The sequence below is a fragment of the Bos indicus x Bos taurus genome, chromosome 10 (genome assembly GCF_003369695.1).
Source record: "Bos indicus x Bos taurus breed Angus x Brahman F1 hybrid chromosome 10, Bos_hybrid_MaternalHap_v2.0, whole genome shotgun sequence".
NCBI classification, from domain to species: domain Eukaryota; kingdom Metazoa; phylum Chordata; class Mammalia; order Artiodactyla; family Bovidae; genus Bos; species Bos indicus x Bos taurus.
Genome location: NC_040085.1, coordinates 66,257,875 through 66,329,963, shown reverse-complemented (window position 1 = coordinate 66,329,963; position 72,089 = coordinate 66,257,875). Strand labels below are relative to the sequence as shown.

At 38.2% G+C, this 72,089-nt stretch overlaps 1 protein-coding gene and 1 non-coding gene across 4 annotated transcripts; one reads left to right on the top strand and one right to left on the bottom strand.

Annotated features, from left to right (window-relative positions):
* Nucleotides 1-15,746: 15,746 nt before the first annotated feature.
* PPM1A (protein phosphatase, Mg2+/Mn2+ dependent 1A) lies at nt 15,747-56,198 on the bottom strand. 3 transcript variants are annotated; one of them, XM_027554248.1, is made up of 6 exons: nt 55,832-56,198; nt 26,102-26,955; nt 23,612-23,729; nt 19,357-19,465; nt 17,876-17,933; nt 15,752-16,654 (listed from the first exon to the last, which is right to left on the bottom strand). In XM_027554248.1, exons 2-6 carry the CDS (start codon nt 26,933-26,935, stop codon nt 16,625-16,627), a joined length of 1,149 nt encoding a protein of 382 aa, XP_027410049.1. In that variant the 5' UTR covers nt 26,936-26,955; nt 55,832-56,198; the 3' UTR covers nt 15,752-16,624. The 3 variants fall into 3 exon arrangements, with proteins under 3 accessions (XP_027410048.1, XP_027410049.1, XP_027410050.1); XM_027554249.1 differs by lacking the exon at nt 55,832-56,198 and adding an exon at nt 55,039-55,063; XM_027554247.1 differs by lacking the exon at nt 55,832-56,198 and having other exon boundaries at nt 15,747-16,654.
* TRNAE-UUC lies at nt 49,512-49,583 on the top strand. Its single transcript has one exon. It is a non-coding gene; the product is annotated as a tRNA-Glu (tRNA).
* Nucleotides 56,199-72,089: the final 15,891 nt, after the last annotated feature.

Genomic DNA, 72,089 nt, shown 5'->3' with positions numbered 1-72,089 from the left:
CATCCTGTTAGGTTTTGCTTTTGTTTTTCTTGCTTATTACTTACCTTCAGAGAATTTCTACTAAACACATCACATTTCCTAGTAAGGAAGAAAAATGTATCACTTATGTCCGAGCCACAAATGGTAGAGTAACAACTGCTTTAGAATGGAATCAAGCAGAGCACCACTGGGTGAAGGGAAGCTTTCTGAGAGAATAAAACAGTATTTACATACAAATTAGCACATTCATCATGAATTGACTTGGGTAATAGCTTTAAAAGCAGCTCAAAAATATGCACATAATTATACATCTGAAGATAGTCACTTCAGAGATGAGTTGCTGACAAACTGGAGATTGTTTTATAATGTTTTTTAAATTTTATATGTTGTCCATCTTAAAAACTTGGAGAATGATAAACTATCAGGTGGTTGACTGCTTTTAACTGACTCCACATTCTCAATGTTAATATTACTTTGTTTTGGCTTGGAGGGAGGTGGTGGCAAAGGGCAGCAGCAGCAAAGCAAGAGCAAACAGGAAACCTCAAACAGCATTTCATGTGGTCCCGCCTCCCTGCTCCCAGTAACTCGCCTCAGAGTGCACGGTTCAAACTAGACCACAGCTCCTGGCTCATGCTGGGCGGGTAGTAGCCCAGCTAGCTACGGTTGTGAAAAACGCCTTCTACATGAATCCGAAGGGCTGCCAGAGCTACTGCCAAGGCTCTCCGCAGCCCATCTCTCTTCCGGACACTCCAGAATATTCCATTTGGGTGAAAGACATAACAAGATAGATTTTTCTGATGTGACAATCAGCCAAAATTAAAGACTGAGGTTCAGGGCAACATTGCCCTGACTGGTGTATGAGGGAAGGACAATTCCATGTGTTACTGAAATGCCACTGAGTAAAGCTGATTTGAGATAAGCGATGTCGTACTCATAACATAAAGTTCATGGAAGCTCTTTTCAAGAAGCAAAGGACCCAAGAATTTGGCTTTCTTAGACATCTGTCTTTCTCTAAACTTCTCTTATCCCCCTTTGTCTTCTTTGGTCACCTCCTCCAGTTCAGTTCAGTTCACTCAGTCGTGTCCGACTCTTTGCAACCCCATGAACTGCAGCATGCCAGGCCTCCCTGTCTATCATCAACTCCCGGAGTTCACCTAAACCTATGTCCATTGAGTCGGTGATGCCATCCAACCGTCTCATCCTCTGTCGTCCCATTCTCCTCCTGCCCTCAATCTTTCCCAGCATCAGGGTCTTTTAAAATGAGTCAGCTGTTCGCATCAGTTGGCCAAAGTATTGGAGTTTCAGCTTCAACATCAGTCCTTCCAGTGAACACCCAGGACTGATCTCCTTTAGGATGGACTGGTTGGATCTCCTTGCAGTCCAGGGGACTCTCAAGAGTCTTCTCCAACACAGTTCAAAAGCATCAATTCTTCGGCGTTCAGCTTTCTTTATAGTCCAACTCTCACATCCATACATGACTATTGGAAAAACCATAGCCTTGACTAGACGGACCTTTGTTGACAAAGTAATGTCTCTGCTTTTTAATATGCTGTCTAGGTTGGTCATAACTTTCCTTCCAAGGAGTTCAGTTCAGTTCAGTCTCTCAGTTGTATCCGACTCTTTGCGACCCCATGAATTGCAGCACGCCAGGCCTCCCTGTCCATCACCAACTCCCGGAGTTCACCCAGACTCACGTCCATTGAGTCCGTGATGTCATCTAGCCATGTCATCCTCTATCGTCCTCTTCTCCTCCTGCCCCCAATCCCTCCCAGCATCAGTCTTTTCCCGTGAGTCAACTCTTCACATGAGGTGGACAAAGTACTGGAGTTTCAGCTTTAGCATCATTTCTTCCAAAGAACACCCAGGACTGATCTCCTTTAGAATGGACTGGTTGGATCTCCTTGCAGTCCAAGGGACTCTCAAGAGTCTTCTCCAACACCACAGTTCAAAAGCATCAATTCTTCGGCACTCAGCTTTCTTCACAGTCCAACTCTCACATCCATACATGACCACTGGAAAAATCATAGCCTTGACTAGATGGACCTTTGTTGGCAAAGTAATGTCTCTGCTTTTGAATATGCTATCTAGGTTGGTCATAACTTTCCTTCCAAGGAGTAAGCGTCTTTTAATTTCATGGCTGCAATCACCATCTGCAGTGATTTTGGAGGCCCCAAAAGAAGTCAGCCATTGTTTCCACTGTTTCCCTATCTATTTGCCATGAAGTGATGGGACCAGATGCCATGATCTTAGTTTTCTGAATGTTGAGTTTTAAGCCAACTTTTTCACTCTCCTCTTTCACTTTCATCAAGAGGCTCTTTAGTTCTTCACTTTCTGCCATAAGGGTGGTGTCATCTGCATATCTGAGGTTATTGATATTTCTCTCAGCAATCTTGATTCCAGCTTGTGCTTCTTCCAGCCCAGCGTTTCTCATGATGTACTCTGCAGTACATCATGCTTATTAGGTTAAATAAGCAGGGTGACAATATACAGCCTTGACGTACTCCTTTTCCTATTTGGAACCAGTCTGTTGTTCCATGTCCAGTTCTAACTGTTGCTTCCTGACCCGCATATAGGTTTCTCAAGAGGCAGGTCAGGTGGTCTGGTATTCCCATCTCTTTCAGAATTTTCCACAGTTTATTGTGATCCACATAGTCAAAGGCTTTGGTATAGTCAACAAAGCAGAAATAGATGTTTTTCTGGAACTCTCTTATTTTTTCAATGATTCAATGAATGTTGGCAATTTGATCTCTGGTTCCTCTTCCTTTTCTAAATCCAGCTTGAACATTTGGAATTTCATGGTTCATGTACTGTTGAAGCCTGGCTTGGAGAATTTTGAGCATTACTTTGCTAGCATGTGAGATGAGTGCAATTGTGTGGTCGTTTGAGCACTCTTTTTTTTTTTTTAACAGTAATGTCTTTGTTTATTTGAAAAAAAAATTTTTTTTTTAAACACTGATGAGGGCCCGAACTTCAACTTCTGGATGTTAGAAATTTTTTCCAACTTAATGACGAACTAACAATTGTGCTGTCACTGTTTTCAAAGTTGTCACTAAGATCTTAAGGCTTTTAGTGATTTTTGTGATGTACTTTTAGTCAGATGTTTACCATCATTACCTTTTATCCTTACATGGGCTTTGGAGAAAGACAGACCTGAGTTTGAATACTATGCTGCTGCTGCTAAGTCGCTTCAGTCGTGTCCGACTCTGTGCGACCCCATAGACGGCAGCCCACCAGGCTCCCCCGTCCCTGGGATTCTCCAGGCAAGAACACTGGAGTGGGTTGCCATTTCTTTCTCCAATGAATGAAAGGAAAAGTAAAAGTGAAGTCACTCAGTCGTGCCCGATTCCTAGCGACCCCGTGGACTGCAGCCTTCCAGGCTCCTCTGTCCATGGGATTTTCCAGGCGAGAGTACTGGAGTGGGTTGCCATTGCCTTCTCCCGTTTGAGCATTTTTTAGTATTGCCTTTCTTTGGGATTGGAATGAAAACTGACCTTTTCCAGTCCTATGGCTATTGCTGAGTTTTCCAAATTTGCTGACATTGAGTGCAGAACTTTCACAGCATCATCTTTGAGGTGTGATTGCATCTTTCAAATTTGCTGACATTGAGTGCAGGACTTTCACAGCATCATCTTTGAGGTGTGATTGCATCTTTCAAATAGCTCAACTGAAATTGAAATAGCTCAACTGGAATTCCATCACCTCTTCTAGCCCTTGGACTGCAAGGAGATCCAACCAGTCCATCCTAAAGGAGATCAGCCCTGGGATTTCTTTGGAAGGAATGATGCTAAAGCTGAACTCCAGTACTTTGTCCACCTCATGCGAAGAGTTGACTCATTGGAAAAGACTGATGCTGGGAGGGATTGGGGGCAGGAGGAGAAGGGGACGACAGAGGATGAGATGGCTGGATGGCATCATGGACTCAATGGACTTGAGTTTGAGTGAACTCCGAGAGTTGGTGATGGACAGGGAGGCCTGGCATGCTGCAATTCATGGGGTCGCAAAGAGTTGGACACGACTGAGCGACTGAACTGAACTACTAGCTTTGTTTGTAGTGATGCTTCCTAGGGCCCACGTGACTTCACCTTCCAGGATGTCTGGCTGTTTTGGGCTTCCCTGATAGCTCAGTTGGTAAAGAATCCGTCTGCAATGCAGGAGGCCCCGGTTCAATTCCTGGGTTGGGAAGATCCCTCCCCACTCCAGTATTTTTGGGCTCACCAGGTAAAGAATCTGCCTGCAATGTGGGTGATCTGGGTTCGATTCCTGGGTTGCGAAGATCCCCTGGAGAAGGGAAAGGCTACCCACTCCAGTATTCTGGCCTGGAGAATTCCATGGACTGTACAGTCTATGGAGTCACAGAGAGTCGGACACGACTGAGCAACTCTCACTTTCACTCGTATCCCCCTTAGGATATGCATGGAAAGTTCCCACTAAGACCAACATTCTCACTGGCTTCAGCTGCCTTTCCTGATACTTCTTTTCCTTTGTTGTTTCCTTTGCTTGGAAGATTCTTCCTACTTAGCTTTGTGTACAGGTATCTTGGGCTCCCCAGGTGGTGCTAGTGGTAAAGAACTTGCCTGCCAAAGGAGGAGACTTAAAAGACCTGAGTTCAATCCCTGGGTTGGGAAGATCCCCTGGAGAAGGAAATGGCAACCCACTCTTAATATTCTTGCCTGGAGAACCCTATGGACAGAGGAGTCTGGCGCACTTCTGTCCATGGGATTGCAAAGGGTCAGACCCGACTGAAGCGACTTAGCATGCACAGATATCTAATCCCATCCTTAACATTATGTATTCCAACTTCATCCCCAAAGGTGCAATCGCATTGACTCTTAATAATTTTGAACTCTTACAATATGACACCCTATGCTAATGTGGCCCCAGCCATTCTGCTACCAGTACTCCTCTCAAAGGGCACAGTTCAGAAGAGACCACATCTCCTAGAGTGTATGTCACACCAACCTCATCTTCTGCAGGCGTACACACACGCACAGGCTTATTCATCCATATTATATTGTGCCCCCATGTTAGTAAGTAGGGTTGTTCATAATATTCTGGTTCAGTCCTTTTAGGTCCGCTTGAAGTTAGATGTGACTCATTTTAGTCAATGAAACAAACCAGGTAGAGGGAACAGGTAAAAAAACCAAGTGTCTGTAAGACCCTAGTGTTTGGATGAGACAGACATGATCTGGACCAGCCAGGAGACCAGTATGGAAGTGGAGGGAGGGAGAGGTGTGTGAGAAGTCACAGGGACCAGGTTATTTAGGGGGCTTTGTAGGGAGATCATGTAAGGCCTTTGATTCTTACTGAGTGAAATGGGAGCCACTGACTAGGGATGGGGGGCGGGGGGTGGGTGGGTAATTTTAAGTGTGAACCTTTCAACCTGACCCGCACTGCTGAAGGACTTTTTTAAGCTTCCCAAGTAATTCTATCTTGCTGGCAGATTGCGATCCACTGCTTCAGAAAGGCCAGGAACAGATAATACTGTACAAGGGAAATCCTTATCATAAACCTCCTTTTGATTGCTTTCCCAATGGGACCTACAAGTGACAGTTAACACCTGAAGTTGGTTCATTTCCTTCTCCTAATACAGGGCCTTTGGAGGGACTTAATGGAGAGCAAAAAGAGACTTGACTAATTCATCAACTGTAATGCATCACTGACTACTATAAAACAAAGATGATTTATAGGGACTAAATTGATTAATTCTATTTGGAATTTCAAAACAAAATTTTAACTTAAAAAAGATACTTTACTTTAAATAACCTCCTATTGTTGCCTTTTGTATCTACTTTTCTGCCCCTCCTCCACATTCCCTTCCTCCTCCCCCAAGCCAAAAAGAAAAATGCCAACTCCATTAAATGACTGCAAGTTAATGTTTAAGAAAAATCAGATTCTAAGATTAAAAATTATAATTCTTTTTACATGAAGTATTCCAACTTTTATACCTGAACGAATGATTTCTGAACAAAAGTGTTAACTTTCAGTACAAGAAACTAAAGTGTCAAGACAGTTCCAACAGATTTAGAGCACCAAATATGTGATCCTCAAAAACCGCTACTTCTTTCTTCCTTATCTCCAATTATGGAGACTAGCCCTCTAGGAAGTTTCCTTGGAGCCCTGATCCTTCTGAGATGAAGCATTTATTTACACTGTGGTCCTGTCAGATGTCAAATCCATCTGGTGGTGAAGCAGGCAAACCTCTCTGAAGGTCAGCCTGAACCAGTAACAGTACTGATGGGTACGGTGTGGTGGGCCTTGAACCAGGATATTTATACATGCATATATAACACACTTATAATCTCACTATCATTAAATAGTCGTCGGTATGTTTTAAAAGTCAGAACACATGATAAACCTTCATGATATCCAAGAATACAGAATTCAAAGCTTTCAGATATTTCTAAAAAATATTTATATAAGTCCTAAAGTAGAATGCATGCTAGGAACTTAGGATATTTAAGACAAAACCAAAGGGAAAAAACAAGGCAATCATTCTGGTTTCAGATAGAAAAGGAAATATTGAGGAAGGACATCAAGCTTCCTTTCTGTGACCTAGGCACAGAAACAGTTTCTTTACCCTTAAAAAGACCTCTTTCCATTAAGGATCATTGCTGCAGAGTTTGGCAAAATACATCAAAAAAGGCAGACAGCTATAAAAACTGAATGTCCATTAGGGGTACTTTTATTTGTCTAATGCAAAGTTTAAAAAATTACTTCCCATGTGCTTCTACTTCAATCACTAGAAAATTTTTTAAAGTTTTTGTTAGGAATGTTCTGGAGACTTTTAGTCTTAAAAAACCATACAGTTTTGTTAGTAGTTAAAAGACCAATGGCTAAAATAATTGAGAATAACTCTGCTCTCATAATGAAAGGAAAAATGAAATGTATTAATTGCTCAATCGTGTCTGACTCTCTGTGATCCCATAGATTGTAGCCCACCAGGCTCCTCTGTCCATGGAATTCTCCAGGCAAGAATACTGGAGTGGGTAGCCCATTCCCTTCTCCTGGGGAATCTTCCCAACCCAGAGATCGAACCAGGGTCTTCTGCATTGCAGGCAGATTCTTTACACTTTGGGCCACCAAGGAAGACAATGCCATAGAGGTAAACATTGTTTTCTTCATTAAATAAACCAACTATACATTCAGAATGTTAACACTGAGGATTTAAAAGACAATCCCAGAATGGTTTCAGGATGCTAATATGAGGGAAACACATAATCCCTTTGACTTAGAACAAAAACTTTTCTAGCAAACCTTTTGATTTTTAAATACTAGGCAATTTTAGCCACTTTTTTAACAAAACAAACACAAATAGCAAAAAGATCCTTAGGAAGGGCACAGCTTGACTACAACCTAAGTCAGAGTCTGGTCATCACCTAGAACTAAATTAGAGCCTTCATCCACCTTTAACAAGGACTGAACTTAAAGAGTATGATTCTCGGAAACTTAATTGATTGTATGGATCCAACAGTCAAAGACTGAGTTGGAGCCATACATTTCAACAGCCTTAATAAAATGTTTGAAAGGAACTCTTCACTTATCTCAGTTATGTAATATAATTTCCCCACCTTATCTTTTATGCTTTATTACAATTCTGCCTGAACATTTAAATTCAATTTTATTCCCTTTCTGGGTCACTGCTAGAATAACATTTCTCATACCAATGTCTATGCAGCAAGTTGGATCTATCCTAGAACAACTATAGGGGCTTTATGAAAAGTGGGAGTGACAAAGAATAAGTTAGTAATATGAACCGTATCTTAAGAGCTGTCAGTTAATTTCAAGGTAGAAATTATAAATTTGGTATTGTCTATATTCAACAAACTTCATATTTGCAAATGTTTTCAATGCTATAGCTTTTCTTTAAACTTGTCATCCAGTCCTAAGGATCAATTCTAAGAAGATATGATTTAACTGACATATAAATGACAAGTGCAGGTGATCCTTGACCACCACCAGGCTTAACCGCACAGGTCACTTGCAGGCGGATTTTTCCCACTATGTGCTACAGTACTACCCAATCTGGTTGGTTGAGCCTGCTGACGCAGAAACGAGGGTTTGGAAGGCCAACTGTAAGGTTATACTTGGATTTTCAACTGTATAGAGGGTCACGATTACTAACTGCCACATTGTTCAAGGGTCAACTATACTGACGCACAATGTGATCATTTAGGAAGTAATTTCAGAAACTATTAAATTGAGCCAGATAAAAACGGCCATTTTGGTAGATCAAAAATGATCAAATATTGGCAATTTCACTGAATCAAGTGTCTAGAAAAACATCTGTGTAGCTATAAGGAAGGCCATAGAGAAAATGATGTATCTGAAAGACCCAACCTGGTACCCCAACTACAGCAGAGAATGACACACATTTAGTGTGTTTAGCTAATGCACCATTTAGGTAACAGTAACATGAAACACAATCTTATAAAAAGCTTTGTCGATAGTCTGAATAGCGTCATATTAGGTATGAGAATAAATATGAGTCTCATGTAGACAATAGGCAGCAGAACACAAATCTTTTACCAGTTTATGGTTAACTGTGTGGTTGTGAGGCAAGAAAACCAAATTCTACAGAGGGCATTCATGCCAAGGTTTTCAGGGTAGTTAATCTAATAATGAACTTCCCTGGTGGCTCAGACGGTAAAGCGTCTGTCTGCAATGCGGGAGGACCCTGGTTCGAGCCCTGGGTTGGGAAGATCTCCTGGACAAGGAAATGGCAATCCACTCCAGTACTACTGCCTGGAAAATCCCATGGACAGAGGAGCCTGGTAGGCTACAGTCTATGGAGTCACAAAGAGGCGGACACGACTGAGTGACTTCACTTTCACATCTAAGAATAGACTTTTTAACTAGAATTAAAATGTCTGTGATTTGATGGGAATTTCAAGTCTTAAGTGATAACAAAGAAAAAAAGAAGGTACCCCAGTATCAGTTTCTCAGTATGTGACTAATTGAGAGAGACAACTGAAATCAACATTTTTTACTAAAAAAAACACAAAAGACCCCACAAAAACCTAGGTTCAACATTCAAAAGATTAACTACAAAAAATCAAAAACAAAACTGCAGAACACACTTTGACAAGTGAACGGATACTAGTTACGCATAAAGTAAACTAATCCTTATTTACTTCAATTTTACTTAGCTATAAGACTTGCTGCCTTTGGTTATGATGTCTCATTATTGTGTTTTCATTACAAATTGCAAATGAACAAAATAAGCCCTTGCAGTTCATAGAACTTCACTTACATCATCAATTCAATGTACTCTAAAATCCCTCTAATTATACAAGCTTATAAAATAAGTCACACTTTCAGACATGAATGAACACAGGGCAGAGGTAGTACAACCAATTTTCAGAATGAGCAGAGGAAGCAAGCACCCTAAACACCCAAGTGTCTACTGAGAAGGGCACTATACCAGGGATACTAGCTAGGTGGAGAAGTCCTTTTCCAGGCCACTCCCCACGCAGTCTCAACTCTTTAAGGGAGTAAGAAATATACATTCACAACATGACAAATGAGATGTTCTTGCCAAGAGGAACAACTTATGGCTTTTTTTTATTTCTGGGATGTTTTCATGAAAATAACCATCAATCTGAACTTCCAGGCTTTCAGTTATCTTCCTAAAATCAGGGAGGGACAATTCTAGTTCAAATCATTAACTATCAGATCTATCTTCTTTTAAGCAAATTAACCAAGTTCAATTGAACAAAAATTTTCTTAAGGTCTCCTAATGAATAAATTCAAAATTTCCAGGTTTCTTGGCAAAACAAAATGCTGCTTGCAGTATCAAACAATCATAGATACACACACATTATGCAATTGCCTGTTTATTTGGTGGCACCAGTTTTGCAAGCTAGAATTATTTCTATTTTCCATTTCATACAATCTATAACCACTCACAAGTTGAATGTGATTTCTTCAATGGACTTGAAAACAAAAAGTACATTCTTAAAAGTCAGAACTGAATTTACATACTTTCTTTGGACAAGGAAATGTACAAAATACAACATATACATTAATGGAATTTCTTTAAGAGTCTGGATCACATAAACTACAAACAGTAGGTGAATTACTGTGGAGAATTTTGTTATACACTGTGTTTAGGAAATACTTCTGTATTAGTTTTACATGTATGGATTTAGAAAAATATATAATGCAACATGCTTTTAACATGGTCTCTCCACTCATAACATTTATACAAATTAATTGAAATAATTTCAAGAGTGAAACCAACCAGTATTCGGGCATATTACTATAAATAAGCTATTCTGCTGCAGATACGCTGTTGACTTAGGTAAGGGCTAATCAGGTAAGACAACAGTCTCTCTGTTTCAAAATTCCCACAAATGGGAATTACATATACTGTAACCAAACATCAATTTTGGCAACAAATGCAACAAGCTAATCCATTTTTTCATGGCAGTTATGTTTAAATCTCATAATCCTGTACATTGGTGGCTGTACGTTAGATCCTGTTTTAAAATTCTGTATCAGTAAATACCTAATTCCTCAGAATTTGAAGTGAATTAAATACTTAATAAACTCTGACACAAGGAAGCTTGAAATCTTAAAACCTGAGTGAGATCTGACAGTCAAATGTGCTGTTTGTGAATATATTAAATCTATACTACACAGGTCAGAAATGTTCCATAAACATTTGTTTTACCTCTTGTCTGTTGAGATTCAAAAGTGGCAAATTTAGAAATGATGTTATCCTCCAAAACTAGCCCGGATACTAATCATTCTCTTTCCAGCCCTCAAGATACAAATTTTTTAAAGAATATGTTAATACTGATATTAACATAATTAATATCAATTAATCCTAGCCTAGACTCCTGTCTACCTCTTCTACCTTTTAAATATGGAAACTATTCTTTAAAATAGACTCAAATTATTTTGACATCCTTGATGTATTTTTTATGGGCTTTGAAGGAGAAAGGCTGATGTGCCCTGTTGTATTGTAGTATAGGGTCTCAACCAGGAGCCCATGAACCACTACAATACTGGAAACTTTGAGGAGTTATTTGCATTCTATGCATTTTCCTGGGTGACAAATTCCTAGGATTATTCATTCTCAAAGGGCCTGTGACCCTAAAAGGTTTAGAAGCATTGCGATAATTTGTGCCATTCATTATACCTAATTAAAATAGTACTAACTTTGTTCTGCAGCTACCCAATTTCTTACACAAATCTAACTTCAGATAGTACCTTACAAATATGAATGTTATTAAAAGTTCTTCACTGGATGAGGAGGACTATGTTAAAAAAAAATTTTTTTTAAACAATTTTCCTAAACATTCAGTTCAGTGAGAAAGCTATTATAGAACACTGGCTTTTGGAACAATGAAAAGAACTGAAACACTTCTTTTTCTCAGTTGTTTCTGTGCTGGAGAAGCAGTATTTTTTTTATCATCTGACTTGCTAGAAAAATCAAACAATCTGCAAAAGCAAAGATTGGTTCTTGCTGGTTTATGTGATGCAACAGTTCTTATTAATATAAGCTAGGTCCAAGGAAGACTTTTCTATGGCTTTTTAAATAATTAAGAGTAATCTTCCTCTGTCCTCCTCACTGGCATCTTCCCACTCCTTTTCCCACATTTTCCCATTTTCAGCCCACGTTTACACAGTTATTAATTGGCTTGGTGAGGTAATGCACTAAGCTTTCTTGCTCAAGAAAATGGAATTGGCCTGTTTGGGTTTGAAAAAAAAAAAAAAGAAGCCACCAAGAGGGTAGTAGAGGAAATGAAGCAACATTTCCATAGGGGAGTGACATAAAAATGTCACTCTGTTGTTATATCAAGTTAACCTTTTCCCCCACTTTTATAAAAGTGTAAGCTGTCAACTACAATTTCAGTTTTAATAAGAATGTTTCTAACTGGCATACTCCTACCTGCTGGTAATATAATTAGGAAAATATGAGAGCAGAGGACACTAAATACATAAAACAGGGAAAAGGGAAGGAATCTGTGTCAAAGGGAACAAAAGTGGAGCCAAATGCCTTCCATCATCTTTGTGTAGCATTCTATTGGTAATAACACATAACTGAGACTTACTGTTCTGACCCAATGAAAAAATACAGTATTATTCTCATAATATTTAGAAAATGTATTCTTAAATCTTTCAAGCATATTCTGAAGTATTGTATATAAAAATTAAATACAACTCTAAACTCATACCACATTATAGAAAGAAGTAAAATTAAGCTTAAGTTTTAAACTATAAAGTCTTTCTAATGCCTAAAAGAAAAACTTAATTAGAAGACTAGATCACTTAATTTAAAAATGGTCATCTCACCAGCAGTATTTGAAAGCAAAAGCATATGCAACTCTGAAAGTTTGCTTTGAAGAAAAATCTAATGAGAAACATTTATATATGGAAATATTTACATAATATTTTCTAATTCCAAACCCTAACATAATACTGTACAAATGGCAATCAAAACATTAAAGGTTTAAACCTCTCATTCAAACTTTATGAATTAGAAGTATACAACACCATGAAATTCAAAATTAAAACAAAAAAACCCTGTAACCAGTTTCATCAGTTCCTTCAGAAACTACAAATAGAATTTCTATATGAATTTGTTCTGTAAAGATGGTCAGTAAAATTATTTTGAAAAAATTAAAACACAGTAATCACTTAGCTAAAATTAGATATTAACACTGGCAGTGTTTTTTCAAGAAAATACAGATTTTTGGTAAAATAAGGTTAGATAGATGTTTTTACTTTTTATTTTTTTAACTTTTTTGTCTGCACCATGTAGCATGTGGAATCTTAGTTCCCTGACCAGGGATTGAACCCACGCACCCTGCATTGGAAGCCTGGAATCTTAACTACTGGACCACCAGGGAAGTCCTAGATATATGTTTTCAAATGCCTTAAACTCCTATTCCCAGGGTTGGATACTTCTAAGAAATACATTAACCTTATTTCTATGATTTGCTGCTCTCAGCAGGAAGCCTAAGCCATTCATTAAAGGCAGTCAAGCACACTGAAGAGACATGAGCCTCATCAATCCAATTTTATTCCTATGCAAAGTAAAATTTTCTTTTGAATAAGATTTTTAACTCTGAGGAGAATAAAACAAAAGGGTTTTCAAGTGACTAAGGAACTGCAGATAAGCTCTTCGGGCAGACCCACCTTGTTCAGGAAAGTATCTGGCAGAGAGCAGGTGGGCAGTAGCTATTTCTTGGATGAGTGATCCAGTTATGATATTAACATACATTAGATTATAAATTCTATTCAAATGTAAACTCCTTGAGAGCAAGGACCTATTCATTTCTTGATAGTTCCAAGGTGCTTACCCTAGAAGAGCATGTTGCAATTAATACTTAATTTTGTAGAAAAGGTGAATGGATGGATGATCACTGAAAGTACTGCTATAATTCACATTATTTGAATTACATAGTCGATTTGTTCTTTAACCCAAATTTCTTAATTTTATGAAGTTAGTAAAAAAAAAAATTAAGTGAGCAGTACACTAATTGCACAGAACTCTAATAACAAATTAATGCATCATAATTAAAAATGAGTTTCAAACAGTTCTAAAGCTGAGTAAGAAAAATACCACTTAGATTTTTAAAATTAATGCTAATATTGAGAACTGCTTCTGTTATCTGTAAAAGTATACTCCCTAAGAAAGTGGAAATTAAGAGAGCCTACCTTGCTAAAATACAGCAAGAGATCAGTGAAATTATTAATGTTATTAGGGTAGCAAGAATCTGCTATACAAAATGAATGTCCTATTAAAAGCAGCAAAGTTAAAACATTTAAATGAAACTACATTTGAATAGTATGTTATCATCACACAAGAACTTTTTCCCTCCAAAGAAAATATCAAACATATAAAAAAATAGAGGCATTGCCCTGAGTCGCTAATTAGCACACAAAAGGGGATAGGAGGTCAAAAATTTAAGTGGTACAAAAGGGAAATGCACGACAGAGGTGCAAAAGTGCCTTTAAAAAGTGTGCTGGTTCCCCACACACCATGAGCCCCAGGAATCAAGAAAACACACACTCTGCCGTTATAATGCTTCCTTCCTTCCTGTACTTTTATAATGAAAAATTCTATCTAGTATGGCAATGTTGACTCACATGGAAAAGATTTAGTCTTCTTAGATCATGCTTAACACAGTTTTCTCTCACTTCCAGGCCTAATTTCAGTACTAATAATTCTGAGAGAGGAATTTTTAACCCCCTCTTTTTAAAAGACTCTCAAATTAAAAAGTCACTAAATATACTACAATGGTTTGAAATATAGCTTTCCATCACATATTTCAGTTATGATTTAAGATTTTGCATCTCAAAATCCTGTTCAAGTTTTTGAAATTTCCATAACTAAAAACTTGAGTCTACTTAAAAAATTAAGGAATTATAATAGGAATTTAATTTTCAGCACTCGTAATCTATACTAGAAGCACTGGTGTTCATTAAATGTACATTAGGATGCTTACAAAGTTGTAACTTAGAACATTATCATACTTTGTACCCTACCACAGATTTAGACATTAAGCATTTATGTGTAAGTAAAGTACAGAATTGTGTCTGTAATTTCAACTGTTACGGATTTCTAAATATAAATAATACTTGTTTTTCTTCATGCTGGCTTAAGACATAAATTAAATACAATTAAGTTATATTTAATCACCTCACAAATAAGATGGATAATGGAAAGATTTTGCTGGTATGTAACTACTTAAGTCTGAGACATATCACATTATTGTTTCCAACACTTCTCTAACCTTACATTAGTTTTGAAGGTTATATATACAAATATGTATATTTCCAAGTTAGGAAAAAAACCAAATATAACAAAATTATACTACTTTTTATATACAGTTTTGATTTTATATTTGGTGTTGTATTTAAATCTTACATTTTAAGAGGTTTGTAGTGGGGAATCTGGGAAAGATTGAGGGAAGGAGGAGAAGGGGACGGCAGAGGTTGAGATGGTTGGATGGCATCACTGACTCAATGGACACGGGTTTGGATAGACTCCGGCAGTTGGTGATGGATAGGGAGGCCTGGCGTGCTGCGGTTCATGGGGTCGCAAAGAGTCAGACACGACTGAGCGACTGAACTGAACTGAGTGGGGAGTCTGCTTACTGAATGATTAAATTAAATGGTGAGTAAATACAATATTCAACCCAAAGAGACAAAAATACAGAAGAGCACAGAGCAGTAGTCTTTTCAATGTGACAGATTTTAAAACGTACTTTCACATGCTTAATCAGAGGAACTGAAACCTAAATTAGGTTATTTTTATATCTACAACTCTTTAAGCTGTTGGAACTTATTTTTAAAGGCCAACTGCTAATTATCATCAACATGCAGTATTTCAAATCACTAAATACATCTTAACTACCTGGATTCTAAAGACATGGGCCACTTAAAGTCACAGGCACGCGTGCACACACACACACACACACACACACACACAAACGCACACGCCCCTACCACTGTTAGATTGTCAAGCTTTGACAATTATTTTAATTATACAGTAGGCAAATTCAAGCTGATACACATCTTAATGAAAAAATAAGTAGCCAGAAAGAAACCCACTTAAAAATAGATCAAGGAACAACATAGACTTAAATCTTTTATAGTCTTTCTAATAGAAGGGAACCAGTTCCATCTATGCCTTGAGTAACAGTATTTTCCAATTAAGAGACTAACATCTTTCCCCATAAGAAACTTCTCATTTACAATGGTATGGTGTTTTAAAATAAGGGCGGAGTAAAGGAGGAATTACACATACATGATTAAATTTCTTGTTTGTTAAATCAAGCTTTATTGATAAAATGGAATTCAGAATATCTTACTAGGAACAGCAGCAGGCCCAGCCAATCATGATAGCAAAAATGTGGCAGTCTCCTACTATTTGTAGGAAGCTGCTGCTTATCAATTAGTAATTAAATGTAAGGACTTGTAAAAGAGGTGCAAAGAATCAAGGCATTTTAGCCCCAAGATTGATATTCTTATGAATATATTCTATTACCTGCAATACTCATGGCAACAAGGAGAGAACCTAAAAGACAGTTAAATGAAGGGATCAACTTTATCAACAATTCCAATCCCACTGCCAAGAACATTAAAATAGTTTGCAATTAACTCCCTGGATATTCAGCTTTGTAATAATATTCTGGAATAATTCTCCATAATCAGGTGCACATGTGAGTGTCTAGCTGACATGGCTGCTGCTCTTCCTGTCCCAACCCCAAGTCCAAACACAACATGACTTGAAAGGACTATATATCTGTTGCATCACACAATAAGCCAAATATTTCTTATAACTTCGATAGTGATTTAAAGCAGTTCATAATTAAATATGAGCATTTTGTACAAGGACAATTACACTTTACAAAAAACAAAATCATACAACAAAAATTGCTGGAGTCTGATTTACAACATATGAATTATGGTTTGAAATCACGTTTACATAAGTCTCAAATTTACAACAACAAAAAAAATCAGTTCTGGGCTAGCTGTTGTACTGCTGAAGTTCTCTGGTGTAATCATTCTCACCCATGTCATATATGCCCTTCTTTAAAGTTGAGGATGGATGTTTAAAAGGTTCAATGAAGTTGAGCTGTACTCTCCTTTGGAGGTGAAGGTAAACTCCATGGCTAGATGAGCAGTTTTACCACATATCATCAGTTGATGTAGAGTCCTTTATTGAAGGAAACAAAGCAAAACAATGAACTAAATTAAAACTTAAAGATGCATTATTTTCTGGGTAATGCAGAAAGATAAGGTTTTGTAAGATTGATCTTTAGAATATAAATGTTTTCTATAGTATATATGTACATGTGTTTATGAAATATCAATATATAATCTGTTCCAAGAATTGTTACAAGGCAAAAGAATCGGACACAACTTAGAGACTAAACAACAAGAACCTTTTGGTTTGGTTTTGGAGTAAAATATTTAATATAAGATTTTACGATGAGGTTGACCAAATGTATTTCTAAACCAATAAATTACCAGAAAGAATTTTATTTTTCTCTTCAATAAACCCAATTTATTTTTAGAATATTATCTTTATAAATTTTTATTGCATGAAAACCTCAAGTAACAAGAGATTTGAGGATGCTTCATAATGCAGTATATAAAATATTTCAGAGCCAGGCTGAAATGATTTTAAGTTACCAGTTTTTTGTAATCACAACAGTACAATCGAATTGTAATAGAAAACTTAATTGAAGAATGTTGCTGTTGTTTAGTCACTCAGTCATGTCTGACTCTTTTGCAACCCCATGGACTACAGCCCATCAGGCTCCTCTGTCCATGGGATTTCCCAGGCAAGAATGCTGGAGTGGGTTGCCATTTCCTTCTCCAATAGATCTTCCCAACCCAGGGATCAAACCTGCATCTCCTGCATTGGCAGGCAGATTCTTTACTGCTGAGCCACCAGGGAAGCCCTAATTGGAGAATACAGCATTCTAAACATCTTTATATAAACAGAATTCTCTACTTTAGTATTTAAATGAAATGTGTAGGGTTCCTGGCAAAGAATGGGTATTAATGGAGATGGGCATTCTGAGGTTCTGTTGCAGCTGCTTACAAAACTCAGAATCAATTCAAGAAACTGAGCAGAGATACTCCCAACTTCAAAAAAATATTTAGTGGGAAAAAACTTCTGAAGTTGATTGCTTGAAGAGGCTTAAAAAAATAATTAAAAGGGACTTTCCTCCTGTTTGAGTTAAATGGCCACTCACCATGATTAATGTCCTCAAGCACTACAACTGTGATACAGGCAGAGTGTAGAGCAATCAATCAGGGGTGTGTGTAAGAGAATGGGTGCAATAAACAGCTCTGCAAAAATAGGTAGCAAGGATATGCATTTAGAGTGGAAGGGAAGGGAAAGCAGAGGAGCTAAAATGTTACTTACGGTGTCATCATTTTTGTATGGATTCAGTCTATTGTAAACGGCTTCAATTACATTCCGCCTAAATTTAGAAAAAAAAAAATACAGAAAGTTTATTCTTCAGAGCACAAGACTGCTTAATAACTCACAGCCAGGTGTTCATTAAAATGTCAAGGATAATCATTCACAAATTATTTTACTTATATTTCTTACTGCCAATAACTGAGCCTTATCTTAAGATATTTGGGCCCCATTGTTGAAATACAGGTGAATTTATTCTAAAATGTACCATTCTACTAATACAATTAATAGAAGAAAAAAGTCATGGCTTGGAAAAAAAAAATCAGTCTATATGGTCTATGTCTATTTGAACTGGCATTTCGTTTTTATAAGTCAAAAATGATGATACATTTCTTAAAAAATAATATATTCTGGTTAAGAGTTGAATGTTTTGAAGTAGATATAACTTCAACATCTGTTATAGTAAAATAATTTAGATATTTTACATATAGGTTTCTGCTTTTCATAATGCCCCTTTAAAAAAGCTCTATTAAAACTGAAATGTCAAATATGACATTTCCCTGGCAAGTCTAGTAATTACTTTTTGAATAATATTTTATTAGAAATAAGAATCGGTAGTGGTACTTCTGAATTATAGCCTCCCCACTTACAAAATTGACTTGAAGCAATTTTATATTCAATCATTTCACAGAATATCTTATTGGAAGAAACAATTTCCAAGATATAAATGCTTCAAACAGGAAGTTTTGAACAATTACATGATATTTTTAAAAACATGGCTACACTCACAGAACAAGTAGAGAAACAAGGAAATTTGTCAATATATCTTTGCAGATCAATTACATGGATATCTGAGGTAAAAATGTCTTAAGCCTTGAATTGTAAAACTGTGTAAAGTCTCCACTGCAGTTTACAAAGATGTAAGGTTAATATTTAACACAGATTAAGTCCAGTTCTATGAACTAAAGTACAGAGAGAAAAAAACAAGAAATGCATCTACCTATCTTCCTTCACACCAAAACCCAAGCAACCAGCATCGACATCCAAAAACATCAGGAAAATCAGATACAGAGAAATGGTCCAGGTGCAGGAAGAGACAGATGCTCATCCATGGGGTATTCAGTTATCCAGGGATTAACAAAATCAAATTATAGTAGGAATAATACTGACACCTGGAATTTTATAGCACTATGTAATTTAGTTTAAAATTTTATTTTACTGTATTATCTCATTTACACTATTATGAAATAATCAGTGTAATCTAAGCCTCCACTGAAGACAGTCTTCAGTATAATTAGTTACAATGATATTCTGATATCTATTCTAGATAAGCACCATATATCATTAACACTGAAAAGCAATGAACCACAAGTTAAACATTCTAAAGTCACTTTAGAAATTATGTAAATATGAATCTGACCTACGGACGCCAAACATTTTCATGTACTGAGACAAATGCTATGAGTATTCAAAATGTAACTTACTTGCTTGCCAGTTCACCCCCTGGTGGGAGGCTGGGTATGTTCTCACTCGCTAATGTGCGCATCACATGGACTAAGTCAGGGACGCCTTCCCCCTGCTTCTTTATGATTTCTGGGAATCAGAAGTACTTTTTTTGTAAGTGTTATTCAAACTTAATAATAATAATAAAATGAAACAAAGATAACTTAGGTTTTTAAAGATGGCATATACCACATCTGAGATTTTCTAAACTAGTACAAGGAAAGAAAAATCAAATTGAACTTCGAAAATTGATGACAAAAGGATGTATAAAATGATACAAGAGATACAATACTTTCCAGATTAACTTCAAAGACCAAATATAAACAAGATTAAAAATGTGAAAAAATTTCGTATTAAAATCAATAAAGTACATAATCGGGGATACGTGTGTACACATGAGGATATTCCTCTTAAGATGCCAGCTAGTTACTTCTGAGGAGATTAACTCCTCTAATTAGACTGGAAACATGTTTCCTGAATTTTGCTCTGAAAATACAATACACAGATTAAAAAAAAATAAACAATTTCAAGATCTTAAAAAGAAAAAAGAAACCCTATAAGTATGTGGGATTTACTGATGATACACTAACACAAATCATATTTACATGTTTATATTTACAAAATGATACTTAAGTAGCATGGGCAGAATAGGTCATACACTTGAACACTACTCGCAGCTTAACTTCTGTCTAAAGTATCTTTAAGCAATAAACAGATAAATACCATTTCCTGTTGATTATCTGAACAAAGCCTACAGAATGGAAAAAAGTCTAAACTTCATGGTAAGTTTTTTTAAAAACAAAAAATTTGATAAACCATACAACTGTATTTAAAATTGTTAATTTTAAAACATTATTATGAAATGGGAGAGTGATATGATCTACAGTATTGCCACGCAGATGCATATTGTCATTCATACCACAGAATACCAACCCATTGTGCACAACTTAAAGAGTGCTCAAATTATTCACTTTAAGTCCAAGAAGTCTTTACCTGGAGTTTTAGCATATTTATTCTAAACATAAGATCATGCCAAGAGTATTTGTGGTTATATGTTCGATTTTTTGTTTTCCATTATTTACACTAAGAAATTTTCTTTGTTATCATTGGATATCGTTCTAGTTCTCAATCTGTAAATACCGTTGAAAATAACAATGCATGTAAAGATCTTTCTTTCTTCTATCAAGTTTCAAAATATTAATTCATCATTAAAGGCACATATTAAAAGACAGACGCTGCTACCCATACTTCTTTAAATGGCTCAAATTGTCCTTTTTAGGATTAAGGCCAAATTTTACCATCTCTTTTTTTAAACCAGTCTTAAATCTGAACAAAAAGCAAGGATCTCAGATTTGGTTTGCCAAGTTCCTTTATTGTATAATTTTAACATCTAGTATATTTATTCTACAAGATTCTAATGCTGGAAATTTGCTGTACAAAAATAAAGGAATTTGATGTTTACCTAAACTGCACAATTTCACAATCTAAAGCTGTAATACACTTAACATACAGTCTCTGCTAAGCCAGTACAATTATTGGACAGATAACTAGATACAATATAAATGAACACTGATGATAAATTCAATTGATGTTTTCAAATCTAAAAACATTACCTTGAATCATCTATATTTGATGTATTATATACCTTCTTTGTTAAAATATAAAAGTTAGGATATTTTAACTGTGAAGAAAATTACAGGAAGACAAATTCTTTAAAAAAATAAGACTTTAAAAACAGTCATATCTCCTATTTCACATGGGACAATATATTTAAACTATCTGAGCATTTAACACTACACTAGCCTTACTTCTTTCTGCTTTAAAAAATAAAGAAAAGGAATTTTTAAGAAATAGTCCTTTAACTGTTCTTGGACCATACATTTCAATTAGAATTGTAAAAAGACAGAATGCTTTTATTAAAGAATATATGTGTACAGAAGATCTACGTTTCACATGCTCATATATGCTGCTCCTCCTCACTTCCCTCTGCCAAGTCTGAGAAATTTTATCAGTTATCTCCAAATTAGAAACTTTAAAGCTTGTGTAGTCAGTAGCAAATAAAAATATATAAACAACACAGATATCCTCTTAAATTGGCTTAGAAGGACCACAGCCTTAAGTGGTATGGTTTAAATTATGAGCTACATCTTTTCACAACCCTAGAGAATCAAATATATTTCGTAGATCATAGGAGAGCTTTTAAGCCTTTGTCCTTTTCTGTGGTGTGGACAGAGAAGCCAAAAGTATTCAATGCAAATAAAATAAGGTTTAGTAGGTCACAGCAATTTAGTGAAGGCATGTATTTAAAGAAAGAAAAATAGAAAAAGATATTCAGTGCCTGTTTTAAAAGCTGACTGCAGTATTTATCACTTTTTAAGACACAAAACAATTTTTACAATGCAAATAGCTACATTCTTTCTATGTTTTTAAATATAGTAGTGATTTTAATTAATATAATATTTAGATGCAGTCTCATCAAATCTACCTTGGTAAAGAATATTGTATTTCTGACATAATAATTTCCAATTGAACAGTACAAATATAACAAAACTTCAGCATACCCAAAATATTGAGTACTAATGTAAATTTTGTTCAGATGGCAATTCTTACTTGATAATAGGCAATATAAAACTTTACATTATAACATAAAATTACCTATCTAAAGCAATTATTTATAATTGCATCAAACTTAAGAGTGCACACTAAAGAGAAAAAGCAGCAATTCATTTCTAAAATTTGACTCGATTTCTTAGTAAATAAAACTAAAGTCGGTATTTCTTTAAATCAATAAGAAAACATGTACACTCAAGTTAAAGTGCCAATAAATTAAATATCAACATATCCCAATATATATTCCTCTTCAGATTTTGTATTTTTCTAAGAACAAGCAGTGTGAACCAATGTGCTGTAACTTGGTAGCATTCTAAATATTTTCTTACTGTATTATGTATAAATAACTCAAACTGATATGAATTATTTAAAACCAAGAATTTCCAAGACCCTTGGTAATAGTGAGGAGACAAACTCATTGAATAGTATGCTCAGTAAGTGAAATACTAAATACTACGTATATACTATTAATAGATATATCACTATCAAGTAGGGGAGAGAAGTAAAAAACAAAATAGCAACTCTAAGACAGTACTGGAAATCAAAACCAATCACCATTCTAACACCAGACTAATTATAACTGGTATCAAACAGTAAAAAGAGAGAAAACAAAATTAAAGTGCATATTAATTTTAATAATGCAGGCACAACAGGATTTAAGTATATAGTATATCAATGTTTACATGGTATTAAAGGTCTTTAATAGTGTATCAATGTTTACATGCTATTAAAGGTCTTTAACGTGCAAAGTAATAACATTAGGAGCCCCCCCCCAAAAATGCATTTTAACACTATCATAGGCATGTCAAGTTTTTCCTGCTTAAAGAAACTGTATAATCTACATACTTATTGCATATATGCAATAAACTGTAATTCTCTGGGGATACTTAATATTTATACCAAATAGCAGCTGCATCAATAATTATTTTAACACTTTTCAAATATTTGAAGGCAGCCTTTCTAATTGTCTCAAAGTAATCTGTAGAATTATGATAAATACACTTCTGTAATTTCCAACTTAATTTCTTGATTTTATTCAGTATTTACATTTCTGCCAGGTAGAGACCTAGTATGTCTTCTATTCAGGTTTATGTTGTCTAGGTGAGGCAGTTTATGGCTTAGGCAAGAAGCTTTGAAATAGTTTAAAATAAATTTTTAAAAGCTGTGGCACATGAAAGGTATTAATAACCAGGCTATGATCTTCAAGTTCTTATTTTAAAAGTCCCAAAGATGTTAAATTCATAAACACAGCTTTACACAAAAGATGGCATTCAAATTATCACCATCATAAATAATCTATTTATAATAAACCATAAATCAGACTTTCCTGGCATAAGATTATTCATGCCAGTGAATTAATCAAGAATTTGAAAGCATACAAACACTTTACCAAGTATCCTGAACAGAATGTACTGGGCCATACTTGTTATTTCTAATATAACTGTAATAGGACAGTAACAAATACCTCAACAGCTACTACAGAAACGCCCTTTCCCACTTCTGTACACTAAACACCAAATGTCGAAGTCACGTACGTAAAGACCTAAAAGTTAACATGTTATAAAAGTTTGATTATGCTGAGGTTTTTCTTTAATAAAGCTACTTATTTTTTGTTAAATGATCCACCTTCTACTCTGCTTTCCAGGTATTTGTCCAACTCTTCCTCCTTCTTCACTGCTTCTGGCGATACTTTGGGTGCATTTGGAAAACAGATCAATATCACACTCATGTTGTCTCGACTTCCCTGGGAAGAAAAAAGTTTGAGAAAACATTTTGTTTCCTTTTTGCTCTTCAAAGCCTTGAGAACCTTTACAGCCATGTCAATTATGCTTGTTCTAGTGAAAACATATATTGTTCATAAGGAGAGAAAAATATATATGCACATGTGGAAGGGCACCCCCCCAAATACATATATAGTACCTATGGTATATAGAATAACCAACACTCCAAAAGACAGGAAAGAAACACTACAGGTTAAACTCTACTGCAACAATAATTTTTTAAAGTTCTATAAAATAAATATTTCTGAACATTTACTGGTGGCCTACTTAACATGAAGTGATACCTAACACAAATACACATACACACATACATTGAATTCAACAAGGTAGAAAATACTAGTGATATTCTTTACAACATGATTTCATCTGTAGTTACACATATACCTGACAAATTTACATTTAAAATAAATTGTGAGACTAATTGATTTGCTTCATTATAAGTAGAAATATAGAATTAGAAATAAAACTACATATATAAAGTTTATAAACCAACTTTTAATTTTCATAATTTAAAAAAAAAAGGCTTAACTTTTAGGAAGTACATTCAGACACCTACATATTCAAAATACTATAATTACAATACTTGAATCAATTTTGGCCTCCCCACAAATCAGACTTTTCCTATTATTAATAATAACTGGGAGTTACCTTCTATAGAGCATAATGCAGAACAGATAAAGTGGAATCTGAGTCATAATTTACTAATATCTGAATCTGATAAGTCTCTTAAGAAAACAGCTTTTAATTTAGTTAACAAAGTATTGAATTCTCAAGTGCTAAAGGATAAACCTAACAAATGAATGCTACTTTGTCCCTTTTTTATAGTAAAAGGGACAAAGAACATAAGCGGCATTGTATTGTTCCTCCTAAATTCAGAAATTAACAGTGTGCACTATCAAGTTGTCGTTCTATTGATTTTTTTAAAACATATTTGTTAGATGTTACATAAACTTGATTTGTGTTGGATGTTACATAAACCTGATTTTTAATTAAGATTTTAAGTATAGCTGGCAGTTGTGCATATAAAACTACGAACAGTATTATGTTGACTTACTATTTCTGAGTTTTAAAAGAAAATCAAATATATAGCCTCCAAAGTTTTATAAAATCAGCATTTTTTAAACAAACAAAAGAAAACCCACAAAGAATTAGTACGCATTATTGACAAAATACAACAGTGTGGCAGAAAGAACACTGCAGCCAAGTCAAGGGCTTGCATTCTAGTGCTAGTGCTGCAGCTAAAGGAGTAAGCTGTGTAACATTTTAACCTTATTAAAAAGGGAGCAGCATGTTTACATGTATACATTAGCTCATTAATTTCATTCCCCAGTCTTATGAGTTAGATACTATTTTTCTCCATTCAAATAGCTGAGAGGGGCTGAACAATTTGTTCAAGACTGTACAGTACAAAAGTAACAGAGGTAAGATTTGATTCCAGGTCTGACTCAAGGGGCTTCCCTGGTGGCTCAGAGGGTAAAGCGTCTGCCTGCAATGCAGGAGACCTGGGTTCGATTCCTGGGTTGGGAAGATCCCCTGGAGAAGGAAATGGCAACCCACTGCAGTATTCTTGCCTGGAGAATCCCATGGACAGAGAAGCCTGGTGGGCTACAGTCCACGGGGTCACACACGAGTCGGACACGACTGAGCAACTTCACTTTCACTTTCTGACTCTTAAGTCTGCAGAACCTTCTGTTGCTCATCTACACAATCCCATTTGATTATCCAGACAACCCCATAGACAGGGTAATAATATCTCTCTCTTGAACAATTAAAGAAACTGATTTTCCAGATAGTTTAAAGAGCTTACCTGAAGTCATACACAGTCTCATACCAAGTTCTTCTGACTCCATGTCCAAGGCTATTTCTATTACATAACACCAAATCATCACTAAATCCTCTCTGTTGGTGCTACAGATTCATTAGAGCAGTCTCAAAGTATTTCCATAAATATACTGAGATATCACATGGTAAAATATTAAAATTCTAAAATGCCTTTCATTTATAGACAATGAGGCTTAACTCTCCCCATTCCTCTTTTGAAAACATTCACTTTGATACAGTCTTTTTACCTTTGATAATATTCCATATCAAAAAACTCAAGTAATTATGGTTACTAAAAAAGATTAAACATCCAGATAACTCTTGCATTTATGGTAACTGGATAATTTATTTCTAAGAAGTATTCCTATATTATTTTTATAATTGATGAAAAGTATCCTGCAACTGTACCAAAAACTTATTTCTGAGCTATAGGCTCTAAGATGATTTTATACTATAGTAGTAATTAAGATGCCATAAAACCATTTTGTCTTAAAAAAAAAAAAAGTCTAGCTACCTTATACAAACAGGTGTCGACTACTTCATTGCAAACTTTCTCAAGGTCATCAGTGACTTCAAGTCTGGATCTTACAAAATCACAGAGCTCTTCATTTCCCATGACATCCCAAATACCATCACATGCAAGAATAATGAATTGATCATCTTCTTCAGATCTTTCAATATCATGGACTTCAGGCTCTGGTGAAACAAGCTGCTCTGTAGGACCTTTTCCATGGACACATTTGTAATCAAAGTCCCCAAGGGCCCTCGACACAGCCAGAGAGCCATTCACACGCTGAATCATTACAGAACCACCTGCATTCTGAATTCGTTCTTTTTCCAGCGGATTACTTGGTTTGTGATCTTGTGTGAAGAAGTAAACTTTCCTGTTCCTACAAAGTAAACCTCTTGAGTCTCCACAGTTAATGAAATACGTGTGTTGAGGAGAAATTAAGACACCCACAGCTGTTGACCCACTCCTATCAGCACCATGTTTCTTCTCTGACATAACTCTCATATGTTCATCAATCTCCAGGAAGCCTGTTCTGATTCCATTCTTTACATTTTCCACAGAAGGTGCTCCTGCAGACCCTTTAAAATCCTGGTTATTGGTGATGTGATCTAACAAATGCTCACAGCAGTATTTGGCAACCTGAGAACCAGCATGCCCATCATACACAGCAAAGAATGACCATGTTTCAAGTCCACTTGGCAGACCGATCACAGCAGTATGTGCATCCTCCATTTCAACTCGCCAGCCTTGCATGCTGCTTAGCCCATATCGCAACCCATTACCCTGCCCCTGGGCATTATGTTTTTCCATCTTTGGTTTGTCTAAAAATGCTCCCATTATGTCTTGATTCTCTAGGTCTGCAAAGGAAGAGAAACAAAAAAGTTAATAACTGTCTTATAAACAAACTATCAATACATATCCAACAACCTTTAAGAATGAAGGAAATACAAAGAAAGTTTAAATATTAGTTGAGTATTCAGGATTTTCCAAAGTTTGGTTCCAAATATCTAGTTTTATTCCTATTACACAAACCTCTGAAAAAGTAAAAAAAAAAAAAAAATCTACTTACAAGGATCCAAATTTGCATGCTCCTTCCCTTAACCTTTCCTCCTGTCAGTGCCATTAACTGGGATTTCCTGCCTTTCCTCCTTCCTTATATAAGTAAGTATACCCGTCCTTTATATTCTAGCTCAAATTCTATGTTTTCCATAGGTTTTTCAGTCTTTGATAAGCCAATAAGTTATTAAATTACTGTAAGTGGTTCATCCTCAATTTTCAAGCTGCAAAGCCATTATACACACTTTATCTATTGTAACCTAACCTAGTGGTAATAACACGTATCATTATTATAGCACTTTATAATCACTCGGTATAAATAGTAAAGGAGATCAAAAGGTCTAGGACAGCACTGTGGACAAGTCTGAAAGTTTGGCTAACCTTTCCCAATAATCAAAAGCGAAAACCTCTGGCTTGCAATGGGCTTACAAGGCAGGAAGACAGTGTTCAGGATTCAGGTTGGTCTTTACTTGAGTAATAGCCTTGGAATGTAGAGACCTGGGGTCCAAGTTATCAAATGAGTCACAACTGAATGCAATCTGAAAGGAGGATAGGATGAGGTTTAATGAAGGTGAAGAGAGATGGGTAGGAGTGGGGAAAGTACCTAGGTAAATTAGGATGAACTTAGGAAACTGGGAATCTGTGATACTACGATGCTAAGGTCTGAAAAGAAGCTGGAAGAGAAAGAGGAAGAAGAAAAACAACTCAGGAACATTTCCTGGCAACCTCTCCCTCCTCCTTCATCCTACTAAAGCCAAACTAATACACAGCAGAGAAGTCTGGCTGATTGGTATGATACAATGATCTCCTGCCTACTTGTCCACTTTCATTACGGTTCCACTAATGGCAGTTAAATAACGAAAACTAGCCATTAGTCCTTTCTTAAGGTGGTTTTCATCAAATTGATACACAATACGGCAAGGGTGTTTTGATGGGACAAAAGACACAATAGTAATGACATCTTAATAGCAGACAATGTGTAAGATGAACTCTAAATCATTCTAAGTTTTGCAAGTGTTACTTCAATTTATTCTCAACAAAACTCTGAGGTAAGTTATAATATTATGTTCAGTTTATATTAGGTTGATGAAAAAGTAATTGTGGTTTCGAACCTTGAATTTTAAATCATTGTAACCAGGCTCAAACACATCTTTATTAATCAAAATAGAAACCATTACAATCAAACATTTTTGCCAACAAGAAATGTTTGTGTATTCTTGTAGTGCAAAAATCCATGCTTGGGGGGTTCCCTGGTGGCTCAGTGGTAAAGAATCTGCCTGCCAATGCAGGAGACATGAGTTCGATCCCTGATCCGGTAAGACCACACACACCTCAGAGCAACTAAGCCCATGTACCACAACTACTGAGCTTGTGCTCTAGAGCCCAGGAACTGCAGCCATTGAGCCCAAGTGACCCAACTACTGAAGTCTGCGCATCCTAGAACCTGTGCTCCAAAACGAGAAGCCACCACAATGAGAAGCCCCCGCATTGCAACTAGAAAGTAACCCCTGCTCTCCGCAACTAGAGAAAAGCCCACACATCAATGAAGACCCAGCATAGTCAAAAAAAAAAAATAATAATAATAATGAAAAATCCATGCTTGGGGATTCAATCAACTCTTGGAAAGCATTTTCTGCCTCCTGCTGACTGTGGAAACTATTTTCCCTGCAAAAAGTTGTCAAGATGCTTGAAGAAGTGGTGGTTGGTGAGAAGTCAACTGAATGTGGCAGATGAGGCCCAATTTATTCAACTTCTGAAGTAAGTTTTTCAGAAACTTTGGGCCCTTTCTGTTGACCACTGCCAGCCAGCTGCAGGCACTGCAGTTTTTGGTGCATCTCATAAATCTGCTGAGCATACTTTTCAGATGTACTGGTTTTACCGGGATTCAGAAAGCTGTAGTGGATCAGATGGGCAGCAGACCACCAAACAGTGACCATGACCTTTTTGGGGTGCAAGTTTGGCTTTGGGAAGTGCTTTGGAGCATCTTCTTGGTCCAACCACTGAGCTGGTCGTCAATGGTTGTCATAGAAAATCCACTTTTCGTTGTATGTCACAATCCAGTGAAGAGATGGTTCATTGTTGTTGCATAGAATAAGAGAAGACAACACTTCAAAATGATGATTTTTTTTTTTGGTTTTCAGTCAGCTCATGAGGTACCCACTTATTGAGCTCTTTCACTGTTCCAATTTGCTTCAAATGCTGAATGACTATAGAATGGTCAATGCTGGGTTCTTGAGCAACTTATCATGTGTTTTAAGAGGATCAGCTTTGACAATGGCTCTCAAATGGTCACTGTCAACTTCCCATGGCTGGCATCCTTGTCTTTAAGGTTCTCGTCTCCTTTGCAAAACTTCTTGAACCACCATTGTACATTTTGCCAGCAGCTCCTGAACCAAACGAGTTGTTATGGGCTGTCGCCACTGGTTTATGACCCATTTGAACTCAAATCAAAAAATTGCTAAAATTTGCTTTTTGTCTAACATCATTTCTATAGTCCAAAATAAACAGTAATAAGTCATTAGCAAAAAAACAAAGTAAGAAATGTGCATTATAATTACATTTATTTAAGAATGTATTCCAATATCCAATGGCAAAGTTCAACAATGCAAAATTGCAGTTACTTTTGCACCAACCTAATAGATGAATTTTATTGAGACTAAAAAACTTGGCCAATGTCACTCATCAGAAAAATTTAGGGGAATTAGGACTCAAATTCAAGTCTGCCTCACTCTAAAGCACCGTTTACTACTAAGGCAATGGTCTCAGACATGGTTGTACAAAAGAACTTATCTGTGGACCTTTAGAAAAAATCAAAATTAAAAAAAAAATAGAATTTCCAAAGTAGGATTGCAACCTAGGCAACTGTGTACCAGTGGTAAAGATTAGAGAGATGGAAAGCCTAGATTAGGAAGATAGAAGATGATAGAGCTGTGGTGAGGTTAAGTCATCTGCTGAAGGTCAACAGCAAGTTGCCTCATCTCTGTACCTCAATTCCTTTAGTGAGGCTAAAGGGGAGGTGGGAGGGGTTACAGCCAGCCCTCCATATCTTCGGGTTTCACATCCGTGAATATGGAGGGCTCACTATATTCACTGTACTACCCTTATGGAAGGGACTTGAGCATCCACACATTTGGTGTCCACAGGGGCTCCTGGAATCACTCCCTGTGAATAATGTTGGACAACGGTATACTTAAGACACTCGATATCACTAATCTAGCATTCTTTCTTCATCTGTACAGTGGGCATATTAACACTTACCTCTGAATGTTGCTGCAAAAGTTTAAATGAGGTAATGGGTGCAAAGTAGTTACATTGAGTATAGCAAAAATGAGGAACTCTGCAAATGGAAACTATTTAATTATTACTACATTCTCACATACACAGCCAATCTAGATTCTGTTATTACCTAATAGGGACCTTACACTTTTATAGAAAAGGCCAGTAGTTATTTTCTAAATATACACATGAAACTACCAAGCAAATGATTCATTGAAACTTTTGAAAAAATATATATTAGGAATGTAAAAATATAACAAACCAAGTCAATCGTATGATAAAATTTTAGGTCCAGCTCTGCTGCAAATGCAAAAATACAAATTAATAATTTTGTGTCTGGAGTCTCACATACTGAAAAAAAGCCATTTAGAAATCTTACCTCCTTGAATTCTGAATAATTTGCAGAAGCCTGGTGAAGCAGTTATATAAAAATAATACTTATCAGAAATTATATATAAGTAAGTATCTTCATAACTGTCATAGTACTTTGTATTGAAATGTTCAGATCGGCTAATAATGCTAGTGTTGTGATGCAACCTAGCATGTGCTCAGAGTTGACTAAATAAAAGTAGGCCAAAATGCAGGCTTTAAAAAAACAACATAAAAGGCAGACAGGCATGGAAGACAGTCACCAAGGAAAGCAGAAACTTCTTTTAGTGTCATTTTTTCCTGTGCCTACTCTATTTAATTTGTTTTCTAAATTTCTAAACTACCAAGGGTAAATGACCAAAAAAAGAGGAAAGAAGAGGTAAAGAAGAAGAGAAAATAAAGGGAGAAAAGAAATCTCAACTTTTAACTTTTATTTTTGGGACTAACAGCAAACAATAGGGCACTAATCGCAGTTTCTGGCAATGCCAATCTCAAATACTCAAGCTAAATAAAATATATTAATAAGCAAAGAACAATAAGAAGATATATTTTTAAAGATTCAGAAGTTAAAGGTGGGAATGGGTAGGAGGGGAGGGTGGTGAACTCAGTATCCATTAGCTCCAAACTAGAAAACACCCATCAATTTATGAGATGACACTGAATGAGTAAAACAATTGCAGGCTGTCAACCAAAGCAAAAAGAAACAAACCACTCTGAAAGTAGGTTCATGGAAATGAAAAACAATTAGTGAATTAAAATTTTCAATAGAGACAATGAATAGCTAGATACCACAGTTAAAACAATAAACAGAGAACCAATAAATGAGATCACTTCAAGGAATTCTTTTAGAACTCAGAAGTTCTTTCCTCATCTTGATTCCAAACATACAAACCCACCCCCGTATGTACCCATCCTACCCTCAGACCTTTCTTACATTAGAGTACTCCATCCTCTCACTTAAGTTAAATCCTTCCATTATAGTTTTGGAGACTAGGCTTCAAAGGAATCTTATATGACTTATATGTCTTCCCAGGAACCCAACACTACTATTCTCTTTGACTCCTTTTATTCCTCTCCCTTCCTACTGCAGTACAACTTTTAAAGATATTCAAACGTTACCCATTAAAAGTAAGTATTTAGATGACTCACTCCCTTTAGCTACCTCCTGCTTCTTTCTCTACAGTTGAGACTCTTTTTAAAAGTGTTGACGCTCCAAACTGTTGTCTGGCCATTCCATCAAAAGAAGTTCCTCCAAACTTAATCCAATGGACATCTGGCTGGCTGCTCACAGCAGTGATCAACACAATACTCTCTTTAAACACTGTTCCCACTGGCTTTTCAAGATGCTACACACTCCAAGCTTTCCTCCTACTCCTAGCTCTTCCATCCATGTCTCCTGTACCTCTCAAGCCATTAAATATAAGCATTCAAGGCTTAGATCTAGGTTCTCTTCTCACTCTATGCTGGCTCCTGAGGTACCTTTATGCATCTTTTTTTTTTCTTTCACAGCTTTTGCCAATGCATGTTACCATCATTCATCAAAATGAATAGAAACCAAGGACATACCTTTGATATCTCTTTCTACTTCATCTCCCATCAGTCCATCATCAAGTTCCATGGATTGTACTACTTATATTATTTAAAATATATTTTAGATATATTATTTACATAGATTTTCAAATCTGCCCAGTTTCTTCTCTAACACTAGTCTTCAAGTTATCATTCTCTCTCAATGCGTTATTCTTCGAGGTAGTGTGTGCTCCGTTGTGTCTGACTCTTTGTGACCCCCATGGATTGTAACCCACCAGGCTCCACTGTCCATGGAATTTTCCAGGCAAGAATACTGTAGTGGGTTGCCATTTCCTTCTCTGAGGGATCTTCCCAATCCAGGGATTGAACCTGGGTCTCCTCCCCTGCAGGCAGGTTCTTTACCATCTGAGCCACCACAAAAGTCCAACATAGTGTTTTAGGTCAATTGTATTTTAAACAAAACAACGCAAAATAAGACAAAATACCCCAAAACAAAAAAACAAGCTCATAAAAAAATATCATATTTGTGGTCACTAGGAGTGGTAAGAAAGGGAATTGGATGAAGGCAGTTGAACGATACAATCTGTTTAACAGTTACAAGATAAATAAGTACTAGGGATGTAAGGTACAATGTGATTAATATAATGAATGCTGCTGTGTTTTATGCATATATATATATATGTTGTTAAGATAGTAAATCCTAAAAGTCCTTATCACAAAAAATTTTTTCTTTTTTTAAATCTAGCAAGGAGATCCAACCAGTCCATCCTAAAGGAAATTAGTCCTGAATCTTCATTGGAAGGACTGATGCTGAAGCTGCAACTCCAATACTTTGGCCACCTGATGCAAAGAACTGACTCATTTGAAAAGACCCTGATGCTGGGAAAGATTGAAGGCAGAAGAAGAAGGGGGACGAAAGAGGGTGAGATGGTTGGATGGCATCACTGACTCAATGGACATGAGTTTGAGTAAACTCTGGGAGTTGGTGATGGACAGGGAGGCCTGGCGTGCTACAGTTCATGGGGTCGCAGAGAGTCAGCTATGACTGAGAAACTGAACTGAACTGAGATGACAGATGTTGAACTAAACATTACCACTGTGATTATCATTTCATGATGTATGTAGGTCAAATTATGGTGCACACCTTAAACTTACATAGTACTGTATGTCAATTACATATGAATAAGAGTGGAAGAAAAAGATAATACAAGTTTCACCATATCATTCTGTATTAAAAGTTATTCAATGACTATCCTCTCTTTAGGGGCGATAATGAACTGCTTACTATGGCTCGCATGAAATCCCTGAGTGGTCAGGAGCTCATCAACCTTTTCCAGACTTACCTTGCTTCATAATTCTCCCCACTCCATAACCACTCCACCCCAACAACATTCTCTACTCCAACCATATGGCTTTCTTAAAGTACCTGGCACTTTTCACCGGTTCCTCCCTCCAAAATAACAAATAAATGCCACCTCCTCTACTTAAAAAGCCAATCCTTCCCTCTTACTCATTCTTAGATCTTAACTCAAGTATTAGGTCTTCAGGAGAGACTCCTTCAAATACCCTGGATCAGCTCCTTCAGCATGGAGCACACAGCAGACCTTCAACAAACACAATAAAAGAACTCCAAAGAAAAAAGCAGATGCAAATAATAAGTTTGCTAATAGAAAGAGTACACTCAGGGAATAAATATAAACATAAAAAGTAAGGCTTTCTGATGGAAAAAATAGGCTACCTACTGTTTTGCTGTATTAAAGTCAAATAATATGGTATCATTTGTTTCTTCTTTAGTCCCCAGGGTGAGGTGTGTAGGAGGGTGTTAGTAAAATTTTGTTTTTCAATATATAATCCAATAAATGCTTGAGTTTTAATGTTTCAAGTGTGGTTGAATATAATATATAGTTTTGGTTTAAGCATATAGTATTTTTGATAAGTTTTCTGTCATTATCTGGCATAAAAATATTTACAGCACATAAATATGTGTAAATTATCATTTTAGACAACACCTTCACGAATTAAAAAAAGATGCTCATCTTATTTTATTCCTTATGCTTGCCTTTGTCTGATATTAAAATTTCAACCTTTGACTTTTTTATTTACTTAGTATATTTTGCTTACCACAAAGTTCTATATACTGGGACATATTATCCAATGAGTTTCTTGTTTTGATTAATCTCCTGAGAGCATTAACCTGCCTTTAAACAGATTTTATAGGAATAGTACATGTATAATACCCCTTTTCAGTGCTGGTATATTTGATAATATCTTTCAATTATCTTCATAATAAATGCCAACTTTGCAGGATCTAGATTTCTTTATCCTCAGCATTTACAGGTATTACTTCATTATTGCCTATCATCTGACATTGAAAAGAAGTTTGAGGCCAGCCGCATTTATTTTTTATTTTTGGCGTGTTTTGTCTAAATTTTCATTTTCGTTTTAAAAAATATTTTAACTTTACTGGAGTATAGTTGATTTACGGCTTCCCTGGTGGCTCAGACAGTAAAGAATCCACCTGCAATGTGAAAGGCCTGCATTTGATTCCTGGGTCAGGAAGATCACTGGAGAAGGGAATAGCCACCCACTCCAATACTCTTGCCTGGAGAATTCCATGGAGAGAGTAGCCTGGTGGGCTACAGTTCACGGGGTCATAAACAGTCAGACATGACTGAGTGACTAACACAAACACACACACACAGAATTGATTTTACAATGTTGTGTTAGCTTCAGGTGTACAGCAAAGTGATTCAGTTAAACATAATATATATACATATATTCATTCTTTTTCAGATTCTTTTGTCTTATGGGTTATCACAGAATATTGAGTAGCAATCCCTAGGTTATATAATAGGCCCTTGTTGGTTATCTATCTTACATATAGCAGCGTGTGTGCACTGAATCTGCTTAAGTGCCTAGAGCCTATGCCCTGCAGCGAAAAGCCACTGCAATGAGAAGCCACGCTTCTGCTCTCTGCATCTAGAGAAAAGGCGGCATGCAGCAACGAAAGACCCAGCACAACCAAATGTAAGTACTTCAATAAAAATAGACACAAATTTTTTTAAAGGGAAAAGGAACAAAGAACATGGACAATGAAATTCATGAAATAATGCAAGTGGCCAATAAATATATGGAGCAATGATAAATCTAACTAGCCATTAAAAATAAATTTGCTTTTCACACATTACTTTAATAAAGATCAAAAATTCATAACTATTGGCAAAGGAGTAAAAATATATACTTCTCATAGGTAGGAGAGCAAAGTGGTACTTTTTTGAAAGATATGCACCATATACATTAATTTTAAACGATGACTTCCATTAAAATCATGTTGTATATTCATCCTTTGAAGTGCTCCTCTGTTCCAGTTGTGTTTTTAAATACATTACATTTAAATACATTTAAATACATAAAAGACAAAATTAAGAGGACCAAGCCACCTGCTAAAGATAAATTTTTGCAATACAAAGCACCTGAGGAAGCTGAAACTGTGAGTCTCCCAGGCTCAAGTAACAGAGATGCACAGAAGGCTACATCCCATAAGGACAATAACAGAAACTATAAATGCCCCCGTGCAAGGCTGGGGCAGAAACCAGGCTCACGGAAACAAAGGCCCCAGGTGGAGGGGCTCCTTGCCTGTAAAAGGAGCAGGGGAAAGCTACTTACTAATCATTGCATGGAAATTTAGTTTACATGTAGTTACATGTTCCTTCAACAGAAGAATAGACCTTCTTTTGCTTTGTGTTTCTTGGAGACATAAGCCTGATTCTGATGTTATCAAGAATCAAGGGAACCAACCCTCTAATATAAGACATGGTTTCAGGTTGGAACATGCAAAACACACTTAGGTAAGGGTGAAAAGAAAGAAAACAAACAAACAAACAAATCCCACTTAACATGAAACCAAAACACACCAGGACAACTAAACTAAGACGGACAGCCCACAAACACCAACAATTGTAGGAATTCAACCTAGAAGAAAAAGTAGCAATCAGAAAATAAAATGTGCACATTTAGTATCCTTCCAAAGCTAAAATACAAACAAAAACAATAGACATGAAGGGGGAAAAAAGATAAAAAACAGCCAGAAACCAAACCAGAATAGGTGGCAGTGAGTGAGAGCAAGCAAGAACCTGAACATGAGAAAGTATTCACTGAGAAATAAAAACAACCAAGGTCACATAAATCAGCTGAGCAAAGTCAAAGTGTAATTAGTAAATTGGAAAATGTACCTAGGAATTACCTAGAAAATAACACAGAAATTAAGGAGAATTAGGAAAAAGCAGTATGTAAAGATATAAAAGCTAATAAATTTTCTAGAACTGAAGAAAGATGAGTCTTCAGATCAATAATTTATTTAAAAGAATACCTACAGATAACACAACATACACACACCTAGGAATATCATGGGAATGTGTTCAGAATATCAAGTATGGTAAAACAAACAACAAATACTAACATCTACATCATACTTGAAATATGCAGGGCTCCAAATGCTTTCTATGAACGTAATCATCATGACAGTCCCTGTGATAGATACTACTTCATTACCTCTGTTGAGAACTTGCCCAAGGTCACCGAGTAAATAATGGTGACAGGATATGGAAAAGGAATATTTTTTTAAATTACCAGAGGAAAACATTACATACAAAGGCGTAACAATTAGGTAGAGACCAGACTTTCAGAGTTCCAAGTTTGCCAAATTTCGTAATACAATGAAATAATATCTTGAGGGTGCTGATAGGAAAGGGGGAAACTATTAATCAAGAATTTTTATTTGAAAAAAAAAAATGTGTAAAATATACTCTCAGACAAAACCTAAGGACATTTACAAGCCATACTCTGTTGCTAAAAAAATTACCAGAGGATACACTTCAGCAAGAAGAAAGGTAAATCCTTTAAATACAAGGAACAGTAAGTACAAAATCTAGTAAAATACACCCCATAGATTGTAGCTTGCCAGGCTTCTCTGTTCCTGGAATTCTCCAGGCCAGAATTCTGGAGTGGGTAGCTGTTCCCTTCTCCAGGGGATCTTCCTAACTCAGGGATCGAACCCAGGTCTCCCACATTGCAGGTGAATTCTTTACAGTCTGAGCCACCAAGGAAGCCCTATAAATAAGGAAATGAAATTTATGCTACAAAAGGGGAAATAGAATTGTAGGGAATTATACACATGATGGAGTGAATGTTTGGTGTTTAATCAAATATAAGCTCATAAAAAAGTCAAACATACAATGAAACAAGTTGTCATGAGTAGGAATTAACATAGCATATATAACTCCCTTAGTGTTGTAGGAAAAATGGGGTGTGAGAGGATGGTCATATTCCAGGTCTCGAGTGAGTCTGTGGGACAGGCCACCAAGTGAAGGGTTCTTGGCTTCTCACTGTAAAGAATTCAAGAATGAGCCTGAAATTAGGGTTTATTTAGAAAGACACACACTCCACACACAGAGTACAGGCTGTCCCTGAGGGTCAGAGAGGCAGCCCCAAGGCATGGGGTCCTCTAGGAAAGTGAGAGCGGCTCTGGGAGATACACATTCCACAGACAGAAGGTGGTCGGTTTGAAAAGGTGAGAACTTCCTGCCTCGGGGTATGGGGGTGGCCAGTTTTTATGGGCTGAGTAATTTCATAGGCTAAGAAGTGGAAGGAATATTCTAACTATCTTTGAGAAGTGGCAGATATTTCTAGGAACTGGGGTACCATCCACTGTTTGGCCTTTAAGGGCACCCTCAGAACTATCACCGTGCCTGTAGGTGTGCCATTTAGCACATGCTAATGTATTTCAATGAGTGTGTAAGGAGGCACTAGGTCTCTCGGAGCTGAGTCTTCTGCCTACCCTCTTGGGCCTTCTAGGTTCCAACCAGTGTTTGTGGTATCCTGCTCTTCAGGGTTCTGTCATTCTTTTAATGGTTGTGCCCTGCCCGTTTCCTTCCTGTCTCATAAGGACTTCACATATTAATAATAGAATTAGTGAATTTAAGATACAAAATAACTATATATGAAGTGTTTAATAAGATTAAAAAAAACAGAAAATGAAAAATAAGAAATTTAAAAATTACCAAATTGGTAAAGAATTAAATGCCACTTTTAGAAGTTATAAAGATTGTTTTTTAATTGGTTGGGTATGTAAATTTGGTGCAACCACTATGGAAAACAGTATGATGGTTCCTCAAAAAACGAAAAATAAGAGTTGCCATATGATCCAGCAATCTCAGTCTTGGGCATATACTCAGACAAAACTATAATCTGAAAAGATACATGCACCCCTATGTTCATGACAGTGGAAGTGTTAGCCGCTCAGTCGTGTCCAGCTCTTTGCAACCCCATGGACTATAGCCTGCCAAGCTCCTCTGTCCATGGAACTCTCCAGGCAAGGATATTGGAGTGGGTTGCCATTTCCTTCTCTGGGGAAGGTTGGGGGTGGGGGAGGTTCTTCCGGATACAGGCAACGAACCTGGGTCTCCTGCATTGCAGGCAGACTCTTTACCATCTGAGCCACCAGGGAGCACTATTTACAACAGCAAAGTCAGGGAAACAACCTAAGAGCCCATCAATAGATGAATGGATAAAGAAGATGTGGAATATACATACATGAATATATGAAATGGTATATTACTCAGTCATTAAAAAGAGTGAAATAATGTCATTTGCAGCAACATGGATTGACCCAGAGATTATCACACTAAGTGAAATAACTCAGAAAGACAAATACCATATGATCTCACTTATACATGGAATCTAAAAAATGACACAAGCGCATCTACAAAACAGAAGCTGACTCACAGACACAGAACAGAGTTGTGGCGCCAAGGGGGAGACAGGGTAGGGGAGGGAAGGACTGGGAGATTATAAATCAACTTCAATAGAATTAAAAATAAATCAAAGTAAAAGAACTGTTGACATTAAAAACTCAAAGAATGATTTAAAAAACCGATTATAAAGAAATGCAGTAAATTAGCTCATTAAGTTGAGGAAATGTGAAAATTACATTCACTTCAAAAAACCTACAACCAATGGATGAGAGAAAAGTGAAAAAGAAAACTAAATTCTCCAATGATAATCAGTAGTATAAATATAAATAGTCCTCTAAGAAACTTAAGACTTGGACATTGCAGTGCTCCTGGAAACTCTGGAACTATTAACTAATCTCTCTGTTCATGTCAACTACCTGTAACATAGGAGTTGTAGAGTTCCCTAGACCCTATTATCAACATTTATTCCACTGAGAGGATCAGAAGACATCAGTAAAATAATGGTACCTTATACTATACAGTAAGGCTTAATCTCATTCAACAAATGCTCTTCTGGTATCTCATATTTTCTAAATATACTTAAACAATAGCAATCTAAATTTTCACATCTTCCTTTAAAGATAGAAGTTTCGTACATGGTACATCAGTTTGCAGTTCACAGGTCAAGGTCTTTAGAATATTACTCCAATCTTGCTCAAGACTAAAAATATTTTCACAGGTATCTCTGGTTAAATATTCTTGTAATAAAGCTCAATTTATAGACTAGTAGTTAAATCAACAAGTACTCTTAAGTTTCTCCTTCTACAGTATAAATAATCTATAAAACAGTCATATATTACATATACAGTAATTCTTTGTAAATAAAAGAATACTTGCTATTAAAGCAAATTATATGCAGTCATTTTGTAAACTTGGTTTCCAATATTAAAATCATTCACATAAATCAGATAACACATTTTATCTGTTAAATAAGAAATCTCAACTGTTATAAAGAAAACATATTTAACTTATATGCAGAGTACATCATGAGAAATGCTGGGCTGGAAGAAGTACAAGCTGGAATCAAGATTGACAGGAGAAATATCAATGACCTCAGATATGCAGATGACACCACCCTTATGGCGGAAAGTGAAGAGGAACTTTAAAAAGCCTCTTGATGAAAGTGAAAGAGGAGAATGAAAAAGTTGGCTTAAAACTCAACATTCAGAAAACTAAGATCATGGCATCTGGTCCCATCACTTCATGGCAAATAGATGGGGAAACAGTGGAAACAGTGTCAGACTTTATTTTTTGGGGTTCCAAAATCATTGCAGATGGTGATTGCAGCCATGAAATCAAAAGACGCTTACTCCTTGGAAGGAAAGTTATAACCAACCTAAACAGCATATTGAAAAGCAGAGACATTACTTTGCCAACAAAGGTCCGTCTAGTCAAGGCTATGGTTTTTCCAGTGATCATATATGGATGTGAGAGTTGGACTGTGAAGAAAGCTGAGCGCCGAAGATGATGCTTTTGAACTGTGGTGTTGGAGAAGACTCTTGCGAGTCCCTTGGACTGCAAGGAGATCCAACCAGTCCATTCTAAAGGAGATCAGTCCTGGGTGTGTTCATTGGAAGGACTGATGTTGAAGCTGAAACTCCAATACTTTGGCCACATGATGCGAAGAGCGGACTCACTTGAAAAGACCCTGATGCTGGGAAAGATTGAGGGTAGGAGGAGAAGTGGATGACAGAGGATGAGATGGTTGGATGGCATCACTGACTTGATGGACATGAGTTTGGGTAAACTCTGAGAATTGGTGATGGCCAGGGAGGCCTGGTGTGCTGCGATTCATGGGTCGCAAAGAGTCGGACACGACTGAGCGACTGAACTGAACTGAACTTACTGAACTTATCTTCATCAGCTGTTTCTTAAAAAAATGTATATATAAAACATTATAAGCATATTTCTGATAAGGATTTTATGCTTTATTATAAGCATGTTTCTGATATAGGATTTTAAACATATCAGCCAAGTGGTCAAACACAGGTACTAACAGTTCCTATTAGTTTGTGTTCCCTTCCCCCCAAAATTTCCTGCTTCATTACAGGATTTTACTGACTTTAAAGCTATTATGTGGGAGTCCAGATCTTTGGGAGGACTGAGTACCCCTAAAATCTCATTAACAATTCTAATTCAACCAGAAGGTCTGCTCTATCAAATCAAGTAAGATTTTCTTTGGCAGCAGCAATTTCTCAATTAGTGCCATTCTCTGGCTAATTCTAGAACTCTGAAGCAGCCCAATAAGGGAGCACTCACAATAGAATTCTGCTCCTTCAATCCAGAAAGCCCAGGGGCACAGTGAGATTTTTATTCTCTGTGGGATTTCTCTAAAGAATAATTCCAAGGTGATAGGAATTTCCCAGTCTGCACAGGTTCAAACTTGAGGATCTTTGAACAATCCAAAAAAAACCTATGACTATGGTTCAAGTTGAACATTTCTACGAAGTTGTGGAAAGAAAATAAGGGCATCATACTTCATCAAAAAATGGATTCATCATTTGTGTTTCACAGACATATGACTAAAATTCAAAATTTAGAACTGAAAATTTCCTATACTTTTCACTTTTCTTATCTTTTAATATAACATTTTTACCTTCTGTTTCTTCCCTCTAGATCTTACTCTCTTCTAAGCAACCTCCAATTTTTTTATTCTTCTGCCCACAAATTCAATCTCCTTGAAAATTTTATACCATTTCTATTCTTGCTCTTTGTCCCTCCCAAGCCTGAGCATCTATCTGTTTTCCCTTTCTTGCTTTTAATTCTTCCTCATTCTTGTGTTTATGACAGAGTAAGAAGGCAGGGTACAGGCAAGCCAGCTGCAAAGGAAAATATTTCAATGAATTCATGCAAGTCTGAGTTTATGAGGTAAGAGAGAAATGGCTATTAGATCAACATATTAGGGAAGCTAAGGGGCTACTGAGCAACCCACAGTGAAAAGCACTTCTGGAGGTGAGGACCATGTATTCCCTGAAGTTACTAGTGAAGAGTCTGATTTTTGGTTTACATTTGGATAGTGTTTACAATTATTGAATAATTTGTCCTGGTCATAGAAGGAGGAAACAGTCATTATTTAAGCTATAAAAGGAGGTTAAATTATTTCTAGCTGGCTATCTCATGAGATATACAAGATGTTTATCAAGGCTAGAAATCACTGATCAAAAAGTTATCTGGATCCCATTTATATGAAATATCTAAACCTACAGGGACAGAAAGGGGATGAGTGGTTGATAAAGGCTGGGGGAGAAGAGGATAGGGAGTGACTCTTAACGAAAACCAAGGTTTCTTTTGGGTGTGATGAAAATGTTCTAAAATTAAACTGTGGTAATGGTTGCACAATTCTGTCAATACACTGAAAACTACAGAGTGGTAAACTTCATATGGGTGAGTTTTATGTTATTTTAGTTACATCTTAATAAAGCCATTTAAAAAGACTACTATGATTTTTTACCATATGATCATCAAGAGATGCAGAAAAAAACTTTTGACAAAATTCAACACCCATTTATGATAAAAACTCTCCAGAAAGTAGGCATAGAGGGGACATACTTCAACATAATAAAGGCCATATATGACAAACCCACAATAAACACCATTCTAAATTGTGAAAAACTGAAAGCATTTCCTCTAAGATCAGGAACAACACAAGGATATCCACTCTCGCCATTAGTATTCAACATAGTTTTGGAAGTCCTAGCCATGGCAATCAGAGAAAAGAAATGAAAGGAATCCAAATCGCAAAAGTAGTAGTAAAACTGTCACTGTTTGCACATGGTATGATACAATACACAGAAAATCCTAAAGATGCCACCAGAAAACCACTAGAGCTCATTAGTGAATTTGGTAAAGTTGTAGCACACAAAATTAACCCACAGAAATCTTCTACATTCCTATATATACTAACAATGAAAGATTAGGAAGAGAAATCTCGTGACTTCCCTGGTGGTATACTGGGTAAGAATCTGCCTGCCAAAGCAGAGGACATGGGTTCGACCCTGGTCCAGGAAGATTCCACATGACGTGGATCAACTAAGCCTGTGTGCCACAAGTACTGAGCTTGCACTCTAGAACCCGTAAGTCGCCACTCCTGAACCGCAAACCATAACTACTGAGCCTGTGTGCCGCAACTACTGAAGCCCGTGTGCCTAGAGCCCTTGTCCCACAACAAAAGCCTTCACAATGAGAAACCCGCACACTGCAACTAGAGAAAGCCTGTGAGCAGCAACAAAGACCCAGCTCAACCAAAAACAGAATAAATAAATTTAAAGAAAAGATTTTAAAAAAGAAAAATTAAGGAAACAATCCCATTTATCACTATAACAAAAAGAATAAAATACCAAGGAATAAACCTACAAGGAAGCAAAAGTCCTAGGAAACTATAAGATACGGATGAATGAAATAAAAAACACAAACAGATGAAGAAATATACCATGTTCTTGGACTAAAAGACTCAATACTGTGAAAATGACTATACTACCCAAAGCAAACTACAGATTCAGTGCTGCTGCTGCTGCTGCTGCTGTTAAATCGCTTCAGTCGTGTCCGACTCTGTGCGACCCAATGGACGGCAGCCCACCAGGCAGCCTACTAGGCTCCTCCATCCACGGGATTTTCCAGGCAAGAGTACTGGAGTGGGGTGCCACTGCCTTCTCCCCCTTATCACCATAAACAAAAATAAATTCAAAATGAATGAAAGACCAAATGTAAGGCTATAAACTATAAAACTCTTAGAGGAAAACATAGAACACTTTGACATAAATCAAAGCAAGATCTTTTTGGACTCACCTCCTAGAGTAATGAAAATACAAAAATAAATGGGACCTAATTAAACAAATGCTTTTGCACAGCAAAAAGGATCATAAGCAAGATGAAAAGACAACCCTCAGAATGGGAGAAAATATTTGCAAATGAAGCAATGGACAAAAGATTAATCTCCAAAATATACAAACAGCTCATGTAGCTCAATACCGAAAAACAAACTCAGTCCAAAAAGCTGGGTGGAAGATCTATATAGACATTTCTCCAAAGATGACATACAGATGGCCAACAAACACATGAAAAGATGCTCAATATCACTAACTATTGTTGTTGTTTAGTTGCGGCGTCATGTCCAACTCTTTGTGACCCCAAGGACTGCAGCGCATCAGGCCTCCCTGTCCCTCACCATCTCCTGAAGTCTTCCCAAGTTCATGTCCATTTTCATCAGTGATGCCATCCGGTCATCTCATCCTCTGATGCCCCCTTCTCCTCCTCCTCTTCACTAAGTATCAGAGCAAAACAAATCAAAACAACAAATGAGGTACCACTTCACATTGGTCAGAATGGCCATCATTAAAGAGTCTACAAACAAACACTGGAGAGGGTGTGGAGAGAAGGGAAACTCCTACACAGCTGGTAGGAATGTAAATTGGTACAACTACTATGGAGAACAGTATGGAGGTTTCTCTAAAAACTAAAAACAGAACTACCATATGACCTCACAATCCCACTCCTGGGCATATACCTAAAGAAAACCACAATTCAGAAAGTTACGTGCACACCGATGTTCACTGCAGCACTATTTACAATAGCCAGGACATAGAAGCAACCTAAAAATCTCTCAACAGAGGAATGGATAAAGACATAGGCGGGTGGGAGACTGGACCTGACATACACACACTGCTATGTATAAGACAGATAACTCATGAGAACCTACTGTATAGCACAGTGCGCTGTGGTGACCTAAATGGAAAGGAAATCCAAAGAAGAGGGGATATATGCATACATATAGCTGCTTCACTTTGCTGTACAGCAGAAGCTAAACATAGCATTGTAAAGCAACTTATACTATTGTAAAGTAATTAGCCTCCAATTAAAATAAATAAATTTTAAAAAATTAAAGAGAAAAATATAATTATAAAAAAATTTAAAAGAATTACTATGATTTTATATGGCTTTCTATTTATTTTATTTTGTATAAAAAGGTTTAAAAAGATGACATTATTTGTAGCAACATGAAAAAGACTATATTAAATTTTTTTCAGATTAAAAAAGTTATCTGAAAGTTTCTCAGCTGTTCAGTATCTCTTCATCTTACAGCTTCAATATTTACTTCACTCTTTCAACTAAATAATTACTTAACCTCTGTCAATAAACTAAATTTCACCCAAATGAATTCTAATACAAAATATTATTAATTGAGTTAAATATACACTAATTTAAAAGTCCAAATTAAAATCTTAAAAATTAAATTTCAAAAAGCAAATCAAAGTTGACTAATCAAACCAATGAAAACAAGTCAGATAAAGCTCTTATGCTAAATAGTATTTCCATAAAGCTCATGACACAAGTCATTTAGTACCCAAATTACAGTCAGTTTACACAGATATTAGCAGCAGTTTCAATTTCACAAAGTGTGAGACAGAGCTTGCCACTTCTGATGTTTCCTTCATGTTTCATGATTTTTTAATTTATCACCACCTTCCAGACATGCTATGATGTGAATCACACTCTCCATAAGATACTCTTCTTACACTTCTACAAAGCTATGTAGAAATTACTATACAATTTTTTAAAGTAAACTTTAGAAGTACACAATTGCCTGAAGAATACCTAAGCTTAATTAATCAGTGACTTAGAGGATTTAGTGACTATAAAATTAGATACTGAGCTATTTCTACTAAACATTATAGTATAAGCAAAATATTAAATGATTTAGATGGCATAGAGCTATTTAGTTTTTAAAGTTTCCTAAGACTGTTCTGGTATTCACAATCTCAATTTGCCTCATCTGTTAACCATTTTAAATTTCTCAGTTTTGGGTAACTTGTCTAGATATTCAGAAGTGGATTCAATTCCCAGTTTGCTGTTTTTTAATCCTTGCATGTTTGAAGATTCACACACTGGCCCAGAAAACAATAGCTGACTTCCTCAGCCAGTTCAGTACTTTTTCAAAGGAAACATGTCTCTTTTGTTCATAGGTATCAATATTTAGCATTACATAGTGACATCTGATTAATATATGACATCATTATCATGACTTCTCCCTTGTCAACAGCACTAGAAACTGTTTTCTGTCAAGGAAAAGGTATTCTCATAGAAGTTGACCTATAAACAAATTGTATCCTACCATTTCCGTTGTTATTCTACAGAATGCATAGTTCTAATTTACCAGTCAAAAACTTGATTTTCAGATTACTGTTCACTAATGACTTTTAAAAGTTTCTGAACATCATTAGATACACATTCATTACTAAAATGCCACATGAGATATGCTGAAGGAGATAAGAGAAAAGATGTAGTTTTGACTAGAAGCTACAGCCTATACATTCTCTTTCCCTGGGTTGTTATTCATTTGCTCATTCAACATTCATGTATGGGTTTTTTTTTTTTTTAAAAGACTTTTTAAAAAAGACTTTTCTATGTGAGAAGCAAAGTGTAAGGAGATTTAAACTCAAAGGATTAATTTCCGGGAGCCAAGTGTGATTTCAGACAAAAATATCTTGAACTTAGTCTGGGAGTTTTACAGTATAAAATGAATAATCCCATTTGCATTTAAAGAGATCCTTATTCTACTGACTGTAGTACACCAGTACAAGATCACTCTAGATGGCTGACTGGCTGTTAAAGTACTTGCTAACAGTATCAGGAAGTATTTATACAGACAGAGAAAATGAAGATGACATATATGGAATAACAGAATTAAATTATGGGTTGACCACAAAACACAAGCTGCCACTTCTAAGATCTGCCTCTTGATGTCCAAAACAGCCTTAAAGACTCCTGGCAAAGATAATACTCTACTGCTTTATGAAAAGCAGTAGAAAAGTAAAAAGTAAAAAGCAGTAGCTTTATGAAAAGTGAAAATTCTGTTACTATCTATTTATATTCTGAAGCATGACAGAATACTGCAAAAATGTTTTCCAACAGTCTGGTTAAGTTTTGCAATTCTGTTTGTAAAACTAAACACACAAAAACATATATACATTGCCACTCCATGCTTAGCCTCGTTGTTAATATTTTCATTACTAAATTTTGTTAACAAAATAAGCAAGCTGCATCTCAAACAGCTGTTGTTGTTGTTGAGTCGCTAAGTCATGTCTGACTCTTTTGTGACCCCATGGACTGTGACCTGCCAGGCTCCTCTGTCCCTGCAACTTCCCTGGCAAGAATACTGGAGTGGGTTGCCATTTCCTTCTCTAGGGGATCTTCCTGACCCAGGGATTGAACCCACATCTCCTGCTTGGCAGGTGGATTCATCACCACTGAGCAACCTGGGAAACCTGCATCTCAAATAGACATGCCAAATATGACACAATTTTCTACCACTCATAATCAAAGACAAGGAGCAATGCTAAAAAGCCAAGACATTCAAAGTTGGTAATGAACTATGGTCTTATTCTCTGAGGGAGTACAACAGTTCCTATATAGCATATTTTAATATAAAATAATTAAGCCACATACAGCATGACTCAAAACAAAACAAACAAAAAACCTATTTATCTACATCCCTGCCTGACAAGAGTATTATCACAGATGAACACAAAGCACCAGGCTAAATTTAAACTGGATTATCTGTGACCTATACTGTCTCATAGTCTGCTATATTTCTGGCTCATATTCAATTTTCTTTGTCCTGTGGGTAGGCATGGCAACCTACTCCAGTATTCTTGCCTGGAGAATCCCATGGACAGAGCAGCCTGGCGGGCTATAGTTCACAGGGTCGCAAAGACACGGCTGCAGCGACTGAGCACACACACACGTTCATCAGAAAATGAGCAGGGAGACTACAAAGAATAAATAATCATATACTGAGCGCATATTTAAAACAAATGAAACCTGATCCTTGTTTTCAAGGAATTTACCTTTAATAAACCTTATTACGAAATGTTCTATTTATAGTATAATATCTATTATGAGCCCTTGTGTTTAAGACTATCTTCTTAAACTAAGAATTTAATTTGAATAAAGGGCTGATGAAATCATTTATGTCAGTGGGTGTCACAGAAGTGAGCATGAATTAAATAAGCCATAAGACAAAATTATGTATGACTTGTAGTACTAGTTGTATTATAGCTTTAACTTACAAGTGCTTTTTATATAAAAAATTAAATAGTTGTTTTTGATGAAAAGTTCTAAAGGAAGCTGACATGACATGTGATACTGTCGTTTTCAACTCTAGTTTATACTTACACCTCAGACTGTAACTCACAAGATTCACTCTTGTGAATTCACAATTGTCTAAAGTTATTTTCACCAGGAAGCAATGAAACTGCAGTGACACACATATATAATTACTTGAAAAGTCCAAGGACATGTATTTGGCTTCTGTTATTAGCTGTGAAAATTAACCTTTGTCTTAACTTCCTCACCTGTTGATACAAGTAGTAATAGTACAATATCTATCTCATATAGACAGTTATAAAAGATTTAATGAGCTAGTACTTCAAAATGTCTATGATAATAACTGGCATATAAGTGGTCAGTAACATTAGCTCTCATTGTTACAAGCTAATGTCAAAGCCAGAAAAAGTTAAGAGGCACACAAAGAATCAAATTCGTGATTCTGGTCTCGTTAGTATCATGCTCCAATTAATGGATCTAAGCAATCACAGACTCCTTATATACAATTATCCACTCAAAAAATTCAATAAAGAAAACTGTACTATTTTCTAAATTCTAGAAACAGTTAACAATTTGATAAAGCTTAAGTTTAGCTTAGAGATTTATACGAATACAGACTATTCATATATTAGCCATTTGTTTAAAAGTTAAAAGTCACAAGTTGATAGTTATTTCCATTTTTACTTATTTAAAAAATATTTTATTTAATTAAAAAATTTTTTTGCTGTACTGGGTCTTCATTGCTTCGGGCTTTTTCTAGTTACTTTTTGCACTGTGCAGGCTTCATTCACTGCAGGGGCTTCTCTTGTCACGAAGCACGAGCTCTGGGCATTCAGGCTCGGTAGCTGCGGCATGTGAACTCAGCAGCTGCAGCCCATGGGCTCTACAGCTTGGGCTCAGTAACCGTGGCACATGGGCTTAGTTGCCCGGCAGCATGTGGGATCTTCTTGAACCCATGTCTCCTGCATTGGTAGGAGGATTCTTAACTACTGGACCACCAGGGAAGTTCCTATCTCCCTTTTTAAACTGATAACATTGTCTAGTTGCTGTGATTCCACAATTCCTTTCTGTTTAAAAGAATGCCTGATTATAATAATTGCAAATATAACTCTGGAAAGGGATGAATGGGATGGCTATGAGTCCTATTTAAACCTCAAAGCCAAAACACAGGAAGGTAAGATGAAATCCTTAGATTCAGAGTCAACATAATTTTCTACACTAACATAACAACTCGACACCGTTCAGATTTGCACAATCTTCATGCAGTTAAAAATGTAGGTTTCGGGAGTTCCCTGGTGGTCCAGTGGTTAGGACTTGTCTTTTTCACTGCCAGGGCCCAGGTTTAATCCCTGGCTGGGGAACTAAGATCCTGCAAGCCAAGTAATGTGGCAGGAAAAATATATATATATATATATATAAGCTCAACCAAAATAATATTTAAAAAGAGAGTGAGAACAGAGTCAGAAATATCTGCCACCAGAAAGCCTGTAACTTCTTCTACCTCTGCTACAGCAATCACACCCACCTCCAGGTAGATTTTGCCTAATAAAAAATACCTGAATGTCCACTATCCACAGGCCCTGTGCCAGGCTTTGGATACAGTAAAGATATTGTATTTTTCCCTTCTGAATTTTATAAGTAAATTGAGCACACAATTATAATTAAAACACAAATACTTCACAGTAAAGTATATGATTAAAGCTGTACAAATAATAGATGATACTATGGAAGTACAAAGAGAAGAGAAATGAAACATTCTGGAGATCAGGAAAGGTTTTGTGGGGGAGAAAATACTAGAAATGAGCTTTGATAAAGAAGAAAACAAAAGCTGGTGAAGGAGGGATAAGAATTCTGAACTATCAATTAGCATGAGCAAAGCTCCACTGAGAGGGAGAAAGTACAGGGTGTGGCCCAGAGATGGCAAGGGTGCCAGTTTGGTTGAAATAGATCCGTCCTGAGGTCCAACTATGGAAAGTGTCAAAGCCAAACCAAGAATTCTAAACTTAATTCTAGAGGCAAAAGGAAGTTACTAAATATAGAGCAGAGAAATAATGTGATGAAAATAGTATTTTAGGAAAAATTTCGTGATGCTTTAATGAATGGAGGAGAGAGATGCCGTACAAGATGTTAACAGGAAAGACAAGTTTTGAAGTATTAAACATGGTTTGGGTATGAATTAATAAGACCTGAACTGTTCCAATACAATTTTTCAATCTTAAATAACCCAGGACCCACATACAAAGCCTAAATGCCTTTTTTGAAGACTATTTTTTTTGTTTCATAAGAAGAACTGAGTTACTTAGAATAATCTATGTCTCTCACTCTCTTTTGCATCTTTTCTGTAGTAATACTCCTCTTGCCCATTTCTAATCATGAACCGTTTCCTTTTTAAAACTCCAACCCATGTCCTCCGTCATTTACTGATCATTCTTGTCTGAACATTCACCTTTGCTTTATTACTTACTCTTTATTCTCTATTTAACCATCAAATCCCACCTAATCATTAACCTAATTTATCTCCAGCTTCATATAGTCAAATAAATCTACTCATACGCAACTTTCTTTTCTATTATCTCTTAATTTTTAGTGTACTCATATACGAAGTCTATATGCCCACAACATTTACAACCTCTTCTAAAGCCTCCACTCAATCTCCTAGTTTGTCTTTCAGGCTCACTGCTAAAGCTATGCTCAAAGACCACCCTCTCATACTCCCATTCCCTCATACATATACCCACTCATACTAAGTTTCTATTCCCCTAAGAATCTCTAGATTTCATATACTCAATAATAGCAGCTACCACTTATTTCTTCACAGTAGAAAACATGTCATGTGCTTTACACGATCATCTCATTTAATCTTCGAGATTACCTAATGACAGAGCTTCCCTGGTAGTCCAGTGGTTAAGAATCTTCCTGACAATGCAGGCGACATGGATTCAGTTCCTGGTCTGGGAAGATCACACATGCTGCAGACACACTACTAAGTCGTGCGCCACAACTACTGAGTCACCATGTACTGCAATTACTGAAGCCCATGTGCCTAAAGCCCATGCTCAGCAACACCGAAGCCACCACAAAGAGAAGCTGGAGCACAGAAACGAGAGTAGCCCCCGCTCACCGCAACTACAGAATGCCAGCGGACAACAGTGAAGACTCAGCGCAGTGAAACAAAGATTACCTAATGAAAAAGGTTTTTCCATTTGACTTGGACAGATGAAGAAAACTGAGGCTTAGAAAAATCAAGTAGCTTGCTGAAGATCACCCCACTAGTAAGTTTCACCATGTTCTCTAGAGCCTTCAATATAGCTCCACTGACTGTATGCACTCAGAAACATTTCCCCAAGTCCTTCATTACAGGTGATCAACTATTTGACAATTAATATTGATTCCATTTCTTAGTCTGAACAATGATAGTTGAACACATAAAACTGTTTATCTCTGTTGACTTTGAAACTTTGGGAATGAGAAAATGATCTTAACTTCTTAAATTTCTATGGAATGTTTTAAAAGGGACTCTCACACTGGAAGACTTATACTACATAAATTTGTAAGGTTCCTTTTAATTCTAGGAATGTGTATCAGAAGCATAACATTCAGCTTTTCAAATTTTGATTCCTAGGAACAACAAGGATAATCTAACTGGGAAAAGTCTGCTCAGGAGTTTTGTATTTACAGATCTGATTCTGGCACATTACTTACACTCTCTAATCCTACATTTCTTCATCTGCAACACAGAGATAACATCATATGCTTTAGATGGTTGTGGTGAAAATTAAAGCCTCATGCAAATAAATGGTCAATAAATTACAGATTTTATTATTCACTTTCCTATGTATCTAGACGTAGTTTGGTTTCATAGGATTTTAATTCAAATCATATCAGACATGAAAAAAGCCTAGTGACTTTCAATCCATATCCTAAATATGAATACTACATAAACTAAGAAAATGGAGTCCAGATAAACATATTAAGAAATATAAAAACTGAAACTCCCTTCTTTATCATTTACTCAACAAATGTTTAAAACATCTCTTAATTTATAAACACAGTATCAACAATCCGTGAACACACATTAACATTCATTATCTTTCCCTCAGTTTTCTACAAAAATTCTAAAAACTCTTATCACATTTCAGATAAAGGTATACAGAAGCTCTTAATTACTTTCTCTAGCTCCTTCTACCTACCTCAGCAAAAGAAAAGTTAGGTAAAGATACACAGATAGCTAGGACATCCAAAAGTCAAAATCATCAAGAAATATATTCTAGAGATTCATAATAAAATATAAAATTATTACTTGTGCATAAGAGCAAATTAGGCATTGGAAAGAACAAAAGAAAGAATATAGGTAATCAAACTTGTGATTTTGATATTCAGTTCAGTTCAGTTGCTAAGTCTTGTCCATCTGTTCGCAACCCCATGGACTGCAGCATACCTGGCTTCCCTGTCTATCACCAACTCCTGGAGCTTGCTCAAACTCATGTCCATTGAGTCAGTGATGCCATCCAACCATCTAATCCTCTGTCATCCCCTTCTCCTTCTGATACAGTTTAACCCAAATTACTTTCATATAACACTAGTTAATAATCCCAAGTCAGAAAATTTCCTGGCTAACAGTGAAATAGAAAATGAAGCAATTCAATCTTTAAAAGTTTGTCACCAACATATGAGATGGAAGACAGAACATATTCTGGAATAAAGTTACTAACCAAGGTACAGGAAGGCACAAACTTTTACCTAGTTGCTTCACAATACCTTTTCCTTCCCCTAAGGTCCATATATTTCACAGGGCCACACCTTGTTTTATCTTCTATTTGACTCTTACAGGACTCCACTTGCACAAATATTCTGAAAGGGATGCCTCCTTCCTCTGATTGGGTAAGGATGGAAAGTAGTCAAGAGGACCACTCAGAGTCAGGTGCCCAAGTGTCATTCAGGGGATCATCAAAATATCACCTTACAATTAGTTATTTAATTGTATCTACATGATCACCAACTCACATCTTAAGAGATTAATCCAGCACTCAGGCATGAGCATTTCAGGGATAACAAGCTCCCTATGGACATATGTCAGTCTTTAGTTTCAAATTTTCAAACAAATAAGCATTTGCAGTTAAACCAGAATCAGCTACACATGCTATTAGCCATTCTAATAAAGTCTAAGTGCTATGTGAACAAATTCAAAGACTGTATAGGTTTTTTACTAACTGCTTAGCAATATTTACCATGTGAAAATACACTGTACTATAGATTTCTTTGAAAAAACTGCATATTAGAGAACAAATTTTCAAATGAAGGTTTATTAACGAGTCAAGATAAGCAAGACCTAGCTTGAACTGACAGGAAAACCTGCACAATGTGTTCTTAAAATGCCCTTCACATCAAATTACCAAGGGTCCTGTGCTTGTTCAAACCTGTAGGCTCAACCATCCTTTGTCTCTTGTGGAATCTCCATCCGCCTTCCTCCCAAGAGCTTTTCTAGACTTCTCACTCCCAACAGAAAAATCAGCAAAGGCCACCCATAGGAATATCTTTCCTAAATAATAATCACTGACTTAAAATTCTTTCAAGAAAGACACAACCCTGAAAGAAAATCAGTGTCAGAATGCTGAAACATCTAAGTGCCTGGCACATAACAGGCATTGAGTCAAAGCCTATTAAATACACAATGTTGAGAATAAGAAACATTCGATAATCTACCCCTTTGGCTTTGCTGATGTTTGGAACACAACCACGACCAAACAATTCTTGTCTCCTAGAGCAGTGTTTCTTTCAACAGTTTATACTGTACTTATAAACATCAATTTTGTTCTTCAAACTAAAATATAAACCACTTTTATATGTTAACACACACACACATCACATAAAAAGAAATTCTGATGACTCAAGTATTCGACCATTCTATTTCTCAAATATATACTGAAGTTTACCAGTCTTAATATACCTCTCCCATAAAATAATTACTTCACTGATGTGAAAAATATCTAGTGATATCTAATCAAAAATGTCTTAACTTCTATGTGCAGTTCATTATAGTTTCCAAAATGTAGTATAGCTGTACCTTGCAGGTTAAAAGTAATCATCACTTTATGATTGAATGTTTAACAGATACTTTTGAGTTACACGTAAGAACAGACCTAAAACATCAAACAAGAAATGTTACTTTGTGCTTCAAATTGTCAAAAGAAACAAAATCAATCAATAAAATCAAAAGAAACAAAATACACTTAACAAAACACGGAGTGGGGTGGGTCACTATTGCCCTAGTCAGTTTCCTAATCTCTAAAGAGTTACAGAACCACAGACTTTGGAAAAGGCCCAATATGTAAAAAGATAAAAACATTAAAGTGAAATTGTCCGAGTTAAAGAGCAGGTGGGGAGCACTCCCTGCTGAACTCCTGAGAGTTCTGGAACTCCTAAGGCTCAGAAGAGCACTGTTAAAAATCTGATTCTGTTCAGAGTTCTTTGCACCTAAAAAGTGGTTGCGTTTAAAACCCCAACGTGCAAGCCTGAAAAGATTAAACCTTTTCCTCGGAAAAACTTTTTTAAAATTTCTAATTTCCTTTAGTAATGTCAAAATCATCTACTCCGGGAAAACAAAAACCACCTCCCATGGATTTTTACATCTCCCATACTCTTCCAGTCACTTCTTAAGATGCATTCGGCTTATTACTCCAACCAGAAGAAAATTTAGAGTTGGGAGTGGGGCGGTGGGCGAATAGACTTCCTGGCTTGCACAACTTAAGTATGACCTTTGTGGATTTTTAGAGCACCGCGGTACTTGGGGGGGGGGGGGGGGGGCGGGAAACAAACCTCAGGTGATGAGATTTTCAAAACATATCTAAAACTGCGGTTGGCAGAGGCTCTCCACAGCCAGCTGTCCTTCAAGAAAATACTTAACATGTACAAGCAGAGCAGAACCACACCTCAACTAAACTCTAGCATCAGGAACTTTTATACGGTTAAAAAGAGAAATCAGTTCGATTTACTTCAATGGATTTGTTCGATGCCTAAATAATGAATGAACTGGAGGCATCACTGACTTGAGTTCTGAAAGAACCTCACTCTCAGCACGGTCTCCATAAAAACCTGAAGCAAATTCCCCCAAATTTAGTGTTTCGAAGCCAAGTCCGGTCCGAAGGAAGCCTCTCCCCGCTTCTATCTCTCGGCCTCGCTCCAAGGGTTGGAGCCCAGGCGGGTGGAGGGGCCGGACGCCCCCTCCCCGCTCGGGAAAAGTTCCGCCGGCTGCTCTCGGGACAGGCCGGGCCGCGGGCCTCGTCCGCGTCGCCGCTACTAACATCGAGCCGGGCCTGTGCGGCCGGAGGGTCGCGACCCCTCCCCCGGCCGCCGCCACAAACGCCCCGCCCCCGCCTCCCCGCCACCGCCTCCCCGCCACCGCCCTCGCGGAGCGTTAACCCCTCGCCGCCCGCCGCCGGGCTCCGGGGAGGAGGCCGGGCCAGGGGGTGGAGTTGTCGCGTCTCCTCCCGGGAGCGCCCGGGCAGACGCCCGGCTTGTTTACAGGCCCCAGGCCCCAGGCCTGGCCACCGCCGCGCAGGCCCACGCCGCCCTCCCTCCCGCCCGCCGTCGGCCCGAGCGTCGCGCTTACCCGGAGCAGCCGCGGACGGGCAAGTCCCTGGTCCGCCGAGGCGGCGGCGGCGACGGCGGCCGGGGAGGGGGCAGGAGGGGGGTCACCGCGGCGGCGGCCGGCCAGGTCAGGCCGGGGAGGGGGCGGAGGAGGGGAGGAGCCGGGCTGCGTCCGGGCCCCCGGCTCTCGGCGCCCTCGCGGCTCAGATCATCCGGGCGTTGGAGCGGGAGGCGGAGAGCGGGTCCGGGAGGAGGAAGAGCCGAAGAGTCATAGCTTTCGCGCCCCACCTGCCTGGCGCCCCCCACCCCCCCTCCCCAACCACCGGTTCCCGAGCTGCAGCCGCCGGAGCACCCGAAGCTGCAAGCCGGGCGGGCGCCGAGACCACAGCTCCCTCCCTCCCGCGCGCGCTCCCGCCCCTAGCGCCGCCACCGCCGCCGCCGCCGCCTCGAGCGCGTCCCCGCGCAGGCGCGCTCTCGACGGCGCCGTGCTGCCCTTCCCCCACGCCTCCGACTGCCCCGCCCCGCCCCACCCCTCCCCGTCGGCTCAGCCCTCGCTACAGATGCGGCGCGGTGGAGCAGCTGGAGAGACCCGGATGTCGTTGGGCAGGAACCGCAGCGCCGGGCGGCCAGCGGGCGGGGGTGAGGGGGGAGGGGGGAGGGGGGCGGGCGCAGATGACGTCACTGCCCTACCCGGTATGTTTCGCCGCAGTCGGCTTGCTACCCCGGCCTCAGACCGAGGCTTAAGGGAGCATCGCGAATCCCGGATCGGAACCGGAACCGGGGCCTTAATCCCCCGGCGCTGGGTTGGACGGAGTGTGCGATTGTTAGGAGCCCCAGGAATCGAGATGCCCTCCAAGCCTGGCAGCCTGCCGACGGGAACTCAGACGCTCCCCAGGGGCATCCCGGCCTCCCGGCGCGGCGCTACCATCTGTCTGCAAATACACAAACCGCTCCCTGCTTAGGCGCAGTCCACAGAAGCCGGAGGACAACCCCGTGCTTTCGACTTCTCTCGGGCACGATCGCGGCCTGGTCGAGGCCTGGCTGCTGCGGCTCAAAAGTTAACTCGGTGTCAGGCCGCCGCCAGACCCCCTCCTCCCAGGCTCCACGCCTCCAGAGCCACCCTACCCCCAAGGGACCCTTGGAGACACTCGCAGGTACCCCAGCCACACCTCGCATCTCGAAGGGCAACTAACTACCCGTACACCGTACTGCCATCCACCCACATGCGAGTGCAACTGATACACACACGAGGCACATGCTCTGAGTTTCTGGCCGGTTTCCAGTCTGTAGCTCGTGAGGTTCCACATTGTATTTATTTGCACTTGTTAGACAGTCACGTGATTCTGTCACTGAGGACTTCCAACGACCTCCAGTGAGGTTAAAGAAACGAAAGATATTTCAAATTCCGGAAGACAATAAAAACGTAACAGCTGCTTATATTAAGAGTTGGAGATCTGCTAAACCTAGTTGAAACTGAAAGTTCAGGTGACCAAAATCCAGCTCAGCTAGCTAGACCACGGAAAACCGGACCCACGCTGTTTGCAGACGCTGGGGATAGAATGACAAACCCTAGGCGGCCAATGAATCAGAACTGAGGAGCAGTACATCACCAGCAGGGTCTCCTATTGGCTGGGGTGTCCTTCCTTTCTCTTGTCAGAGACTTAACCTGTTCGGAGATTTGACCTACACCACATTTGCAGGAACAGAAGTTTAAAGATATGAGATTTAAAATTTTTTAAAGATTTGAGATTTTAGAAAAGATAGATTTGAGATCTGAGATTTAAAAAGATGCTCTGGTAAATACAAAGAAAAACTAAACACTTCATTATTAGAGGCAGGTACTTTAAAAAGAACAACTGAAAATATTATCCAAATAGTGTTCTGGCGGATAAGGTAAATTTGTGATGGGGCCTCTCTATTTTATCCCAGGAGCTTGTACCCCACTTTGTATCTCCTAAAATACAAGTGCTTAGTTTGTATCTCCTGAAACCACTTTGTTGCTCCAATTCTTAGATCAAAAGCAACCCATTTATTCTGTCCCTGTCATTTAGCTTAGGCTTCCCTGGTGGCTCAGCTGGTAAAGAATCCTCCTACAATGCCAGAGACTTGGGTTCTATCCCTGAGTTGGGAAGATCCCCTGGAGAAAGGAACCGATACCCACTCCAGTATTCTGGCCTGAAGAATTCCATGGACTTAACAGTCGCAAAGAGTCAGACACGACTGAGCGACTTTAACATGAAGTAAAGTGAAGTCGCTCAGTCGTGCTTGACTCTTAGCGACCCCATGGACAGTAGCCTGCACCAAGCTCCTCTGTCCAAGGGATTTTCTAGGCAAGAGTACTGGACTGGGTTGCCGTTGTGGCTCAGCTGGTAAAGAATCCGCCTGCAATATGGGAGACCTGGGTTGGGAAGATCCCCTGGAGAAGGGAAAGGCTACCCACTCCAGTACCTGCCCTGGAGAATTCCATGGGCTGTATAGTCCATGGGGTTGCAAAGAGTCAGACATGACTGAGTGACTTTCACATAGCTGCTGTAAAAGCTGTCTGGAGTTTTTTCAACATTTTTGGGAAGATTCTGTTCCTTTCACTTTCAGGTGTGGGACCTAATAACAGTATCAAACAATATCACCCAAAGATCACTGGCAGGCCACTTCTTCAAGGAACTTCAGTGTTATTCTACCAAGTATCTTTGGGGTTAGGATTTCTTAGAGTAAGATGAAGATAGGATCATTTCCAGGTATACAAAGTAAAAATAAAGTTCACTTATATATTTGGTCCCAGTATTATCTGAGGATATATTTCCTAATTAATTCTCCCCACATTTGCTAAAAGAAAATAGAAGGAAATTAGATCAAATATCTTTGAAATTGTACCTAATTGGAATCCATAATGCTTCAGGCATGGATTGCTAACATCCATGCTAACATCCACATGCTCACAGCATGAGTAGCATGCTAGTGGACTCATTACCATTCTAAAATGGAAAGCCCATGTGCCTACCCCTATTTGGAGCACCCTTAGAAAACACATTTTCTTATTCATAAGACAGAACCTGGGTCACCAGCGGCACTGTTGAACTATAAAGAGCTCGAAGGTCTTGCCTGTCATTCTGCTTCCTTCCTTTAGGCTTCCACATCTTTCTTCTCTCTGTTCTACACTTATAGAAGAATCTGAGTCAATTATAACGGAAGAGGTAGAAAAATAGGAAATATGAGCATAAATAATTTTTTAAGGAGTCTGTAGTGTACCATAGACTGCCAGTCAAGCTGCACCTTCCCACTATTTCTTATTTCTGAATACAGTTTGCAGGAACATTGAGGTATTGAAGGTATTCATGAGGAAACTCATAGGTTGTAAGATTAACAGTTTAGAATTTGGAAGAAAGATATCTTAATATGATCTAAATAAATGTTTAGATGTGCTTGATGTTAAATGTTAAATGTGCTTGATATAATAGCCTCTTCCTTATTATTAATGTTATACTACATTTTATATTCCCTAAATATTGTACTAAATATTCCCTAAATATTATGCTAAGGGTAAACAAAATTAAACTATTAGAAGAGGGGAAAGTGACATTGAAAAAAGAAGGTTAAAATTTTCTTCTCTTTTCAACTATAAGGCTTTGCTTGGGCCTCCTACACACATTTGGGATGTTCATAGTCAGTTTTGGCAAAACATCAGTAAGAATATATTGCCCTAATCGTACTTTGGTAATTTTTACAGGTATATTGTAAAACTGTTCTACTCTGCTTCAGAAATCTGTTTGTATTTCAGTTACCAAAGAGGAAGGTGATTTTCTGAAAGGTTAGTTTTCAAGTCCTGGATTTAACTGTCTGCCATTAGACTAGTAACTGAGAGGCTTGGGGATGAGGACAGGCAGTGATGAATTGGAAGCTTACTCTGGTCAGCAGTACTCCTGTCTTTTCCTCCATAATCAGGATTTTTTCTTAAGGTCTACATTTTTTGTAAAGCCAAATTACTATTGTGAATCCATCCAAGATAGTCACCTAAGACAGCCTGGCTTGGGCTTCTCGAAATGATCTCAGTGATGTAAGTAGTCCCTCAGGTGAGGACCTGTGAACCCCTCAGCCGAATCATCCATCCGTTCACACTGAGGCCAGTCACTACCCAAGAGCCGCAAAGCCAAGCAGAACATACACTCAACACGCTTCCTCCTCCTCCTTCACTACCTGTTGCACGTATTTTTCTCACAGATATCCTCTTCTTATGTCCTCCTCTTCTCTCTTTTCTCCTTCTTATTCTCTCTTTCTTCTGTTCTCTTCTTGTCTCCTTTGCTCTTCTTTTTTTCATTTTTCTTTTCTCACTTTTCCTGAGCCTAGTAGAAATTACAGTTTCTGCTACCCACTTTCTGCTGAAGAAATACATATGAGCTGCTAGGCCCCTATACTAATTTTGTTGGGAGGGATGAACCCCCCTCACCTGACCCTCCTTGCTCCATCCTCTCTGACCATAGCAGGTCATGAAAATCAGCTGTTTAAAGGACAGTCACAGAATGAACAGGATTAGAGAATCTTGTCCTGTATGACATCACTGAGGTGGCCCCACTGGGGTGGGGCAGACAGGAGCCGGCAGGTTGGAGCTGCCATTGTGGCTACTCCTGGACCCTAGAGAAATGTGGCCACTGGGAGTGTCACAGGTCAAGCCCTGGCTAGTCTTTAGGGTAGGATGTTGCCTTAAGAGACTGTAGGTGCCCCAGCCCCACACCATCGATGTGGACCTTATTAGACAAGTTCATCTGTTCAGTAGCTGCCTATTATGTGCTAGGCACTGTGCTGGATACTAGGGGTAGTTTATGACATCAGTGAGCAAAACTCTCAGCCCCAAGCAGCTGATGTTATAATGAAAGATATAGACAAAGAAGTAAACAAATGAACAAGGAAATTACAGGTTGTGATCAGTGCTGTGAAGGAAATAAGTAAGGAAATAGACTGGCGAGGGGACTTGAAACAAGTATACAGGGAAGACCTTTCTAAGAAGGCAGGATTCGAGCTGAAGGATGAGGAGTCAGCTTTGTAATCAACCAGGGAAGAGCTTTCCAGGCTGAAAGATCGCCAGAAACCAAGGGCCTGATGTGGGAAAGGGCTTGAGAGAATAGTTGTCTGCAGACCAAAGAGAAGTTCAGAATGCTCAGGCAAATATTTTATAAAGTTGCTCAAGTTTAGAATTATAACTTAAAATATTTGAGATACTTAATCCAGTTTACAGCTAGGAAACCACATTGAGTAGAGGGGCACAATTCATACAAAATAACTTGCTGAATTGATCTAGTCCTAAAAGGCAAAGCAGTTTTGAGAAATCAAAATTAAAAATCAAAGGACTTTTATTCAGCTATTGAAATTAAGAAGCATTCTGCAATACCATAAAGAGGTCCCTTCAAACTGTCCAACGGGAGCTAGAAATGAGTAAACTAAAGTTTAGAAAAAAATGTTTTTCTCCCAGTTTAGATAGCTATTCTTAATAAGACTTAACAAAAATTTGGACTTCTTGAGAATAATTTTTCCAGGAGTTTACTGTCTGTTGTGGGCATTGCAGAAGATCTCACACTAAAGCATACTTTTGAAAGCTGCACATATTTTGGAAGAGAAGGGGATGACAGAGGATGAGATAGTTGGATGGCATCACTGACTCGATGGAAATGAGTTTGAGCAAGCTCCAGGAGTTGGTGATGGAAAGGGAAGCCTGGCATGCTGCAGTCCATGAGGTCGCAAAGAGCTGGACACGACTGAGCAACTGAACTGAACTGAACAATGAATGCCTAGTTGAAAACTAGTGATGGAATGACCGTCATAATAAAGATTTTTTTTTTCTGTATCTGACTCTACAGTTTACAAAGCCCTGTCACTTAGACCAGCCAATTTTATCATCAAAATAACCCTTGGGCAAGGCAAGAACTGCTCTCATCCTTTACAGAAGAGAAAACTGAGGATCAGAGAGCTAGCTAGCAATTGCCCAAGGTCATCAAAAGTAATGACTGGTACCCAGGTTTTCCCTTGTATCCTATAGACCAACCCTAGCTTTTATATGTAGTAATAAAAGTAGTCAGGAGAGTCAGGGGTAGAAAGAGCATGGACTTAGAGTCAACGATGGTGTTCAAAACTGGTTTATACTATCTCCTGAGAGCAGAGTGTTAAATTTCTAGGAATTTTGCCAGTTTGTTAAACACAGCCACTGTTAAAAATTAAATTATATAAACCTCCAATTATATTTTAAACAAAGATGATATATGGTATTGAAACAAACTCACAGATATAAAAAACAAACTTATGGTTACCAAGGGGGGAAGGGGATAGAGGGATAAATTAGGAGTTTGGGATAAACATACACACACTACTATGTATAAAAATAGATAACCAACAAGGACCTATTGTACAGAAGAGGAAACTATATTCAGTATCTTATAATCTATAAGGGAAAAATATCTGAAAAAATATGCATATGTATGTGTTTATACATATCTATAACTGAATTACTTTGCTGTACACATGAAACGAACACATTGTAAATCAACTATACTTCTTATCTAAAATAAGAAAAAGATAATATATATTAGAAACATATATTTTAAAATATCTAAATACATGCTGCTATTATCTCTGCTCCTGAGGTACTTACGTGTATTGTGCCTGAATGGTAGAAATACTCTATGATGTGTTACTGCACATCTCTTCCCAATGCCACATTCAGTGACTTCACTTTGGGAGCTTGAAACTGGCCATGGAGGGAGCATTTACATGATGGCAATCGGCAAATGCCACAAATCAAGAACTGACATTGCTTTGTTGATGGTCTAGATAGAAGAAAGTGACAGAGGAACTGTTAATAATGCAAATTAAATGTAAAAAGCATGTTGCTAAAGCTGTTAGGTGGTGAATGGCACAAGGACATTCAACTCAGCAAAGAAGTCATATTGTTGGTGAATAAGTTCCCATATACATCTTTATTGTGTCACTTTTATCTTAGATGAAAATATTAAGGGGACGACAGAGGATGAGATGGTTGGATGGCATCACCTACTTGATGGACTTGTGTTTGAGCAAGCTCCAGGAGTTGGTAATGGACAGGGAAGCCTGGCGTGCTGCAGTCCATGGAGTTGCAGAGTCAGACACAACTGAGCGACTAAACTGAACTGACTGATGTCAGAACTACATTTGGGTGGTCTATAGGATACAAGGAACAGCTGGTTGTTAAACATTTACCAGCATACCACTGGGTCTGCTGCACTATGCCAGCTGGGCCACTTACAGATTTGGTGACCTTAAGCTTGTCACTTACACTATTAGCCTTGGTTTCATTCTTCACAGAATACTTCCTCTCAGGATGTATTGTGATATTTAAAACAGATGAGGTGCTCTTGACCACCACACCCTTCTTTCTCCTCCTTGGCAGATCCTTCTCTCACTAGAGTTTGTATATAGATACATTCGTTCTCAGTCTCCCTTGCAGCCTAGGGCAGCACCCCAGCCTGTATGTCAGCGCACACTGCTATATTTCAAATAGGTTACAGATATGACAAGGTATTGATCCCTTAAGCCTTCAGAACATTTGAGTGAGGCTCAGCTGCTGAAACCTGAGATGGTCCCATCTGGCTAAAAGCAATTCTACTCAGGCACTCTCTATGTCATAAAAACATTGCTTTATTTATTTCTGTCACTGTAAAAAGAGTTGGGTAGCGCTGCCTTAAGGCAGGGATGTGTGACGCAATTCTGACCAATGGAACCTGAGGAAAAGTCTTGGGGGTATGGATCTCAGACTGATTTTCCTCCCTAATAAAAAGAGTCACACAAGAGAAAGTACCCTTAGGTGTGTTGTTATCTCTATAGGTGAGCCTGGAACCTCTGGGCTGTCTTGTAAAGGACCAACTGATGAGAAGGGGAATGATGACAAAAGTCTGAATGCTACACCCTGTTGAGCCGTTGAGCCATCACAGCAGTTGCATACTATAAACTTACACTTAAGGGGAATATTAATTTTCCTCCTTGTTTAAGCCACTTTTCTTTTGTATTTGGGGTTTCCTCGGCAGCTTGTAGCTAAAGGGCTTCCCACATGGTGCTAGTGGTAAAGAACCTGCCTGTCAATGCAGGAGATGCAAGAGACGCGGGTTCGATCACTGGGTTGGGAAGATCCCTTGGAGGAGGGCATGGCAACCCACTCCAGTATTCTTGCCTGGAGAATCCCATGGACAGAGGAACCTGGCAGGCTACAGTCCATGGGGTTGCAAAGAGTCAGACAAGACTGAGGCAACTTAGCATGCATGCATCAGAGCTAAAAGCACAAGCACCCAAATACTCTAGAAGAGGTGGTACATCCCCAACACACAGTGAGTGTTCAGTAAGGTTGTCTAATAACCAGACTGAATCCTTAGCCTATAGAAAAAGCATGGTCAGCTGTAAACTTATTCTCTAAACATTTGAGGGATTTGTTCACTACTTACGGTTCACCTTTAAAGTTTATCTTGATTCTTGCTTAAACATGCATTAAATTGGGTACTAAAAGCAGTAATAGAAAAATGAAGTCATTTAAAGCTTGAGGGCAACTGGACACAGAGATGTTGATATGAATTTTCTTTTCTTGAAGGATCTTGGAAACTAGAGCTCAGTTGCCTGAAAGATGACATAATCCTTCCATGTTCTGCAGAGCAGTCCTAGAACCAGTGCTTGGGAATTACAGAGAAGACAATTTTAGCTCAGTATCAGGGGAATAAATTTGGCTTTGTTGAACAGTTCAGTCACTCAGTCGTGTCCGACTCTTTGGGACCCCATGGACTGCAGTGCCCAGGCTCCTCAGTCCTCTATTATCTCTCAGAATTTGCTCAAATTCATGTACATTGAGTCGGTGATGCCATCCAACCATCTTATCCTCTGTCATCCCCTTCTCCTTCTGCCTTCAATTTTTCCCAGCATCAGGGTCTTTTCCAAAGAGTCAGCTTTTCACATCAGGTAGCCAAAGTATTGGAGCTTCAGCTTCAGCATCAGTCCTTTCAATGAATATTCAGGATTGATTTCCTTTAGGATTGACTGATTTGATCTCCTTGCAGTCCATGGGACTCTCAGGAAGAGTGTTCTCCAACACCACAGTTCAAAAGCGTTAATTCTTCGGTGCTCAACCTTCATTATGCTACAACTCTCACATCTGTACATGACTACTGGAAAAACCATAGCTTTGCCAACCTTTGTTGGCAAAGTGATGTCTCTGATTTTTAATACACTGTCTAGGTTTTCCATAGCTTTCCTTCCAAGGAGCAAGTGTCTTTTAATTTCATGGCTTCAGTCACCTTCATCAGTGATTTTGGAACCCAAGAAAATAAACTCTGCACTGCTTCTACTTTTTTGGGGAAAAAAAGTGGCTTCTATTTGCCATGAAGGGACTGGATGCCATGATCTTAGTTTTTTGAATGTTGAGTTTCAAGCCAGCTTTTTCACTCTCTTTTGCCCTCATCAAGAGGATCTTTAATTCCTCTTCACTTTCTGCCATTAGAGTGGTATCATCTGCATATATAAGGTTGTTGATATTTCTCCTGTCAATCTTGATTCCAGCTTGTGATTCATCCAGCCTGGCATTTTACGTGATGTATTCTGCATATAAGTTAAGTAAACAGAGTGACAATATATAGCCTTGATGTGCTCCTTTCCCAAATTCAAACCAGTCAGTTTTCCAGTTCTAACTGTTGCTTCTTGACCTGCATACAGATCTTGGCCTAGAATGTGCCAAACTCCATACAAGGCCTCCTTATGAGTGTTACTTAATTCTCAGAATAACTTTGCAAAGGAGATACCTTTTGTCCATTTTATAAAAGAGGAAACTATGGCTAAGAAAAGTGATTGTTTACAGACCTAGGACCCTCTAATTCCACAGGGCTGCTTTTTTTTGTTACAGAAGCAGACTGGGCCTTCTCCTTGAGGTCCTTTCCATTGCATTTTCTTATCCAGGAAAACAGAACAATTTCAACAATGATGTTCTAACTGAAGATGTCTTGGTGAGATGGGAGAGGAGTTATATTGCATGTTACATGGCAAAATATTTCCAAGTTCCATGAAAAATGATCACTTACCCTAAAGTTTTGCATGGGCTCAGTAGTTGTGGTGCATGGGCTTAGTTGGTCTGCAGCATGTGAGCTCTTTCCGAAACAGGGATCTAACTCATCTCTCCTGCATTGCAAGGTGGATTCTTAACACTGGATCACCAGAGAAGCCCTAGATTGTTCTTCTTATAGTGCTTCAAAAGGACTCCAAGCCCTATGTATTTTATGTGTTATAGGATTTCTAATTTTTATATTATATACTTAGGTCATATATTTTATTTGATCAATAAAACACTTGGAACATGCTAGGCACTACTCTCCATCCTAGGGACATTGGGGTGAAAAAGAAAGGCAATTTTCATGGAGCTTACATGGGGTCAATAAAAAACAAACTAGGTCATTGCAGAGGGATAAATACTATGAAGGAGGGAAAGAAGAGTATGATGCGGGCAAGCGGGATGGTAGACTAGTCGATCAGAGAGAGCCTCTTAGTGGAAGTGGCAGTTGGCCGGCCTGAATGACAGGAGGAAGCCACCATGTGAAAATCTAAGGGAAGAGTGTCCTAGACAAAAGCAAAGGCTCTGGGGGTGGAAGGCATGTCAAGGACCAGACAAAACTCTGGGATGGCTGGGGCATGGTCATGGAGGGAATGCTATGTAAGAGGGTGCCTTTAGGCCACAGTAAGGATTTTGATTTTAAGTGTGATGGAAAAACCACTGGTGGTTTTTATGCAGGGGAGTGATGTGATCTAATTTGTTTTGCTCTTGCCACAGTATGGAAAAGAGATTCAGAAAAGCAAAAGTGGAAGTAGAAAAATCCTTTCATCTCAGTTTCATAAATCCTTAAAGAGGAAGTGAAATTAGCTTTCAGCTTTAAGTGGCTCAGAGTGATTACATTTTGGTGGTAGGAATGTCTTTTAGAGAGTTCTTGTCACTGGGGCTCATGTTTTCGTTCCCTGGGAACTATACTTAGATATTTTTGCAAATGACTCATCAAGTAACCTTACTTGGTAAGTTCAGTGAAATGTAGCAAAGAGTACCTTGTAGGAAAAGCCACATTAAGAGTAGGTAAAATAGACCCTCTTTTAAGTGATTCAGCTTCAGGTGAATAATTACTGTCCTCAAAAATATTCTCTAAGAACCTCAGTACTCTCCCCCTCTCCACTCACCATTCTCCCAACACACACCTGAAAGCTGAAGAATAAAATTCTGCTAGTTAATTTATACCTTGTGCTATCCAGTGGGGATGATAGTTTAGGTGTCCCGTAACTTAAGGCAGATATTTACATCTTAATGTGAAAGTTTTTACATCTTTCGTAAAAGTAAAGTCTTAATACTCTAGAGGAAAGTTGCCTTGACACATATTGGTGAGATAATGTAAAAGAAATTTAAGAAGGGATTTTCCTCAATAACACCAAAGATGAATTCTCCTTCTACAACCATACCCAGGTTTGATCTTCTTGCTCAGGGAGCTGTGAAAGAAATACACATGTTTAGTCTTCTTATTGGCTACCAGGTTTTCTTCATTTAACTTAATGGCCATGTATTTAGTAGTTTTCCAAGTAAACCTAGAATAGGCCTTTGGGAAAGGACCATGACTAATTTTATGGTTAATATTATGACTAGTGCATTATATTTATCCAGGGCTTCCCTCGTGGCTTAGCAGTAAAGAATCCACCTGCCAATGCAGGAGACACGTGTTCAATCCCTTGGTCAAGATTCCCTGGAGAAGGAAATGCCAACCCGCTCCAGTATGCTTGCCTGGGAAATCCCATGAACAGAGGCCTGGCAGGCTATATACCGTCCATGGGGTCGTACAATGTAGCAACTAAACAAGAACAACAACAAATAGATATCCAAAACTAACTTCATAATAAAAATTATTATTGTTATTACATATTATATATAGTTACTACATATTGTACATTACATATATTATATATTGCATTTGTAGAATCTGTAGTTGCCACATTGATGTGCCAGATAATTTCTGCCTACAGTGCCAAATTGAGCCTAGGTACTGAATGGTATAAGAACCCACCACTGGAAAGAATAATCCATCATTCCAAACCAAGTGCTGGTTAAAAACCTACTATGTATCAAACTCCATTGAACATGGAAAGGGATGCAGACAATCACTGTTGTAATATATTACAAACCTCCTATTCACCAGCCTTTTAAATACAACGTATCAGTTCTATTAAAAATATCTATTAGAAATAATTTGTTGTTCAAGTTACATTTTATGACAGTTATAAGCTCTTGAAAGAAATAATTAATAAGATACATGACCCTGTACTTTTAAAGCACTGGGTATACATCTCTTGGGGGTCAGTAAAATTACTGACCTTTATCCAAGTAGGCAAGACATACAAAACTCTTTTGTGTTGTTAATCACAACAAAATGATGGAAAGGTTAAAGGGAACAATGTGAGTACTTGAAACATGGGATGCCTAGAGAAAAATCTTGGCTTGATATAAAATACCAGTGACTTATATGGCCTGGTGAGTCATGTGTATCATATCTGGGTTATGTACCCATAAACATTGGCTTAAAGGCAGTCAAACTATTTAGACTGTCATCACTAAACTCATCACATGTCAGTCCTGCCTGAATTCAAAAGCAAAAGCTAAAATACAGAAACGCATGGAATTGACAACGTATAAATTTTCTTCTGTCTACACTTGGATTCCCAAAGGCAATGTTGCAAAAGGGTATTTAAAAGCCCAAGGTTGTAATTCTATCTAATTTGGATTAGTTAGATCCATCTTGGTTATTTAATATTTGCTTGAAGCCCATTAAGGGCTAGAACTTTCACTGACCTTCTCAATAAAATAAATTTATTGTGTAAATCATAACCCACCACCTATGAAAAGAATTAAATTAGTCAAACACCGAGTACAGAATAAAAACATAGTATGTGATAAACACTATTACATATGGCAAGAGATACAAATAATATTTACCATTTATTGAGCACTTTGTTTTCTAGAATCTTTATGTCTATAATCCTGACAATATCTCCTCAAGATAGCTGTTTTTACTATATTTTACAAATGAGAAATGGAGGCTTTAGAGGAATTAAGTCACTTGTCCAAATTCTCAAATTTGAACCCTGCTGCTGCTGCTAAGTCGCTTCAGACTTAGCTTCTGACTTAGCTTCCGACTTGTCCGACTCTGTGTGACCCCATAGACGGCAGCCCACCAGGCTCCACCGTCCCTGGGATTCTCCAGGCAAGAACACTGGAGTGGCTTGCCATTTCCTTCTCCAAAGCATGAAAGTGCAAAGTGAAAGTGAAGTCGCTCAGTTGTGTCCGACTCTTCGTGATCGCATGGACTGCGGCCTACCAGGCTCCTCCGTCCATGGGATTTTCCAGGCAAGAGTACTGGAGTGGGATGCCATTGCCTTCTCCAATTTGAACCCTATGTGACTGCATTTTTTTTTTTTTTTGCTATTTTTTTTTAATAATACAAAACTGAAAGTTAGCATATAATGTTGGTGTCTATTCAGACATCAAGTTATACAAAGAACCTCTGGCTTGGGAAGACAGAACACAGGTTTTAGTCTTGACTTTGATGCTATTTCACTGTGTACAACTCAAGAAAGTCATCCCATCTTTTTGAATTTCAAGTTTCCACATGTGTAAAATAAAGGTGGGGAACAAAATAATCTTTGCAGTCCCTTCCAGCTTCAGCATTCCACCACTCCGGCAAGAAAACAACCGTGACTCTACAAATGGACATCCATTTCCGCAGACTGATAACAGTAATCCACATTTCTTTAGGAAAGACCATCTCCTCCCCTCTCAGTATAATTCCTTCCTCTGACCTCAGAATCTCAGAGTGGCAGAGGATGAGATGGTTGGATGGCATTACTGACTCAATGGATGTGAATTTGGGCAAACTCCCGGAGATAATGAAGGACAAGGAAGCCTGGTGTGCTGCAGTCCATGGGGTCACAAAGAGTCAGAAACTGCTTAGCCACTGAACAACAACAACAAAATCTCCTCCTTTCTCAGTATAACTCCTTCCTCTGACCTCAGAATCTAGTGCCAGTTTGTGTATATGACCGAGGTGGAACAGTTAGAGCAAATCTCAGGAATTGTTTGGGAGACAGAGGAAAGACACTATTTCTCTGTGATTGCTAGAAGTAATGATGAGGAGAGTTTGGAGTGACTTGGGGCATGCCCAAAGCCAGCTCCTTTTCTTGGAGCATTCAGTTTCTTGAGGCAATAAATTCTCTGTTCTGTTAAGCTAGTTTAAATGGAGGTTTCTGTTAGTTGGTTCACAAATGTCATGATAAAGGTAATCCTTGAAGGATGGGTTAGATTTTCATTGGGAGGATACTTTTCAGTGAGGAGAAAGCTATGTCCAGAATCCTTGAGATGGGAATGACTCTCTTACCTGAACTGGAAGCAAAGTGTGAAAAAGCAATTAGATTTCTCAAAGGAAAAGTAGTAGGAGGCCAATTTGTCAAAGATTTTGAAAACCTCTAGGAGGATTTAATGGGCTTCCCTGGTGGCTCAGACAGCAAAGAATTTGCCTGCAATGCAGGAGATCCAGGTTCAGTCCTTGGGTTAGGAAGATACCCTGGAAAAGGGAATGGCTGCTCCCTCCAGGGTTCTTGCCTGGAGAATTCCATGGACAGAGGAGCCTGGTGGGCTACAGTCCATGGGGTTGCAAAGAGTCAGACACAACTGAACAACTAACACTTTTGCTTTTCAGGGGGACTCTAGACTTGATGGTTATGTCAGACTTGTTTTTCATAAAAGGCCCTTATATTTATTTGTTTGAAAAAAGTTCTATTTCTCCTCTTCCAAGTCTTGCTGTTCTCCCATCGAGATCTTGGGTGAGTCTTTACACCTGCCCCAACAAATAGGATGTGACCGAAGTGACACTGCATTGCTTCCAAGGCTAGGTCATAAAAGGCAATACAGTTTCTACTTAGTTCTCTCTTTTTCAGCGTGTTTACCCTTAGAACCACACGGCCATGTTGTAAAGGAGCCCAGGTAACCTGGAGAGGCCATGTGTAGGTGTTCTAGTTGACGGCCTATGTAAAAAAGAATTTGGCCTTTGTTCCCCATTCCTAGGAAGCAGTCTCTAAAACCTTGGAATTTCCCAAGTGATAGGACAGTTTTTATTATTCATCATGTTCCTTGATATCTTATGCTAATGAAGTGACTAATGGTCGGCTCTTAGATAGTTTAAATAAATTAGATGACTCAGGATGGAAGCTGCCCATTCAGAAAAACCAACCATGTGATAAGGGGGTTGGAGTTTTGAATTGGGTGATATTACACCAACCTATGGGCTTCCCTGGTGGCTCAGATGGTAAAGAATCTGCCTGCAATGTGGGAGACCTCGGTTCTATCCCTGGGTTGGGAAGATCCCCTGGATGAGGGCATGGCAGCCTAACTCCAAGATTCTTGCCTGTTAGAGGAGCCTGGTGGGCTACAGTCCATGGGGTCACAAAGAGTCAGACACGACTGAACAATTAAGCACACACACACGCAATGTCAACCTAAGGGGAGTGGATGGGAGCTGGAGCTTGAGTCACATGGCCAATGATTTAATTACTTATGCCTCTGTAATGGTATCTTAATAAAAATTCTGGACACTGAAGTTTGGGTAAACTTCTACAGTTGGCAATACTCTGCATATTTTCACATATGGACGTGCTGGCAGAGTGACATGTCCTAACTCCGTAGGGAAAGTTCACATCTGGAACTCTCCTAAGCCTCACCTATGTGTCTCTCACTTTGGCTGGTTCTGATTTGTATCCTTTAATTTAATCATAAGTATAGCACTTTCCTGAGCTCTGTGAGTCATACAAGTGAATTATCCATTCTGGGGGTGTTAATGGGAACTTATGAATTTGTAGCCAGCTGGTCAGAAGTGAAGATGACCTGGAGATCCCCAAGCTTATGACTGGTATCTGAAGTGAGTATAGTCTTATGGAAAACTATGCCCTTAACCTCTAAGGTTTGTTCAACTTTGAGTGGTTGGTATCTGAAGTCATTATAAGTTGTGGCTTAAGTGCAGGCTGACATCAAGAGAATCAGTCATCAGATGTGTGAGTCAATAAGCCTTCAGTTAATTTCCTAGTCATCAAGTTACTGCTAACCTTTGGGCCTTCCAGCTGATGTTTTAGACAATATAGACCAGAAAACATAGTCCAGATGTAGGACATCAGGCCTTCCAGGTAAAGTAGGACCTCAGGCCTTCCAGCTGATGTCCTAG

Excerpts from the sequence above, each read along its gene's own strand:
- PPM1A (XM_027554248.1), bottom strand. The coding sequence starts at position 26,935 with ATGGGAGCATTTTTAGACAAACCAAAGATGGAAAAACATAATGCCCAG. Across the intron at positions 19,466-23,611 it reads CCTGGAAAGCAGAGTAGAAG|AAATCATAAAGAAGCAGGGG; the intron begins GTGGATCATTTA and ends TCTGATTCCCAG. Across the intron at positions 16,655-17,875 it reads CATACAAAAATGATGACACC|GACTCTACATCAACTGATGA; the intron begins GTAAGTAACATT and ends CCTTCAATAAAG.